Here is a 59,959-nt window from a genome sequence, read left to right on the forward strand (position 1 = left end):
CTTACAAGTAGCACTGTGTAAAAAATGAATGAAGCATATTCTAAACAGTATGGAAACATAAAAAAATTACCCCATGATGGGTTCATCACTATGCATTCAGGGTCCCATGGCTCTTGATAACAACTACCATTGTAAGAGACTGGTAAGGACTACCTTCACAGAGACAGACAGACAGGAAGAGACGAGAAAACGAAAACTGCATTGTCATTCCTTATGTTGCAGAAGTATCTGAAAAACTCAGGAGGATCTTTAACAAACACCACACCCCTATGCACTTTAAACCCAGTAACACATGGAGGCAGAAGTTTATTCACCCCAAGGACAAAACACAGAGACAAAAGCAGATAAATAAAGTGTATGCAGTTCAATGCAGCCAGGAATGCAGATTTGTACATTGGGGAAACAAAACAACCACTTCACAAGTGCATGGCTCAGCACAGGACAGCCAGCTCCTCAGGGGAAGACTCAGATGGTCATTTACATCTCAAGAAGAAGGGACACTTCTTTGAGGACAGCAATGTTCACATCAGATGGTTTGCAAGAGGAGTGAACGAAGCCATCGATGTCAAACTGTACCGACCATTGTTAACCACAGCAGGTGAGCACTTATCACAACTTAACATCCATTCACACCTGGACCCATCTAATCCTAACGACACACATGATGGCTGGGTGGGTCAACGACTCATGTGACCTCAACAACACACAGCGTTAAAAGCTTGAGACTCCTGACCAGGCAATTAGAAGTAATGAAGCTCGAGTGAGAGGTGAAACGTCTTCAGGAAACTCAAGCAAGTCCAGTTGCCTTCGATATAGCACTTAGAATTACCTGGATGACTGAGAATCTCAACCAACATGGCCAGCTTTATAGTTAAATTAGCAAAAGAAGAAAGGGATGTGGAAGTTTCAAATGAGGATTGAGTGGTAAATATCCTCAAGCCACGGAGGAGAACTATCGTCTAAAGTCAAGAAAACTGTCTTACCCACAAATTTGAGAGTATGCGTTTCGAAAAGAATAACATCAGTAGGCTGGAAGCTGTAGGTTGGTGATTTCGACATACTGACCCAGGGAAACATACACTTAACATTTGCCCCGGGGGATATCATTACTGAGAACATCAACCCATTTAAAGGTCTCCTTTAAGAGGATTTTGAGTTAGAGGTGAACATAGATATACTCCCCAACATGAGGAGGCAGATTTTACTTTTGCAAACAGCATGTAACTGATAAAAGATGGAAACAGAGGGGACATGAGAGGTCAAGAAGCCAAGGTCTTACACAGTGAACCCAGGCTGGCATGATATCAGATTTTCACCACACAATTATCATGGTCAAAAGAATTTGTGCGAACGATACTATCACAATACCTATAGAAAATCTGAACAGTAATTAATGATAATAATGCTATCAGTCAAATGCATCTTAAGCTTTGTTTATAGCGCATATTTGTCTGTCTTTGGTAAATGAATGCTGGTATACCCCCACAGTGAACCAAAAATTAAACTTGCATAGTCTTGCTACATAGTCTACTTGCTTTGACACAATATGATGCAGTTGAACGTGCTATCTGGTTAGCACACAATGAGAAAATTCAAAATACTTAAGATGTTTTCGATAAACTGCTGAAATATCCAGTTCCTGCCACACCAAGTCATCCTCGCACAGATGTAAACTTGACCAAAGCTTTAGTCATGCTAGCAGCTCTTTGTGAGGCTGTACCCAGACACAACAGTGCTTAAGCTAAATGCTAACATCAGCATACTAACATGCTCACAGTGACAATGCTAACATGCTGATGTTTAGCATAGTAGCATGCTAACATTGTTAATTCGCACTAAACACAAAGTACAGCAGAGGCTGATGGGAGTGACATTAATTTTGCAGGTGTTTACTCACAAACCATGGCATTACACAAATCAAATATTTGACCTCATGATGGTGCTAGATCAGGGTCGACAGACTTTACTATCAAAAGAGCCATTTTACGTCCAAATTCTTATTTTTAACATTTAAATCCCTTCATAATCTTTCCCCTGCTGCTGTCACAGACCTCCTTCAGAGTTACACCCCCCCACCCACCCCCTGCTCCCTGCAGTCTTTATCAGCAGGTCTGCTGGCACCACCAGGCACCAACCTCAGCATAATGGGTGCCAGGGCCCTCTACTATGCTGCACCTAAACTTTGGAATTCACTCTCACCTTACATCTGCACACTGGACTGCATTACAGAATTTAACCCTGATTTTAAAACCCATCTTTATAAACTTTATAACTTTAACTGCAACAGCTGCATCTTATTTTATATTAATTTTAGGTCATTGATGAGCTATGTTCTGCTGCTTATTGTGTGTTCAATTGCTGATTTTACTGATGCTTTAAAACATTAAAATAATAATAATAAAATAGGTTTGTGTCATATTTTGCATCATCCTGCTAGGCTGCACTAAAAGTGTGTCATCAAGAAAGCTAAACACATTTGTCCTGCATGAGAAATGAATGATTTTCCATTCAATGGAAAGATTTAGATCATCCTCCTATCATATTTGTGCCCTTAATGGGATGTCATCAACAGGTTAACACAGATAACAACCTGTTCCAGCTGCTGCCCTTTCATTAGCAGATTTATAGGATTAGGCCCTCTGAGATTACCCGGCAACAGCGGCCATGGAAACGCATCAAGGCATCAAATATCTAGAGATTTACGCAACAATGTTCTCAGCACCTCCTCACTGTCGTTCACTGACATTACAACACCTGGGTTTAGTTTTCCTGGAATGCTGGCTCGGGACAATGTACCTGTGCCCGTTTTATGACCCCAGAAACTGCACCAGGATCAGGGTCGCTGCAGTGCAACAGTGTCTGGAAATGTTTGGGGTCATTATTTTCCCCCGGAAACAATCCCTCTTTCTCTTCAAACAGAGATTAAGATCTAATCCTTGTTTGAAAAAGCTCTGCAATAAAATGGGGTGACCTACAACACTGTAAACAGTTTTTCAGCACAAGATTAGGAATTTAATTAATTAGTAGCCTGCCTGGCTCACTGCCCCATTCTGCCAGAGGATTAATTATGCTCTCACACGTCAACATGTTATATTTTTATTTGTAAATTTATGATTGCCTTTCCATTAGTTTGTGTTCCCTCAATCCTAGATTTTTAGAAGTGATTCAAAAGATGAGACAGAATGTGCGGCCCTGATCTCCTCAGGGAGGTCAGTCCAAAGTCATGGAACTCTGACTGCAAAGGCTCTATCACATTTGTGAGTTAATCTAGACCTCGGAACAACAAGAAAAGATGCATCTGAGGATCTCAACATAGGGCAATAAAAGATCTGTTATATAACTTGGAGCAAGGCCTCTCAGGGCTTTGTAGGTAATCAATAACTTCTTAAAATCAATTCTAAAAGCAACAGGTAGCAGGATTTTTAACCAGAGACCAAGAAATTGCAATAATCTAAACGACTGGTTATGAATGCATGAATAACAGTTTCCAGATGTTTGTTGGAAAGGAATGATCTGATTCTCAAGATATTTCTGAGATGGTGGAAGCTGGATTGAACTACCGAATTTATATGTTTGTCTAAACTGAGGGTTTGATCAAAAATGACACCATGGTTTCTACAGTGTGAGGTTATTGAGTGGGACAGAGAACCAAGACTGTTTGATATTTGAACGTTTGCACTATCTTGCCCTATGATCAATATCTCTGTCCTGTCATTATTAAGCTCGAGGAAGATTTATGACATCAGCTTGTGAATGTCACAAAGGCAGTTTAGCAGGTTAGTTGTGTTTTGGTAGTTGTTTGTTGGATCACAGCTTCGATAGATCTGAGTATCAGCTGCATACAGATGGAAACTGATATTATGTCTGCATATAAGATGGCCGAGAGGGAGCATGTAAATCGAAGAGAATCAGACCTAGCACTGACTCCTGAGGCACCCCACAGTGGGCATCTGTTGCACCAGAACTGGCATCAGCAATACCTACACAAAAACACCTGTCTGTAAGGTGTGACCTGAACCATTATAGAGCCATACCACTGATGGAAGGATCAATAGAAGGGTCCAGAAGGATGTTACGGTCAATAGGGTTGAATGCGGCACTTAAATCGAGGAGGACAAGAATGGATTCATGGCCAGCATCGGTTAGTAGTAATAGTAGCAAATCATTTAAAACCTTAGCAGTTTCAGTGCTTTGATTTATTTCTGAAACCAGACTGAAATTTCTCAAAGATCTTATTGTCATTTATGAAAGCCAGAAGTTGATCCGCTACAATCCTTTCTGAACCCTTTGCCAAAAAATGAGAGATTAGAAATGGGCCTATAATTATTAGGATCAGACGGCTCAAGAGATGGTCTTTTTAAAAGTGGTTGAACCAGGGCAGTCTTAAAAAACACAGGAACAGAACCAGTTGATAGAGAGCAGTTTAAGTTTGTAAATATAAGGGGAAACTGTGGTAAAAACTTCCTTCAAAAATTTTACAGGGAGAAAATCTAAAGGATAGGTTGAGGGTTTCATCTTCATTACCAGGTCAGCTAAAGAGGTTAATGTAATAGGAGCAAAAGAACAGAGGGATCCTGATCATGGCCGTGATTGGGGAATCTGGAGGAGAGATGCAACATCTGAAGAATGAAAGAAATTCTTTGCATTTGTCAGGGGTGGCATCTGAAATCATTGACACGGCTCACAATGTTGAACAGCATTCTGGGGTTTGACTGATTTTTCACATTTAAAGAGGAAAAATATGCAGCTCTAGAATTTTTAACCTCTGCATTAGAAGTTCTCCAAAGAGACCTGAGCGTTTCCAAGTGAACTGAGCATTTTGACAATTTCCACACACTTTCCACCTTGTGGCGCTTTCGCTTAAGCTCACAAATACTGTCATTAATCCAGGGCATAGATTCTAGCTCTCCTTTTAGGAACAGGGTGACCAACAACATTAGGAAGCACAATATTAAACATAAGACACTGGTGGTCAGAGAAAAAGGGATCTACACATTTGATATCTGGGTACTCCAGATTTAAGATAACACAAGATCAAGAGTATGACCTTTTGTGTGAGTAGGACCAGACCAACCACATGCTAAGTTAAAAGACTCGAACAGACTAACAAACTCCCGGCCCAGTTGGTCAGAGGGGCAGCAGACATGCATTGAAATCACCAACAATGAGCAGCTGATCAAAACGAGGTAGCATTTCAGAAACCAGCTCAGCAAACTCACTAATAAAAGTGTAAACATATTCTGAGGCTTCAAGTAGGGGGACGGGATCGTCTTGTAACAGACAAAAATTTGTGATCATGAAGAGATCAAGGTCATTTGACAAAATAAAAAGAAATAAAAGACACAGAATTTGCAGTGAGCAAACGTGTGCCCACTTTGTTGAGGTGAAGATGATCTCTTTTACACAAGTCCCTCCTATTCCAAAAAGCATCAAAATGATCAATACAACTAAACCTAGTGGCAGAACACAGACCCTGCAGCCACTGATTAAAACTAAAAAGCTAGCTGTTTGCTTGGCAACCCTTAGTGAGCTGACACAGGACAGCGGGAAGCCACCTGAGTGTCACATCATATGTATATAGTCTTTTATCTCCAGGCTCACTGCCTTGTTCTGCTCAGAGGATTAATTATGCTCTCACACTTCAACATGTTATATTTTTTATCTGTGAATTTATGACTGCCTTTCAATTACTTTATGAGTTCCCTCAATCTTTACTGAAGGAAAAGATTGTGTTTCCTCTGACTCACCTTCCTGTCACTGTTTGCATCCCAGTTTGAAACTAGCTGTTTGCTCAGCAGCTGAGACAGGACAGCAGGAAGCCACCTGAGTGTCTTATCAGACAGTAATCCAGCCTGTGGGGGTATTTTTTGACTTAGGCTTCTCTGATTTGTTTATGCTCCTCTTACTGTTAATGACAATTAGGTAATAAATCAAATCATGTCAGCCTACTGCAATAACATTTCAACTTAATCACTTGGTTTGCTCTTTAAGGAACAGTTCACCTCAAAATCAAACATACAGCAATGTCTCTTTCCAGAAATCATGACCTGATTACTCAAGATACTCCACAGACCTTGTTGTGAGCAGTTTCATGTAGGAACTATTTCCTGTCTACTGGATTAGTGAATAGGCCTGACGGGCACAGGCCCAGGGGCCCAGTGTGTGTAACCCTCCCACCAGCCTTCACCTGCAAAATGTCAATCAAACTGCCACGTACTGACCAGCAAGGGACACAAAGAGACCACAAAGGAACTGCCAAGAGACACAAAATAACTTAAAACTGGGTAAAACAACCTCAAAAAGGCACAAACCAACCAAGAAGAGACACAAAAGCACAAAATGACCCCAAAAAATTACCTAATGACCCAACGACTTTTTACTTTAAGTAAGTACTGCAGCAGCTTTCATAAAGTACATACTGCTGAATGCAGTATGCACACAATCATCACAATCAATCTGTCTCATAATATTACACCCTGAACTTCGACTCTCTTGCTCATATATCTCTCACCTTGGAGACAAAACAAAACAGCATTTGCTCGCTAGAGAGTGACCCAGAGAGCTCTACTGTTGCTACTTTGCAATGCATATAGTTTGAACTTCTAAGTTATAACTGCATTCATTGTGGATTCTAACATATTTACAACAAAGAAATTACACATACATTTCTCTGTCATTGTTATTGTCGTAGTTCTGTCTTTGTGTTGGTGGTAATTTTTATGATTATTTCCTTCACTTCAACCATTTCTAATCCTATTATTACTCTTTGACCAGGTGACAGTCACTTAAATGCACTGTCATCCATCATTGCAGCTTCTGACACCTATCAATCAGCTGTCAAGCTGTCATCTGTTTGCAGTCCAGTCATTGTGATGTACTTCCTGTTGCGCAGAGGCTTGTGGGTAAGAATAGCCAAAATGGGGACATACTAAATCTTTTTGTGACATACATGGTAGTATGGGTAGTGGTTAGGTTAGTTAGGAGCAGGAAATGTCCTCTCAGGTAGCTTAAAGTATCCTCTCCTTTCTGCCACCTAATGAAGCTATCATGCTGTAAAACCAGTAAGGAATAATATTCTAACCAGTTGCACTGCCTTTATTTAGTGCTGCTGATATAATAATGACATGAAGTACTCGACTGCTAAGTGCTCATGCAGCATTGCGATAAGAATCCAAACTGAACTGCAATGAAAAAAGCATAAGAAAAACACAGTTCATTCATTCAGTCAAATCTCTCCTATCTCTGTTCCTCATCTTGTGTTCCTCCTCTGTCAAAGACTTTTCAGATCCTTTCAATTAAAGACTTCCTCCTCCTGCAGATCCCCTTGCAGACCCTATGCACACTGTGTGGAGTGATGACTAGCGTGTGCACCCCCCATCCTGCCACCACCACACACCAACACAATATACAGCAGCTGATTGTGTGTCAGTGAATGACACACACTTTAAAGTACTGGTTCTAAGGTGGAGCAGGTGGAGGAGAAGCAAAATTCTGCAGAACAGCCAATGCTGACGCACCTGTCCAGGACCGACCCTCCCACCTCCTCTCTGTGTCACTCCTGAGGGAAAGATCTCTGTCCTGTCCCAGTCCGGACCTCCAAGCCACAGGGAGAATGGGCAACATGGCAACAGAGATCGTTGCATTTATTCTGACCATCTCAGGGTGGATCCTGGTATCGTCCACTCTGCCTACAGACTACTGGAAGGTGTCCTCCGTGGACGGGACGGTCATCACCACAGCGACCTTCTGGTCCAACCTATGGAAAACGTGTGTGACTGATTCCACCGGTGTGTCCAACTGCAAGGACTTTCCCTCGATGCTGGCTCTGGATGGTGAGTTGTGAGATGACCGTGGTTGTTGATGTTGTCTTCCTGAGGTCAGGCAGCTGAGATAAATCTATCTTTGTGTGTGTTTCTGAGGAACTGTGCATCTGTAGTTATCCATCCAACCGAAGCACTGACGCCCAAAACACCTGTTGTTTTTGGATGAATGACCACCATTGTAAACAAATGCATTTGGAACTTGATATTTCCTTCTGTGACTCCGGCTTCAGGCCACGAATAACATTTAAAGTTAAAGGCCACTAAAGGCATACGTAAGTGAACAAGCTGAGCTGGACTGACACAGCCTGCTAATGTGTCCGAATGAAGCAATCTGAGAAAGTCATACTGTCATAGAGGTCACTTGTCACTTCCCATTAGTTGCCAGTAACAATAAGGAAATGTTTGCTTTGACATGCTCTGACTCTAAGGCTTGTCCTGAGGCAATTTGAAACATTTGTACAGTTTCAAAGACACCACTTCTTATTAGTCCGTACCTGCAGTTGATAAAATAAATTCTAATTCATATAGGCGCTATGCTTTAAACTCCTGTCCTCTTCCTCCAAGCCTTTGGTTTAAAGCAGCAGTATCCAAAAGGTGCCAAGATGAAACTGAAGGGTCACTGAATGGTTAAAAAAATCTGTAAATTTCAAAGCTTTTTTCTTGTGAAAAAAGATTTTCACATCTGCTATAATAAAATCAGGGAAATCACTCACACTTTAAACCTGTAATAACTTTTTGGACACTTGGGGGCAGCAGAAACAAGCTGTGAACACACACTATATATTTTGTTTTGTTTGTTTTCTAGGTGTTTTTTTTTTGGTTGTTTCTCTGTAAAGCATCTTTGAGTATCCAGAAAAATGCTATATAATAATAACTATATAATAATATGCTATATAATAATAATAACAATAATATTAATAATATAAACAATAATAATAATAATATACATTTTTAAGTTGATATGGCTGACGTGTTTGCAAAACAGTTGCCAATTTACACATCAAGCGACATTAGCATTAATTTGGAGTCATGTTTGTGGTCACCTGATAAATAAGTCCAGTGGTAATAGGTGATAATTCTCTGTGGGTTTGTCACTATAAATGACAACTTTACATATACGCAGTCTCATGATCCTTGGTTAATATAAAAATATTGTAAATAGCCACAAATTATTTCACCTCTTAAGGCTTCTGTAAGAAAAGGTTGACATTATTAAGAATACATTTTGTTACTTCTTGCATTGAGTTGAGAAGATCAATACCACTCTGTGTGTGTGTGTGTGTGTGTGTGTGCTAAATATGAAGCTACAGCAAGAAGACTGTTGGCTTAGCTGAGCTTGTGGTGTTCAAACTCCTGGTATAAATTAAAACAAGATATAATGTTGTTATTGGTGAGCTATGGTTTGTTGCCTTTGGAAAGAGCCAGGCTAGCCTTTTCTCCATTTCCAAGCTAAGCTAAGCTAAGCTAAGCTAAGCTAACCAACTGCCGGATGTAGCTTTACATTTAGCATACAGACATAAGAGTGCTATTTATGTACTTATCTAACTGCTACAAAGTGGGTATGTTAAAAAGTGTGTAAAATGTTGAACTATTTCTTTAAAAACGACCTGTTACTTTTCCTTATTTTCTGTCATGTTACAATGTCGGATGTTCATACTGAATTTGGTTGTGTAAAAGTAATCCCTGCTAGTTAAAGACCGTTCTGAATATTCTGTTTTCACCATTTCCAACAAGCTGGCGTCAGCATTATTTCTTAATATGGTCATCTGCTTCAGTAAAGCTACTTAAAGAAGCCTACACTGCTAACTGAAGCTATATGTTAATGTCTGGGAAACATGGAATCTTGGTTGCCGATGTTGTTTATTTCGCCCCTGTTTCATGTCAAATTTCAGCTGAAACATGTCCAACTGTGAAGAATTTGCAATGATAGTGAGTCAGCGGCCAAGAGTGCAGATGTGGAAGACCCAGAAGCAATGACTCATTAGAGCAGATGGGCTTTTATGGAAGTGGGGCCTAAAGAGACGGGTATTAAAGTGGAGTTTCAGACAGAAGAAAATTTGTTAAAATACGTGAAATTCTTAGTTTGAGAAATAACTTTTTTTCACAAGACATATAGGTTGGGAACCACTAATTTAAAGCATGCATCCCTGTTCTGTGCTTCTCATGAAGCCTATATCCAGGTGTGTCGGGGTCTGATGATCGCCTCCGTTTGTCTGGGGTTCTTTGGTGCCATCTTGGCCTTGGTAGGAATGAAGTGCACGAAAATAGGAGGCTCTGAGACCACCAAGGCTCGTCTGACCGTCCTCTCAGGCTTCCACTTCATCCTCAGCGGTACAACCCATGCCGATTACCATCCTTTGTGTCTGGATTTACAGAGAATGCATAATTTGAACTGCATTTTAGGAGGCTGTTCAACTTTGGAATAAATGAGCATTTAACTGAATTACGTTATAAGCTCTTTCTGCTTTGATTTCAGTATGAAGTAGAAATCCTCTTATTTCTTTCCACAGGCCTCTGCTGCATGACTGCATGTTCCATATATGCTCACAGGATCACAACTGACTTCTTTGACCCCCTCTTCGTTGCCCAAAAGTAAGTATTCAGGATTAAAAGAAAGGCTCGTTTGACAGCGGATCAAAACCACATTCAGATGAAAGGAAGTCCAGTCGTAAATTTCTCCACTTTAACCCTTCAGGTTTGAGCTGGGAGCAGCTCTCTTCATCGGCTGGGCTGGATCGGTGCTGTGTATCCTCGGAGGACTTGTCTTCTGTCTCTCCTTGTCTGAAGGCTTCAGTCTCAGGCACGTTGCTCCATTTTTCCAACATGCTGGATGCTAGCAATGTGATCCCTTAGTGGAAATCTGATTTGGACAGATTCTAAACTGCACTGAGTTCCTAACTCAATCAAGCAATTTAAATAATGACTTTAACTGAAATGGAGAGACGGTTACAGTAACAAACATCCAGTAATCTCTCTCAACATCTTGTCTCATAATTGCTGAACCTACAGGGCAGGTTACATGATCATCATTTTGATTAGTAATGTGGCTGTTGACAGCTGAATGTTTCCTTTGTTGCAGTCCAGCAATAAGAACCTTTCCCAAGTCAAAGTCACCTTGACTGAGGGAACCTATAGGGAAATGTTGCATCTGTAAAATAGTGGTAACTTTCCCTTAGAAATATTTAGCAGGATTTGGTCTCAGGCCAGTACATGAGGTTTACAGATATTTGGTGGGTGGTCACTTTGTTGTGGATGTCACACTTTAAGTCACGTCTCCTCAATTCTTTGTTCTACTGAAGTGTTTTAAAATGAGGATCATGCAAGTATTCTTAGCCACACTAGCCGCCAGACTCAACCACCACTGGATGGACCGCTATGATTTTTTCAGAAACATTCACGGTGCTCACGGGATGTACTAATAACTTTGATGATCAAGTAGGTCTCAAGTCTTTGAACTTAAGTCCCAAAGAGAGACTGACAAGTCTGAAGTCCTAAACTTTGAGTCTCAAGTCCTGAATAAGTCATAACGCTTTCTTCACTGTATTGCCATTCAAACAACAGAACAACAATATATTAAATTTACAAATCAATTAATCAAATTACCAGGAATGCTTTTTGAAATTAATAATTGTAATTTCTTCCGCGAACATTTCGCATATTGCAATTTCTATTGTTGACCACTGTGTAGTTTTTGTACGCCAACAAAATGATCATGATTTTTTCCAACAGCCCCTTAGCAACATAGCGTTATACGTTCCTGGTTCTCTCTTGCAACTTGATTGGACACTTTCGGATTGTATCAAACAAAATGGATAATCTGGGGTCTTTAGTGTTGACTGGCTGAGACTAAATCGTGTTCTTGTTAGTTGATTCAGCAAATAAAGGGCAATGAATTGATGTCAAGTTAGTGAGTCATTAGTGTCATAGTCAAAGTAGTCTGAGTGGGCGGAAGTTCACTGCATAGATCAGCCTGTCATTGGGCGAACGAGCCACCTGCTGAAGTCCTGCCCTACCAGCTCCAGTTGTGTAGCAGTTTTCAACCGTTTTCAACACGTCCTTTACTAACTTTTGCGGTGTTTGATCTTGTGGGGATGTAGCCATTTTTCTGCCATGGTTCGCGTCCTGTAGGCGATATTTTTGTGGGCGTGTTACACCAAAACCTGTTTCCCCCGGCAATATTTTTGCAAGTGCACCGTTGCTGTGGCACCACCCAAAACGATTGTGATTGGTTGAAAGAAATACAAGCAGCCGGGGCGTTTTTTTTTCCAATCTTAAAGTGAGAGTCGGCCCAGCCAGACTTTTCTTTTCTTGAGAAAGGTCTGGTGAGCGAGACTATAGTCAAAGTCTGACTCAAGTTGAAGTCATATGACTCGGATCTACACCTGTGTTGTTTCGTGCTAATTAGCAAAAGTTAGCATGCTAACACGCTAAACTATGACAGTAAACATGGTCAACATCAGCATGTTAGCATGCAGATGTTAGCATTTAGCTATGCCTAAGTACAGCTTTACAAAGCTGCTAGTATGGCTGTAGACTGCAGTCGTGTTAAAGTGTGGATTCAGCAAAAAAGCTAAGACAAATAGAAAGAAGGGAGATAAAAATGCAATTAAAAATTACTGTTTAGCATTTTTTACTATTTAAAGAGAACAATTTTAGCATGGCATTGCTACTTTCAAATTGTGTCTCATTTATTGTGTATTCTACTAAGGTCATATGCCAATGGGTGCTTCCCTTAACATGCAGTATGTTTTTTTTTCACTTCTTATTCTTGTTTTGTCTCTCTGCAGAGCTGAATACTCCTACTCCGCAGCTGCATCACTTGCTACAGCACGCAACAAGCACAGCAAGATCGTCAGCCTCCAGAAGGAACCAGGAGAGCCGCCGAGGCAGTTTGGAAGAAACGCCTATGTGTGACATTGGACTCTGTCTTGTTGTTTCATGAGCTGATTAGGGAAACTTTTAACAGTTTGCAGTCACCAGTAAAAGCAGAGGACACCTTTCACTGTTATGAACTTTGTACCCCAGCTGCATTAAAAATGATGGCTGGAAAGTGTAAGTTGTGTCAGTTTACTTAATACACTAAGTTTAAGTGGCCGGATTCATCTTTAAAAATGGCTGCGCCTTGGGGGGCGCTTCTGTCAATGAAAAGTAAAAGATAAGCTTGTTTTTCTTTTAGGGCAGGAAATTTGATTTGGCACAAAACACTGGTCAGACTCTCCGGTCACCTTCAACAAGCCGGCCTTTCCTGCCCGTCTCACACAGACTGGAGACATATTAAATCTCTGTTTTATAGTTGTTGAGTCAAAGGCCAATCAGACAGCAATATCTAAAGGAAACAGATTTGTTGAGTTTTTTTTTTTTCATTCTAAGCAGTTCTGTTTTCATAGACCACTAGATGCATAAGCCAGCTGTTTTGGAAGCAACAAAAGTCTGTAACTGTGGTTAAATGCTATTTTCAGGCAACTAAAAGTAACAAAAAAATAAACAAGTAGATTTAAAATCTCCCATGATGTTGCTCCTTCAGTTGAAAGCTGCATCAGTTAATATTTCTCAAGCAGAGAGATGAATGTCCTGAGGGCCTCTCTCCTTTTCTTGGCCTGGACTGATCTCCCCTCCGAGGGTCACTGGGTCACATCTGACCCCAGAGATGACTATACAGAGCTGGAGGCCCGACCGGAGACTTCCCCTCATATCAGCCATCCATCTCCACCTAGGAATTATTATCAATAGGAACCCCAGGCTATGTTACGCAAAACCTCCTGGCCCACAGGTTGGATACTTGAACCAGCTGGCAGAGAGCGGTTGCCCTGTGCTTTCTGGCGCCTTGTATCCGTAAACAAGTGTCAGGTGTCCTGGGCTCTGCAGAACGCGCTCTGATATAATGGTGGTATTGTGCTGTCTAATGTCTGCATTTGCATTTGTTAAAACTGCACATGAGATGAACTGCCTCTAGCTTTTTAAATGACTTCCTCCTCACAGACACTTTAAAAGTTAGATATCCATTTATAGTCATTTTGAAATTGCCTCTGGTATGTTTATGGTGTATTCTGAGCTTCTCAAACATGCTACCTGTAAAATAAAACGACATATAAACCTTCATTTTACAATGTGCATCTTTTAAAGAACAGCTTACCCAGACATGTGGTTCCCAACCTGAGGGTCAGGACAACCACAACGGGACACAAGGTAAATCTAAAGTGTTGTGAGATGATTACCCAGGTAGTAAATAAGAAAATAATAAATTCCCTAACACTTAATTACGTTTACCTTTCGGATTATTCTTGAATCTTTGTTTGTTCTGTGAGACATAGCTGTGCTTTGAGCTGAATTATAAACCGGTATAATGATTAACATGTAGATCATCTGAGTTCAGTGTGTTAGCGTAGTAACTTAAGCAGATTAGTATTAAACACCTACTAACCTGCCCCTACTGTCATATGCAAGTACACCCTGAGGAGAGCAGCAGGTAAGAGCAGCAGATCAGCAATACGCGACACTGTCATTCAATGAATGCACAAAAGAAGTCAGAAATCCCTGACCTATGTATTCTCTGATGGAAAAGTCGTCACTGCAGCAGCAAGATGAGGGAGTCTGAGGGCACTGTGCCATTACTACAGTCACACCACCAGAGAGCAGTGTTAATGCACATTTAATGGCTGACAGTATGTGACAGGTAAAACTGTGTCCTTTGAGCTTCACTGCTAATAAAGCACATATTTAAAGATCAGGTATAACTTTGAGTAGATTTGTTATTTACTGCAGCTTCTTTAAAGCCTGGTCAGCTCAGGTCACATAAACACTCCTTTGTTAATTTTTTCAGTGTCATGCTAATTAAAGCTGATTAAATCGACCCTCACCACACAAAGCAAGGCTACCCAGTGGTCCACCATTTCCAATATCTCCCTACCACTACCAATAACTCATAAGCCGAGGGGATCCAGAAACAAAGAGGAGCTCTTTCATCCCCGCCAGACATTCATCACTCCCCCTAACTCTCATAACCTCAGATTTAACTCTAATGATAACAGCACAAAGACGTTACACTGTGATTATGAGACCCACAGCACACTGAGGTCTTGGTAAAATTACTAATAACTAGCAGCTTAAAGCCTGAGGCAAGAATGATGCTGCAAGCAGCTTAGGTCATAGCAGCAGTGTTGTTACATGTTTCATGGAACATGTAAAGGTCATTAAAGTTGCAGTAAGGGGTGATATGGGCTATAAAAAATACTGCAATATTTTAAGGCTCCATCAGTAACACAACATACATCTTAGTAATTTGAAATATCCTCCTCCTCCTACTACTACTACTACTAAAATACTGAATAAACTACTGTTATAATGATGTTTAAAAAAAGTACTGTTAAAATACACTTAAATAAAATACTGTTAGCCTATTGTAAAGTTAAATATAGTACTGTTACAGTAAAGTTAGATATAGTGCTGTTATGATAAAGTTAAATAAAATACTGTTGTGATAAAGTTAAAAAAGTATTGTTAAGGTAAAGTTAAATTAAGTACTGTTAGCCTATAATAAAGTTAAATATAGTAATGTTATAATAAAGTTAAATGAAGTTCTTTCGAGGGGTGTCGGTGGCTTAGTGGCAGAGCAGGCGCCCCATGTACAAGGCTGTTGCCGCAGCGGCACAGGTTCGAATCCAGCCTATGGCCCTTTGCTGCATGTCATCCCCCCCCCCTCTCTCTCTCCCCCTTTCACGCCTGACTATCCTATCTATAAAGGCAAAATGCCCAAAAAAATAAATAATGTACTTTTGTAATACAGTTAAATAAAGTACTGTTACAATTCAGCTAAATAAAGTACTGTTATAATAAAGTTCAATAAAGTGCTGTCGTAATAAAGGTAAATAAGATACTATTACAATTCAGCTACATAAAATACTGCTATAATTCAGCTAAATAAAGTACTGCTATAATACAGTTAAATAAAGTACTGTTTTAATGAAGTTAAATATAGTACTCCTATGATAAAGTTAAATAAAGTATTGGTAAACTGAAAAAATCAAAGCACCACTAATGACTAAGTGAGTCCCATGCCAGTGGCTTACAATACATGACATGACAACTTACAATGTTTGCAATATAGTCATTTTATACAACCCATGTGGAACAAGCCACAATACATCAAGCACATTTGATATATTGCCCATCCTATTTGCAGTCAGTGATTCTAATCCATTACACTTTTTGTCAAACTCAAAGCACACAACACCCCTGTGCGTGTGCTAAAAAAAATCTAGTATTGTTACCTAGCCCTGACAGTGTAAATGGACAACAAAAACAAAGTGGCCTAGACCAAGCCACTCATCCAGCCCATCAGCAACAGGGGGCGTTTGTGCTCGTGGACAGGACAGGGAAAAGGCCATGGATGTAAACTAAGCACAAAAAGTAAGGAAATTTGTGTTTGGTAGATCATTTCTTTGTTGCAACAATGCTTCTTGGCAATAAATCTGTTACCGTTGGAAAGCCTGTTTATTTCCCTTTTAAATGGTGCCACATTTGTAGGGAACATGCATTTGTGGGATGAGCAGCAGAGCTGAGTATGTGGGTTGCACCCATGAGAAATTTGCCAAATCTTTTCTGCCAATGCCAAACAGCTTTTTTGCTGTATTATATTAACTGACCATACAGGGCAGTAATTGCAGGATTATTTAACGTTGTTTTAGGACAGTGAAATAATTCAAGAAAACCACATACTGTATATATACTTAATATATGGACTCATGCTATGACCAAATCTTCCTTCTTTTAACCTGTGTGTGCATATGACGCAATGTCCTATGGAGACATGAAGCTGCTTTGGTAATTGGAGATAAATGCTGAGGTGAGCACTCTCAGTCCAGATTCAAACTTGACAACACTCAACTGTGGCCCATGGGAACATGAGTGACTCTTGTCTCTCACCCACATGTGAAACAATACCTGGAAAACAACAGCACACCCCTGATTCTTACCTGTGATGCGCTCATCCTCTGCTTTTTCTGAGACGAGCAGCTGAAACAAGCTTCTGCTTGAATTTGGATGAAAAGTGGACTTTCTGTTCAGGATGTACACATCTTCTGCATGAGTAAGGGACTGCCATTTGAAGACAGAAAAAGAGAAAGGCATCAAAATTGGATTGTGGACAAGTGGATTCTTAGAAGAAGAAGCTTCCTTGGATCTGAAATCTAAATAGGAGATCAACTCACGAGATGCAGGTCCGTGTGGTTCAGATCTGGGGTTTCCTGATGTCAGTTTTGGGCTGGATCTTCGTGGCCTGCACCATGGCCATGGAAGGCTGGAAGATCACCTCCATTGGGGGCATGGGGGGGTCCTCCATCATCAAGGTGGCCTGGTACTGGTCCAGCCTGTGGAGATCATGTTTTACAGACTCAACTGCTGTCAGCAACTGTTACGACTACCCCATGCTCTGGTCTGTGGAGGGTAGGTAACATGTTTTCCACCCTATCTAACAAACCCACTGACATCTAGACTCTCATTAATGTCTGTTTGTCTTACTGTATGATTCCAGGCTACATCCAGATAGTGCGAGGCCTGCTGATGGCGGCTCTTTCCCTGGGCATGCTGGGGTTTGTGCTCAGTCTGATGGGTATGGAGTGCACCTTCATTGGGGGGAAAGACCGGTCTAAGTACAAGAAGATCTACATTGGTGGATGGTGCCACATAACCAGCGGTAATTTTAATTTTAGCAAAGTTTTAGTAAGAGGACAGTTGGCAGATGTGCAAGCTGTGTGTGTTGCTGACATGCAGAATGCAGTGTAACGTAACTTCTAGCACCCTTATCAGATCAACCTGTCCCAATACTTTTGTTTACGACCAAAAACTTCATTAACCAAGGACTTTACCCTCAGCGTTAGCTTTGGGTTTAGTGCTTATCAACAAAGGTTAGCATTGTGAAGCACTAAACTAACAGGTAAACATTATATTTGCTAAATATTAGCATGTTTGCATGGTCTTTGAGAGCATGTTAGGAGTTTAAAATAGAATTTAGCTTTATGAATTAACATTAAAAACGTGGTGTTTTAATGTTAATTCAGCAATAAGTAGACACTATTCTTAAGGGGGCATTTGATCCATTTCCCCATATTGTGTGGTAATATGAGACAGGATAATGGCTGGAATTCAGTCACAGCAATGTCAAACCCTCTCAGGTTTATCTTGAGACCCGTTTTGTGGTCGTGACCTCCAAAGTTGGGAAACACTGATGACCTTTTCTATGACTATAGGCAACATTACATAGTAAACTGATACTGATGCTAAAAATCCTGCACAGCAATACTTAAAACCAGGGTTCTTGTTTCAACCAACTATCACGTGCAATTGAAGTGTTTTCCCTGTCTGTCAACACGCTTTCTTTCAGGTTTGCTGTCCACATGTGGGTACGCTGTTTACGCACAGTATGTCTCTGTGGAATACTTCAACCCCGACTTTGACGGACTGAAGTAAGTCAACTATGAGGCTGTAATCACAATAATTATGCTATTTCCACAGCCCTGAAAAGTTCAATCAATATTTGAGAACACGAGCTACTCTCTCTCAAAGTCAAACTTGTGATGTCATCAAGAAGTCTGGAGTTGCTTCACAGACAATCACTGTGTCCAAAGTCGCATAATATGAACTACATATCCAATATGTGTACTTTCATAGTTTCATGTATTAGTTTGTGTACATAAACAGCAGTATATATGTTTTTGGACACACTGTAATGGTGTCATTTCCTGAGAGCCTCCTTGCGGAGTCATGTAACCATGAGAGGCTCAGCTCTGCCAGTGACCAGGGGGCGGGTGTGTGCGGGGGTGTGTGTGTGTGTGTGTGTGTGTGTGTGAGACATGCAGCAAAGGGCCACAGGCTGGATTCAAACTTGGGCCGCTGCGGCAACAGCCTTGTACATGGGGCGCCTGCTCTACCCACTAAGCCACCGACGCCCCAGCTCTACCAGTAGTTTAAAATAATTCAAAACTATATTCCCCTAAGCAAAGTGAACTCTTCCATACTTCTTACATACACATAGCCATATACTCGGAACACCCCCGTGTGCTCTTATCTAGCCCCTTTTTATGTTCAATATTATTTTTGGACCGTCTTTGACCATGATAATAATGTATACATTTTTAAAATGGGTGTAGTTTCACTTTAAGGTTAACTTTTAACCTGTTTAATCAAGAATGTCTTTAATAAAAACACACCTCTTCACACACCGACAGGTATGACCTTGGCACGCCGATGTTCCTCGGCTGGGTCGGCTCAGCCTTTCACATGACTGGCGGTTTCTTCTACCTGTGGTCAGTGTGTAAGCCGCTCTGTGGAGGAGAGGCAACGTGAGTACAGACACATGTTGTTGTTGGAACATGTTGGGGGAAGTGAATAAATAACTCCTCTCTCCGCTTCCTCAATAAATACCAGCGTCCCGTGTGCTCAAGTGGAATGACTCATAATCCTAAATGCATAACTGAGTTAGTGTCAAGCAGGTTAAAGGTGGGAGTGTGCAGATGTGCACTGTGGGTACACTCCCTCTCACCATGAAATATAACCCTAAAGCCATAGCAGCCATAAACAAACAGAGGCCTGGTGTAACCAGCTTTGGTGGTTAAATGAGAAAAGACAAAAGTGCTTGCTGTGGATCAGCGTCGACACTAGAAGGAGCTCAGGGAGCATAAATCCATCTGCAGCCTGCTCTTACACTAAAAGATTTCATGTGAAGTTTCTGAGACATCTGCTGAGAGTGAAAGAGACACAAACATAACCCAGTAAGCAGAGGTACAATTATTGATCTTGCTTATGTCACCTATGGCTTGACTGACAAGTTGACCTTACATGTCATCCTAACCCCCCTAACCCTTGGACAGGGAGTTCAGCTTCAGACACTGTTGAAAAAAAAAGCTCCTTTCAGGCCGGCATGATACACAGCTGGGCAACATCACTGTGTAATGGCGCCTGATGGCGTCGCGGGGAAACGCGGTTGGTCAGCGCAAGTTAAGGAGGTGAAAAGTCCAAGTAGCAGGCGGGCAGTGTGGTGGATGGGACCAACAATCACTGACTTTCACTCTGGAGGCTACATGGACTGACCAAAATGGACACAGCTGCTCACATATAACAATAAATTAATTTCTGCTAGATTGGAACTAAGATGGGTTCAGTAGCCTTGTCATGTTTAACAGAAATGCATTTCTCTCTCAGGGTAATCACCATCCAGCCAGTACCAGACCCTGAGCAAAACAAGTCCACCACAGCTCTGTCCTCCGTGTCTGCGATCACCTCCAAGACCAAATTGTCCTCCGTGTCTGAGCTGTCGTCCAAGTCCGAGCGCTCAGACCTGACTGGAATTTCCTCAAAATCAGAGCGCACATCTAAATCTGGACGCACAGCCAAGTCGGGGCGGTCGTCAAAGAGTGGCCGAACCACCAGGTCTGCAGGATCTGTAGGGTCGAGTTCAGCATCAGGATCAACATCAGGATCGGGGTCAGAGTCTGGAGTCTCATCGAGGTCCAGCGTGTCAACTTTGTCCACTTCAAGGAGCAGCGGCAGCAGCCGGACAGTGTCATCATTGTCGGGCAGCTCAGGGAGTGAGACTACACCGTTCATCAAAAACTCTTATATTTAATCAACGCGAGGACAAATGCTAAATGTGACGGACTGATGATCTGATGCTTTTCTATTCAAGTTATGAATCTGTATCTTATACAAATTCAGTATGTGTTTTGTATAAGAAATTTTACAACAAATCTTTTTCACTGTTAAATGCCTCTTTTTCATCTTCATCATCTATAATACATCCATAATACTAGACACTGTATATACATTCATTCAATATAACACATTACTAAGACACACATCCATTTCTGCTGTGACTGGCAGCCTCTGTGTAGCCATTAAAACAACAAATAAAACTCCACCAGGCTGATCAGGTCTGGTTGACAGTAAACAGAGTGTGCTTGGCTCTTATTCAGACCTTCATACAAACAGACAGCTGCTTTAAGAGGACTGGACCTGCAGCTTTGACTTGAGGAAAAACTCCTCCAGCTTTTATTTTCTTAAATGACTTCTTCCTTTAAAAGGTAGAAAGGCATTAAAAACCTTCAACTCTGAAGTTACTGACTCTACTTTCCACCCTCTTTAGTGTCTAAACATCTTAGTAACTATTTGTGCTTAATAAGCAAAGGCTCTTGAAGGGATGTGGAGGAGACTGGCTCAGATCCTGGGCCTGCTGCTCTGCACACTAGGATGGGGCTTTGTGGGCTGCACCCTTGCAATGGACCACTGGAGGTAAGCAAATAAGAGTTAGAAGACACAAACAGAGAGATGGACCTGATGCACTAAAGCTCTGAAAACTACAGGGAGAAAGTGTCTGACTGACGAGTGTAAATGTGCATGATCGGAGAGCTCCTGTTACTCTTTTCTCTTGTTTCTTAAATAAGGGATTTTCTGTGCGAATAATGTTCATTAATTTCAGATGCATTTTCATTTTGTTGTGGTGACACTATGAAACAACTTTTGGGAGTTCTGAGATTTGAACTGTCTCTGAGTTTAAGCATATTTTATCATTTTTGGCAGCAGTGTAACAAACTCATGATAAATGTTGAAATTTAAAAGCTGAAAATCAATTTTTGGGAGTGATAAGAAATAATAAATTATGCTGGAATCCAGGCTTCTCTATTCCTTGTTTGGAAATTTTGCTCGGGTTCAGTCCAGGTTCGGCCCACTTGACAAGCTGCTGTGTTGTGCTATGGCCTATTCACATGCTGGAATATGTTATTTACGCCTGTACGCAACACAGGCTCCACTCCAACTGAGTGTGCGTACAGTGCTGTGCTGCGCTGCTGTGCAAGCAGCATGTGTGACTGTGTCAGGTAACAAACTGCGTCGAGCTGGGGTTGGGTTCGGACTTAAAAATCTGTTAGAACTGTCTCAGACTCGGGTCGGGTTCGGTCAGGAAAATGCAACCTGAGCCGTGCTCTACCCTGAGTCCCTGTGTGTGTATCAACTGACTAGCTACTCAGTTTGTTGCATTATGGGATATGTAGGATCCAGTGCTTCAGACAGAATATCTCAGCTTCTGCTACTTCAATTTCAACCATTCTGTTTTTGAATCTGTCTATTGTGAGCCCTTTAACTTAATGAAAGTGCAGTACTAACTCACTGGACTGCTCCTTCAATGTGCTGAATATCTGTCTGACATACTCATAATGTATCTTTGTAGTTGTGGTAATACTAATCTTTATATGTTGATGATGCTCTGCTCACGGGGAAAAAATATCTAGAAGGGCAAAATGAAAGAAAAGTTGTGGTTGCAGTAATCCCATGCAAACAAGACTGTGAAATACAAGATGTAAGTGTATATATTTTATCTATTTTCTCACTGGAGGGTGGCCCAGCTGGGGGGTCAAAGGGGCTCCTCCGTTGTGGTGACAGCGTTGTACTGGTCTGACCTGTGGAGGGACTGCTATGAGGACTCCACCGCTCTGGTGAACTGTGTGGACTTTGGGGTGCTGTGGACAGTCAAAAGTGGGTCCACTCACAGATTCTGAGTCTGTTTACACAGTGCTTATAGAATGTAAAATACATGAATGAATAAATGAATTTATGACCTCAGTTTGTGTGTTATCAGCATATATCCAGGTAGTCAGAGGGCTCCTGATAAGCGGGCTCTGCCTCGGCTTCATCGGCACAGTGCTCACATTTTTTGGAATGGAGTGCACACACATCGGCGGAGACCAGAGCAGTAACGACAGCATGCTAATAACAGCATCTGCTTTCCATCTGCTCGGCTGTGAGTATCGTTTGTTTGCACTCACAAAGTTTCAGCTGTGTTGAAACCAGCTTCTCGGAACTCACTGGTTCATCTTGTTTTCTTTCCCATGCGTCATTGGCTTTTCCCTCATGCAGGCGCATCAGACGTGGCTGCTTACTGTTTATACATAAACAGGGTGGTTGCAGCTTTTTTACACAGCAAAGCAGATCCGTCAAAACTGAGGTAACATGTGGCCTTTGAATCACCCTTGTTAACAGGCAAATGTGAGTGAATCAAAGTCAGTGGCCAATTTGAACTGTTTTCTCCTCAGCTATGAAATTGGAACCCCCTTATACCTCGGCCTGGCGGGGAGTTTCCTCATCCTACTCGGCTGTACAGTAAAGTGTGCAACTGCATGCAGAGTTAACCACCCAAAAAGGTTAGTTAACACACCATTCAACTAACTAACAAATGTTTACTGTTATTTGTGACTGGAAACAATTCCCTCTCTGCAGCAGACATCCCATGGTTCCCTTTGCCAGTAGACGAAGAGAAGAAAAAGTGCACATCCGTCGAACGTCAAAAAGGTCAATTGACCTCAGAAACACTCCCTACATGATGGCCTCTGTTGTGACTGTGTAACATTACAGATTCACTTTACTGTCCAGCTCAGGAAGCAACATATAATCAGTCATAACCAGAAAATCACAAACAGCATACTGAGGACCAAATGCACACTGCAAAAAAAAAGCAATACAAAATCATACTTATTTATGGAGCTGTTATGTTTTCTCTTGATTTTATCTTCCTACATGAGGGTCTAAATCAGAGATACTCATGTTGCTTTCCCAAGGGCAAAATGACAGGAGGCCCAGGGACAGTCAATAAACAAACATGAATAATATTTATTTATAATAAATAAATTGCCTGTTTTCAACCTTTTATCATTTGCTTTCTCTCAAATTTGAGGACATTTTTTTTAATTATAAAGAAGTGCTATTTTTATTATTTTTTAGGCACTCTGCCACCTTCTTCACATAGAAATTACAAAACAATTCACAGTGTGAACTGATTCATTTTCATTGTGAATTAAAAAAAGTTTGGCAAGCCAACTGGCACCGAGAGCTGGCTAGATTTGGCCCATGGGCTCAAAGCTGGGCATGTATCTGCTTGTTTAACCTAACTGTCATGATACTGACTCAACGGGGAGGCAGTAGCTCAGTCCATAGGGACTTGGGTTGGGAACCAGAGGGTCGCCTGTTTGAATCCCCATCCCGACCAAATATGGAGCGTGGAGTGGTGGCTGGAGAGGTGCCAGGTCACCTCCTGGGCACTGCCGAGGTGCCCTTGAGCAAGGCACTGAATCCCACAACCGCTCGGGGCGCCTGACCAAGGGCAGCCCCGTCACTCTGACATCTCTCCACTTTGTGCATGAATAGGTCCTGTTTGTGCATGTGTGTGTCTTTCGGACCTGTGTGTAATTGACAGCAAGAGTGAAAACATTGAATTTCCCCCCAGGGGGATTAATAAAGTAAAGTAAATAAATAAACAACATCAGAATATGCTTTAAAAATAATTACATATAATTTGTCTGTAATTGTGCAACAGAAACTCCTCCTAAAATTCCCAAATTTCCAGGAACAATACTGAGAAGCTACAGTATAATGGCAAGTGTGTGACGGCAGTTTTTCATTTGTACAAGTAAGAAACAATAAAAGCCATCAAATCAGTTTTGTATACATAAAAATAAAAAATGCAAAGACAATGGTCTCCGTCTTATTACACAATGCCTCTGTATTTCATCCAGTTACTGGTGAATAGGAGGATTAGTACTTTATATTTTTCTACATTTTGAGCTTCAGTGAGGTCAAAAAAAGAAGAAAATGTGCTTAAAGAAAATAAAAGGTTGATTTTTGAACAATGAGGAAGCAAAATAAATAAATGGTAACTTGATCCAACAAGATGTCATCCTCCACCGTTTGTGCCTGAGCGCTGGGAACATGAAGGATGCTTATGAGGCAAAATGATCAAAAAGATAAGATGACAACACAACACTGCTGGTGTGACACCTGCGCATCAGCAGTGACATAGAGGGAGAGCTCACAGTTTCCCACACTGAGTAGCTCAAACTTGGACCCAATATTCAACACATCTTGGTAGTTTTTCATCTCTGCTGGTTTCTGCTCGAGGACCAACACTCACCATGAAGTACAGGACGGTGGTGATGTACATGGAGATCGGCTGCTTTGTGTCCTGTCTGTGTGGCTGGATCCTGGTGTGTTCCACTCTCCCCACAGAGTACTGGACTTTCTCCGAGGTGGGCAGCATCGTGCTGACCACCTCCAACTACTACTCCAACCTGTGGAAGGACTGCATCTCAGATACCACAGGGGTGTCTGACTGCAAGGATTACCCCTCGATGCTGGCTCTGCCTGGTAGGAGACTCTGAAAACCTCAGAATAAACAATCCTTTAAGTTTTTAATGAACTTGAACAGCTGAAAAGATTTAGTGACTGTACAAATATTATCAGGGTGGGGAGAGGGCGCTGAATTTTATATAATTTTAAATGCTTCAATGGTACATTTAACATACTCATTTTGTTCAGCTACATTTCAGTATCACCTGTTTTCTTTCAGCGTTCCTACACGCCTGCAGAGCGCTCGCTGTCTGTGCCGTCATCACTGGTTTCTTCGGAGGCGTCCTCACACTCGTCGGGATGAAATGCACTAAAATCGGTGGATCAGACATCGCCAACGCCAGGGTGACCTTCGCTGGAGGTATAACCTATCTGGTTTCAGGTAAACACAACTTTTTTTTAAGATGCTTTCAAGTGTCAACCTTGTGTGAATGTTATGCACTCAGGATATTTAAAGTAAGATATATTTCTTGATAGGATTCTGCGGTATGATCACCTACTCGTGGTGGGCCAACAAAGTCATAACAGAGTTCTTGGATCCACATTTCAGAGAACAGAAGTGAGTACATTTGAAGCAGTAGGATTATTATTACAAAGTCCCTCTGAGGGATTTAACAGTGCAGAAGGACTGACCTTAACTGTTGCTATACCTTAATACTTGCTGTTCAGATTTGAACTTGGAGCTGCAATTTTCATTGGCTGGGGAGGCTCCTTGCTTCTTCTCTCTGGGGGGACGGTGATGGCTTACTTCTCTGGAAAAGAAGGTCTCCCATCAAGGTAAATATACAACCTCTAATCTTTCACTTACAGAGTTGTACTGCCTTTGTTCTTTAGATTATACTTATGAATAGAAAAACTGATGAACGTCACCGTGTATCTCCTGTTTCAATTCTATCAACAGCTCTTCAGGAAGGCCACGGAGACCGGCCACTTACGCCACTGCCCGGACCAGACGGACCTACATGCTGCCAGCCTCGTCGTCCAGAGTGACTCTTGTGCCACCGCTGTTTTATGAAGGCAGGAAGAGCCGGGCAACCAGAGCTACAACGAGGACCAGCAGGACCTTTAACAGGGACAGCTTCGTCTGAGTGAGAGGGGAGCTGAGACAGTGACTTATGAGACTTCAAGGAAGTTTGGGGAGATGTGCTTTCATGCTGAGAATGAGGTGAGAGGATCAATACCACTCGTGTCTGTATGTTCAATATGAAGCCAGAGCCAGCACATGGTTAGCTTAGCATAGCATTAAGACTGGATACAGGGGGACACAGCTAGCTTGGGTAACAAAATCGGACTACTTCCATCTCTACAGCTCATTAATTAACACATCATATCTCTTTTTTAACTTCAGACAGAACTGACTAACTGTTCAGCCCTGTGTCCTGTCTTTATGCTCAGCAAAGCTAACCAGATGCTGGCTCCAGCTTTATATTTGGCACACAGACATGAGTGGTATCAGTCCTCTCATCTAACTGTCAGCCAGAAAGCACATATTCCCCAAAATGCCACACTTCTCCTTTAATGAGGTGCTCATGGCTGGAAATATGAATTCTGTTGCTAAAGCAAAGCTTGGTTATCCAGATCCAGGTGTTGTTTTTTTTAACATTTTGTATTTATAGCTCTTTCATCAGGGAGCACCCACTGTCTGCTGAGCCTTTGATTCTGTCCTGTCTGTCTATCTGCTTTGTTCTTTTGAAACAGGCCAAAAGCTCCAGTTTAAAAGAGAAATCATGCACTCTCTTACAGCTAGATGGCATCAGAGCACATGATACGACTTAGTATCTGTTTACAAATCTGTTGAAATTGAAGAGTCCTGCATGATTTATTTCCCTGACCTAACCTTTCTGGCTGTCTTGCCTTCATCAGGGTGTGTCTTAGGTTGTAACCAGTTCCCTTTTATACATTATTGATCAGTCTTGTGACATATAGATCACCAGAGATACTTTGTATATAAAACAGCATTACGATCACCTTTTTAAAAAAAAATGTATTTTTGTTCAAGGGATCATATGTATCTTTACCACATGAAAATGTCTTAAAATGAATACACCAGTGTTGTATGTTTCCAACAATGTTAAAACATAGAGAAATATGGCATTTTAATCAAGGACATGCTCCGTGTCATTTTGTTGCTGTCACCCATCAGTAGCATCACGTCCCCTTTGCCTCTGCTGAGCCGAACAGCATCGAACAAACACTGATTTTCTTTTCTTTCTTTTTTTTTTTTTTTTTACATGAAACTGCTTTATTCAGCATTTACACTGGTTTAAATTACTGGGTCTGTTTGTTTTGGACAGAAAGAGACCTTAGCAGATAATTCACCTCCTGTTAAAAACCTCCTGAATGTCTGTATCTGAAGTTATCAGAGAGAAACGCGAGCATACATTAGTGGGAGCTGGGCTAGCAGCCTCTCAGCGACAAGCCAAACAGCATCAAAGAAACGGGTTTTTCAACGAAAACTGTTTTTTTCTATGTTTTTACTGGTTTAAATCATGGCGTCCCTTAGTTTTGAGGAGAAACAGACCTCTACAGATAACTCAGCTCACAGGCAAACCTCCTGAACAACTAACACTGAAAGGAATTCCTATTTCATACAGTTGTTCATTTATTCTCTGCACCTGAACTTCCCCGGAGTCTCCAGAAGATGGCACTCAAAATCAGGCAAGTGAAAGAGTTGTGTTTCCTCTGCATCTCTGGTGATCTATTAGTCACGTTACTGACCACTAGTCAATTTTAGATGCCATCCTGATAAAAGCAAGAGCTGAAAATGTCTGGTAAATAAAGCACCGTGTACTGCAGAAGACTTGTGCAGTATGTTTTAGGACCTCTGCAAAGGAACTAATGATATCCAAGGAGCAGGAAGCGGTCACAGCTGTCACTTCCCATAAAACCCAGTTGCTCATATTACAAATGAGTTTCATGGCCGAGTCAGCCAGTCAGAGTGAAGCACTGACAGTGAGGGTTTTATACCTGCTCTCCCACAACATTTAAGTTACTAGTGATTTAATGAGACACACTTGGATCGGGTGGGCAGAGGCAGAGGGGGTATTCAAACCATTTATGTATGTGAAATATGAAGAAAATTATTATGTGACAAATTCATATTAAATCACTTTTGGTTAGTTGTGCTTGGCTGAAGAAAAACAGAACCTTTGTGACCCAGGTTGTTTCATGTAACAATGTTCATTCATGTATGTATTTCACACAGAAATCTTTTATTGCTTGTATAAATATGTTCTGTACAAAATCACATCTCATTGCTTCATTTAACACATGAAGACGTTATAAAAATTTGATGTACAAAATTTTACACACACTACATACAGCATCTCATTTGGAGTGTGGGATATGTTTAAAAAAAGAGTCTATCTAAAGATGAACACTGAAAAGGTCTAAGGCAAACAAAGATTGGCACAAGGCATAAAGTGAGGCTGAAAATGACAAGTCAATTGAAGCTCTAATCTCATTTATCTCTAATCTGTGGATTAAATGATCATCTTTTCTATACAAATGTCTAGATGTCTTTTTAAAGGGAATTCTGTGTTTTTAAAAGTACCAAAGCTACCCTTCAAGTATTGCTCTCTCCATATAGTAACAGTATAAAATATGGCTATTTGGCATGGACTGTAGGTGTCAGACGAGTTGACTGAGGTCTTTGTGTCTGTGCTTGGCGTAGAGCTACATCACCTGATCAGCTGTAGTGCTTATTGTATTTATTGCTAATGTCCTCGGAGTCACTGATGTCACTGAGGGAGCACAGGCTGCTCTTCAGCGTGCTTCCTGTTCCAGCTTCAGTCAGACCTGCTGGGCACAAGACAGCTGTGTTGACTTTTACAGACAAGTCTTAAATAATCATCATCACAGCTTATTGTAAAAATTAACAGCATTTATACTCAAACATATCCTGCTATATGTATCATAAGGAAGTTATTTAAGGGAACTGACCTGATTTGGGGCCCTTTCCTGTTGAGGTTCCCCAGACGCTGGTGCTGGGAGAATCCAGGCTCTTCCTCATTGGTCCAGAGCCCTGAGCTGCTTTAGACATTTCCTGTCTGTCCTCTAAGGAGGAGACCACCCACTCACTGCTCTCCTCAAGATCTGTGTACTGTCACCACACAGAAACATTATTCACATATTTTACCGTCCAGTACAACCTGCTCGAGGCTGATGCTTTACTACATATTAACATTAAATGATTGTAAACTAAAGCCATGCACTGAGGTCCCTTTCCTGATGTGAATCTCACCGTGAGCTCCTGAACCTCGTCCTTCCTCTCTGCTAAGATGCTGACACCCCCTGCTGGTTTCTTTATTGCTCTCTCTGCAAACTGCTTCTCCATTTTTCTGGCTAGGTCATTGATTTTGTTCTCTAAAAGAAACAGACAACTCGTAAAATTAATACAGTTTACATTTCAAAATAATATCTGATGATCTATAAAATTCAAAACTCTTACCTTTGCCAAAGTTTCTCTTCTCCACGTTGCCGTTCTGGTCTTTGAAACTCTGGAGACGTTTTGGGTCGATCTCCTGCAACTCGCTGACATCTGACCACTCGTCCTCCTCATCACTCTCTATCTTTGTGACTGCTGTCTTGGTCACACCACCCACTGACCCCCTGGTCTGCTGGGGGTTGGAGGAGAATGAATGCCTGGCTGGCACCTGCCTGGCCTGTACTGGACTGGCTTTGATTTGGACCTGGTTCAGTCTGGGCTGTGGTGTTTTTCCCCTCTGTTTTTTTGGAGGCTGTTCCTCCTCCATATCTGTGTCCTCTTCTTCAGATTCCTCATCTGAGCTGAAAGGAGGGGTCCTAAAGAATCACAGAGAGATTTTTACTAATCATTCAACAGTCAACCTTTTCATTTTCCATAATATTATCTGTTTAATATTTAAGCCAGATCTAATTTGGAACCAGAAACACCAGTAACTTTCACTATCCACACATGCACTGCATTCAGGAACATATTCCTCTTGCTCCTTTCAACACGTCATGGCAATGCCTGAGTAGATGGGGCAAAGGACAGTCCAGCATATGGTAGTAATGCAACATTAATAGAGGCCAGAAGACGGGGCTAGGCTGGATGTACGTGTAAGCAGCAGAGAGACTATTTTATTTCAAGAACATCGCAGGCGAGGAGCTGTTTCTGTCCTGTGCCAATTCAGTTTCCAGCCATTCTTAGCAAAATCCCTGCCATCTCTTAACTACAATAAACTTTAATTTTACACAGTTTTTTCTTCACCTGGATGTGAAGCTCTTCAGAGCGGTCTTGGTGTTTGGTGTAGATGTCTTGGGTTGAGTGGTGGTCTTGATCCTTGGTGCCGGCTGAGGGGTCTTGGGCTGTTTGGCTGCAGGTCCAGACATCACCTGGGTTGCTCTGGAGGGCAGGCTGCTGGATCGAGGACGGATCTGCAACACTGCACGCAGACAAAACAGGTAATATTAACACAATTAGCAGATCGGTCGCTGGCGGTGTGTCAGAGCTTAAGTCAGCTTATGTGGCGGCAAACAAGCTACCACAGATTAGACTGATGGAGTTGGATGCACACGCAGTCAAAACCAATTACAAGCTGCTAATACAGCTAGCTGAACTTCTCGAAAGCACAAAGCCGTACAGTCTGGTTACTATTAGACTATGGGAAGAGTCAGAATTTAGAGAGATGATCTCATGTGTTAAGAGGCTTTTTGATGACTCACCTTGAACTGATTGTCTAGATCTGGCCTGTGACTCAGGAGCAGGGTCGCTGCCTCTCCTCTCACTGCCCAGCTTTTGCTCCACCGTGCTGGCTAACTCCTCCCGATGGCGCCAGTATTCAGGCATCCCCTTTGCAATGCTCTCCCGCTTTGAATGCACCTTGGCCAGGATGGAAGTGAGCTCTTTGTCCTTCAGACCACTCTGATCCTGAGGACAGTTACAGGAAATTATAATTGAAGAGCATTTTCTTTTACACTATATGTTGTACAAGATTTCATTGGCTTCCTGGGGTTTATATAAACGTGTGAACTTACAGGCTTTATTCCCAGGTTCTCCAGCTTCTCAATAAGAGCCTGCTCCAGATCTGGCCGCATCTCTTTCTTGATGCTGGGGTTCTTTTTCAGAGCACTGCTGGACACCTTCTGTTTCTTCTCTGGTACAGGCTCAGGCTTCTTCTCCACTGGCTTCCTGTCAGAGAAGCTGCTCGAGTCTGTAAAACAAATCTCCCTTGATCAGCCATTTGTGGATAATCAGGTTCCAATCACAGGCAGCAACAAGGAGAAAAAAAAGCATGCATTTGCCAACTTTCACAGCAAGCTCCATGCCGAAGTTTCAATCGGACAGATGGATGTGACTGCAGCGGGGCAGGCAGAAGAGGAGAATGTCTACAAGTTTACTTGCCACAAAGAAGGCAACAAGATGATGGATAGATGCAATGATCAGCAATGCTGACATGGCAGGCGTCAATGAAAGTCACAGACAATGAGCTTGCTTTCTAAAAGTGTGGAGAGAGACAATCTCAGTCCCGACACACTTAAAGTAAAGGCTGCCCACTACAGACTGATGCATCCATGCAGACAGCATGCAGTCAACCGGCTATGTTGGTTTTACTGCCTCTTTTACCTTTCTCCTCTTCTGACAGCTCCTGTATAGGATCCAGCTTAGGAGCAGAGACTGGCTCCTCTAATTGGACAGCACATGAGGTCAAAGGTCATTAAAAGTCAGGGAGTCAGATAAAATATGAGTTAAAAGATAGGGGGGTACTAATGTGGTGACAGCACTGTATGTAAATCCTTCATGCAAGAAAGCACATGCTCACCCTCTCTTTATTTTCACAGCTGCTCTCGACTAACTTACCAAGCACAACTCTCTTTGGTTTGGGCTCCGGAGCTGATGCACTCACAATGACTGAAAAACAGAGGATATGATGAATGCATCAAGATCATACAAGCTATTTCCTACAGTGATAAACTCATCTGATAAAAAAGTAACTGAAAGCATATCCATACCTGGTACTTCCACTATTTTGGTGGGTGGGTTTGAGGAAATATTCCTTATCTGCAAGTTTAAAAAAATGAGCACTTATTAGTTTAAGTCATTTTTTGTTAGTGTATCCATTTCAAATAGTGATGCGCTGCAGAGTCCTGTACTACCCGATGGGTACCTGCAAAAACAGCTGATTTGCGGGTGGTTTTTTAAAAAAGCATTTTTTCCCGGGTTCGGATCTGGGTGTGAAAAATAACATGCAGGTCGGATTGCGGGTTTTAGATAAACACATCAGTCATTAGTTCGGTAAACTACAGATAACTATCTTGGTCATTATTTACTCTCTGAGGATCACCTCTGCTATTTCACAACGGTCATTGGTTCAGCTGTTTACACGCGTTTCACCATCTAATAACACAATTTGTGATTGGACAACAGACTCATGATGGCTGCCACCATCTAACAAGTGCTGCTTCCAAAACAGTAAATAATTATTTAGGTATTTGAGAAATAAGTGGATAAAACGTACAACTATCACTTTATAATGTTTCTGAAGTGTTTCCCTGATGGATTACTTCTCTCCTCGATGGATTCTAAAAACACGTGACGGCTCGTACTGCTCAACGTCGCTCTGGACAGAAAGTAAGTCTATTATTACACATGTAAAGTTCCTTTACATAGATTAAAAGTTTAAAAGCATTAAACGTAATAAACGAGTGCTTTTACACTCGTATGGGAGAAGAACAAAGAGGGTTGATGATGGAGCTGAAGTCAGGTTTTTATTGTGAGAGCTGCTTCATTCAGGTCGTTGTTTACTTAGTGGCACCTTAACTGTGGCGATATGCTGTTCAATATTCAGCCAATATGACCCAAAATGATTACTTTAAATCCGGGTTACGGGTCGGGCTGCGGGTTGTGTTTCAACGGGTCAGACCGGGTTGCGGTACTAATTGGCCTGATGCGCGGGTTTGCGGTTCGGGTGCGGGTTTGTACGTCGCCAGGTCGGGTCGGGTCGGATCTCGAAAACTGGACCCGTGCAGGACTCTGATGCGCTGATTTAGCAGTCAAACACTGATATTGCCTTCTTAACTGCCATCAGCCTACAAGATGGCATTCACTGATGGCACGGGCCGATGTTCTTCTGTTATGTCACCAGGCTAAAAAGCAAGGCTCCAGAGTAACAACATATCATTGTCCCAGGAACAACAGAAAACCTGTCTGGAACAAAAAGAAATCTTTCAAGAGATGCCGAAGGCACAAAAGGAGGTGTCGTGTCAAGGCACAAACTTCCCCTGATAATGCTCACGTCACTTTGTGAACAACAAATGCATGGTGAAATTGGCAGGAGGAGAGCTAGATAACATTAGCTGTTAGCAGCACACGGCCAGGGCTAACAGAGGTTGCACTGAGTGAAATTATGATGCTTTCAAGCTATATTCAGTAAAAATGAGTATGGGTGAAGGTACATTTTAACGTTCTCCTGATGTGTTCAAATGTAATCTTGTAAAATTTAGTTTCACTGATGTTTTCACAGAAATTATGATAACTTAAACAGTAAAAAGGCTTTTCAACTGTATTTTAAAGATTTTTATACGATTGAATATTGATTTTGTACGATTGAATTTCAGTTCAGTTATTTTCTCCAATGTAGAGTGGGGAATAAAAAACAAAATAAAACAACGACAAAAAAACCATCACATCGACTATTGGCCATCGGCCAAATTGTTATTTTAAACATCGGTATCGGCCAAGAGGTGCATCCCTAATTTTTAAGATGTCAGGAAGGAATGCAAAAAGAAGCAGCTACAGTGAACACATCCCCAACTCCTTTACTGCTCCCTGTATTTGTGTGGAAAACTCCCCTTGCTGTGATGCAGCATGAAATCAGACTGCGGTTTATGGCATGATGGAAAAAGGCCAATTATTACATGTCTTCTTCATGAAAAGCAGTTTGTGAACAGATAGACTAACTGCTCTTTTGTTGTACTTCTGACAAACTAGCTGCTCAATGAGTGTTTTCTGGGACCTGCAGTGTTAAACTACACTTGTTACCACTAGTAACTAGAAGAAAATGTGGAGCTATTCCAGCTCTTCCTGTGCACTATGGCTCCCGTCAAATGTACAGTATTATCATGTCTCAATACAACACAATCTGAGTTCATGTAGCAAATACAGGATATCCTGAACAAGGGCTGACCCTCCGCCTCACTTCCTCTCCCGACATAATCACACGAGGCGGTGATGGCTGTGGCTGTGTGAGAGTGAGTCAGTACTAACATGCTCCCTCTGAGCCTTGATGGTTTGCTCCTTCTCCTGCAGCCTCCTGCCCATCTCCTGCTGCAGCCTGTGGCTGTTCTCCTGGTGCTCGGACACAGATGACTGCATTCTGCTCAGCTCGTTCAGCAGCTGGAAGATGACAGGAAGAGGATGCATTTTCCAGCTTCTAATAAAAGCTTGTGACTACTGACAGATGCTTTGATGGCATAATAATTATGATAAATACCTGGTTCTTTTCAGATTCATGTTGGGCCTTTATTTCCTGCAGCCTGGATTCCCACTTTTTATCCTAGGAGCAAACATTTTTGTACTCAAATTAACTTTATTTACTTCAAGGTTTTAAAACAGTATCTCCCCTCTCCACTGACCTGCTTCTTCAGCTGCTGTTCCAGCTTCTGCATGGCTTGTATCTGCATCTCTTTGTAGTTATCTACATCTCTCTCTGGCTGTGAGTGCACAGGGCTGGCTGATTTCTCATGCCTGGCAGTCTGATTCTGATTGGCTTCCTATGAATGAAAAGATATGTGAAACACTAAATGAGAACATATTCTGAAGACCAAACAAAGGTAATGTAAATAACACTACTAAGAAGCTACTTTGTCAAAGTATCCTTTTCGTACATTGAGAGCCTGAATGTTTCGGGTATAAAGAAATTCCATCTCCCTGCGCATGCCGTCCCTGCTGTCTTCTATCTTTCTGTCCATGCGCGCCATCTCCTCAGCCTTAAAACGGTCCAATTCTCTCAGCAGGTCCTTGTAGTTGGACTGCTGCTCTTTTTCCTGGAATCAAAACAAAAATAAAAAAAGCTCGGTCACTATGAAACCACAAATGGCTGGCATGAAAGTAGAAACTTAAATGTGCCAAATATACCAGCAGCTCACAACCAACAGACATTCCTGTTTACTACCTGAGCAGTTTTGGCTTGCAGGTCCTGTTGCTGCTGAACAATCTGCTCCTTCAGACTGCCGATCTCAGATTTGAGCCTTTCAATTTGAGATTTCTTCTCACTGTCCGACCGCAACTCTGGAGGTACACACAAGCAACAAACAATAAAACACCCCAATGTGGGGGATGTTTCATATTTCCCCTGCTAATACATCTTCAAGACTCCATCCTCAAATCGTTTAGTGCATTATCTGACTCCTACCTTCAGTTCATGCATTATCACTCACTATCTTTCTGTCCCTACTCTGAACTGCTCAACAAACCTTTCTGACTGGTCGACTTACCCATCTCATACTCATCAGGGTGGCGGCGCTGCATGTGATTCTGGAGAAACGAGGAGTTGAGGAAGGATTTTTCACAACATGGACACTAAGAGAAATAAGCAAAACACAGGGGTTAATATTTAAATTTGCAGTTGCAACCTTCATTGTTGTGACTGAATACTCAGTGGGAAATATATGCACTATGTTTTGCCCTGGAAAAGCCCCACAACGTAACAAAAAAGTAGTATCTAGCATGTAAACAAGACATTTGAGGACATCATCTTGGGATTTGGGAGACACTGATCAACATTATCTGACATGTTATAGACTAAACTAATTGGTTATTCCAGACAACAACTGGTATATTAATCGTGAATGAAAATAATCGTTAGTTGCAGACCTAACTACTTCCTTTTATAAACTACTGTGTGTCTGTTTAGTCACCACGAATGAGTGAATGAAGTCTCGGACAAAGCCCAGGTCAATATAAAGACAGTGATTATGCTCCAAACAGGAGCATCAGCTGAGTTCGGGCATGTGTTTTCAAACAGACAGATAGCGTGAGTGACATTGATGAGTTCCCTGCGGCAGGCATCACCACACTCCAGCTCACTAACCCCTAAATAGAATAGATGCTGCGTATGCTCTACACACACACACACACACACACAAGTCGCACGCTACATTTCACTCAGATGTTCATTGTGCCAGTGACTTCATTCAATGTTAAACCTGCTGCTACTGATATCTTGTCGTACCATATGGTCGCAAAGATTCAAAGGCAGCCACACGGAGAAGTGTACCACAACAATGAGTAGGTCTGTAAGTGATTCAATGACATTAGGGTTTGGAATAACCGTGGAAATTGGGACTGAAATTGAATTAGTCTTTAAATGAGCCCTGTGTGTGTATTTGGTCGAGATGTGGACCTATGCCAGGCGACAAATGCCAAAGGTCCTCAAAAGACACAAACACATAGCCTCTCTATCAATTATTGAGCCACCTCTGTTAGCTGAGCTGCTAGCGCACACCTAGCAACCACATGCTGTCATGACACACTATATCTGTTGCCTTGGCAACCGCTTGGTTAGGTCAACGGCAGCCGTACACTTGAAGAGCAGAGGGAGATTTTTGATTTGTGCTAAAAATAACCTAATGGTAACTGAGCTATGCTTACAGAGACAATGTTTACAGGCAAATGGATCCAACAGACAAACCAGCAGTGTCTATTACACACAAATGTTTTCTGCAACAATAAGAGGACAAAATGCCCTACAAGGACGTGTGTATATGAGGGTGGGGGAGGTGGGAGTGAGCCAGTCATCTTGATTACTGCTCTTGTCACCCCTTTGTAAGTGGATTAAAAAAAACCTAATTGCCACCAAATGACACCATCTGTTCTGCAGCTCTAAATCCTTTTCTTCCAGTCTCATAAGAAAGCTTGTTATAACCATACCAACACAAAGGAGCCACGGCAGGTTTTACAGGACATAACATCCATTTTAAAAACGAAATGTTGTCAGGCTCTGACAATATTTTCCCTCCAACCTTGATGTGAAATGCACAAAGCCGGAGCTGTGAATAGATCTTGGGAACAATGACAGAATGGGGACCCTGGGTGGGAGGAGCGAAAGGGGTGGGGGTGATGGAACTAGCTGTCTGCCTGCCAAACATATGTGAAATGCAAATGGTAACAGATACCCCCAGAGGGTGAGCGTTTAGTGTGTCAGCAGTACCTTCTGGCTGTTGATGATTCGGGGCGCAAGCAGGGACTGCTGGGTGCGGATAACCTTCTTCCTCTGCTTGAGCTCGCTGGTCAGCATCTTCACCTTCTCCTCCAGCTTCTTCTGCTGAGCCAGCAGTTGCTCGCGCTGACTGCCAGCGGTTGTAAGCCTCTCCTCCACTGCATGCAGGTTGAGGGTGAGAAATTCCTGGCAGTGGAGGAGCCACTCCACTGTGAGTTGGGCCAGCCGCAGGAGCTTGATCAGAGCTGGGTCCACGGGGCTTTGGCACCGCTGACATCGCTCTCCATCCAGGCTGCAGAAGGTAACACTGCTGATGTGCTCCTGAAGGGCATCCACGTCCAGCTGGCTCACAACTAAGTCTATGTCCACGGCGTTGATTCTTCGCCAGTCCACGCTTTCCCTGCGAGGGCGGAATTTGAAAGGAAGGACAGTGGAGGCTCCGCTGGATGGAGTCATGCTGGGTGCAGGTACAGAGTGGCCGTTTGCAGAGTGTTGGCTGAGCGGGGAATTCAGGAGGGATGGGATCCCTGCTGATGAGTGGGTCCCCTGGGTGTCACCGGTATAGGGGTAGTATGCTCCGTCGTGAAATGGCTGAAAGAAAAACCAAAGAGATGTTTTAAATCCTCATTTAAAACACTCATATCATGCTAACCTACACAATTCACACAGCATCAAATGCCCTATATTCACAAAGCAATCACAGGAAGAGAGAATGGAAGAAAAGAAGACAGCCAGCAGCATCTGCTTTAGGTTAAACAGCAGAGCACAGATTCCACCACTGTTGATTCAGTCTCCATCTACCTATAGTGCTGTCCTCATGCAGCCGTGCTCTCCTTACCATCTTCGACTGATTTTGCCTTTATGGGAAGAAAGAAATCGACCCGTCGTTGCTCTCCGGTTCCGCCCCCTTGCAGGCAGCTCAACGCGACAACGCCGAGGCTGGGCGTCCGCCACGTTACCATGGAGACAGAGACGAGCGTCCCTGCGGGGAGAAATGTTATCAAAACACTGCCTGCAATCAGCAAATGTTGCCCTACAGTGTGTGGGAGATGGGCTATATCCTGTGGGAGACAGAGCAATGCATCTGGAAGTCAATCACTCCACTTGAGCAGTGTGTGAAACCAGTAAAACGCAACCTAACTTACCTGCAAATGAGCACGAGGAGGTTTAGCGACAAATGGTTTCCAAGCTAACAGCCGCTAATCTCTCTGCATCACGTTTCCGAAACAATCACTTCATGTTGGGGCAGGCTTTTTATCCGCTTTGCTTGACCTCGACCTAAAACAATAGCACACATGCTTCAACTTGCCTGTGCAACGGTTAAGATGTCTTCCTGAGGACTTAACGCTATTTTAAAACATAAAATGTCAGTTTAGTAACGTTACCTCGCGCACCTCTGCTTGAATGCCAAGCTAACGGTAACGGACATTTTTTTAGTGAACGGTGAACGTGTTGGACAAAACTTACAACAACGTAACTACAATATTATTATACATCACCAACAATTGTGTACGTTAAATGTTAAGTTCTTTAGTTTAGGAATTCATTAAAACAACTTACCGGAGGGCTTGTTTTTACGAACTCACAGCCTTTGGAAAAGTTTTCTAACGACGGCACCCCAGGCGGTTTGTGGGTGACGTAGCTGCTGGTCTCCACATTCCTAAATCCCTGCTTACAAAAAAGAGACCGCCATTAAGCTAACTGCATTTAAAACAGGAACTTCCGGTGAATGCTTTCAAAATAAAACGTCGATTGATTAAAAAAAACTACATTTAAGTAACATTGTGGGCTAGGGTCATTTTAATATCCTGGCAAATGACTGCAGACGAAAATGTGTAATTTTAAAATTGATATTGTACATTTACATACTCATGTGCACTGTTCCCGAATAGTACAATCTATAAATACAAGGGCACTTAGAAAGACAAAAGATTGTTTTACAATTTAATTATTCAACATGAAACTATTTTCTAACATCACCACTGTTTTGTAATACTTTCTTAATTATTTTTTTCATACTTTGCATTCATATAGTGCTGGGAAGGTTAGTTTTAAAATGCAATATGTTACAGATTTATTTCTAGTTACCTGGTTAAAAATGTGATATGTAATGTAATTTACAAAGTTGTGTATCTTATTACAATTAATTAGTTTTCTAACAAATGTTTTTAATTTAGCAATAAAGCTAAAAATGTCAAGAAATAGGGTCTGCCAAAAGAAGGCATTTCTGCACAGTAATATATTTACATGTAACCACTGAAATTAACAACATTTTGATTTGTAACTGTAATTCAATTACTGATGGATTACAAATACATTTATTTTGGAATTTAATTACATGTAACTCATTACATGTAATCAAATAAAAAGGAATTGTAATAGATATATCACATGGCATTAATTATTTCATATACTGCAAGTGTTGCTGAGTTCCTAGTTACATGTAACTAATTACTCCCAAACACTGTGTGTTACACCTCTTATGCCACATAATATATCTGTTTCTATTCATTTTTAATCTTTTTTCAATCAACTGTTAGCTGCTGAAATGACCAAATGCAGACTCAAGTCAGGGCCGAGCCTGTACTTTGAGGGCAAAGCGTCTCACTTCCGGTGGTATTGTTGCGCATTGACGCAGCTCACAGTGAGAAGGGGGGAAGGGAGAAGGAGACCGCTGGGCTTTGAAATGGGGAGACTGGAAACAGGGATGAAGCAGAGGGAGTCGGGATCGTAGGCGGCTCCCACTACAGCTGACGGAAACCGAATGAAAACAAGACTATAACGTTGGAAGCTGAGTACAAGCTGAAACACTGACATAACCACCAACACAGCTGGACAGATGCAGGGGAAGATTTGGAAAACTTTGCGACATGATACATGAGGTGTGTTGGTGTTGTGTGAGGGCTCCCCCTTGTGGTTGAAATTAAAACGGTTTCATCAACCCCCTTTCACTCTGGGGTCAAATAACCTACTGATGTCAAAGTGTCTGGTGGAGCTAACTTTTTCCTTTATCAGTTTTGTATAATATTAATTATACTAATTATGTTTAGTTTGATGTTGCCAACCAATCACAGCTGATGGACCCTATAACCCTCACATCCTGACCCCTGTGGTGACCGCACTGCTTTATAAGTGGCAGAGGTCGGAAAGTATTCAGACCCTTTATTTAAAGGTCCCATATTATTCTCATTTTCAGGTTCATAATTTATTTGGAGTTTCTACTAGAACATGTTTACATACATGAATGTAAATACAACACATTATTTTTCTCATACCGTTTTAGCGTCTCTCTCAGAGCGCCCCCCTCCTGAAAAAGCCCAGTCTGCTCTGATTGGTCAGTGTTTTTGGGTCTTCCCCACCTTCGGTCTCAAGGTCTCTGCACTGTCACTGCAGTTGGGGAATGACTGTAACGCCACTGAGCAGCAGTTTCTATCTTTAAATAGTATAGGTGTGACATCACAACTTCACCAAAGTCCTGATGGCTCGTTTAAAGGCACAATTTCTGAACATAGACTGGTGACCTTTCTCTGTGGATTTAGTGTTTTGATACTTAGACAGTATTTATACTGCACCTACACCTGCTTTATAATAAAAAAATACATAGAAATATGACTTTTACAATATGAGACCCTTAAATCTAAGTAAGACAAAATGCTCCACCACAAATTAAGTTCCTGAATTCAGAATCTTAAGGAAAAGAAACAGAGGGATTATCAGTAAAATGTACTTCATGCTACAATAAGTAACTTTTCATGAAAAAACAAAACCCTCGTCATATTTGCTGAAACTACGATATATATTCTGACAGTCGTACATGAGTACATGGTTTTCCTGGCTCCTCCTGGTGCTCCTTATGGTATTTGCATGAAGCCTGAACTAAAACAATCAGAGTAGACGTCGGTCATCTGTGAACGTGAAAGGTAAAGCAAGCTTATCGTCGTCGGTTCTCTTCTGCTCACTTGTTTTACCGTGTACGCTGTTGTTGGTGGTTCAGCGTGAGCAGTGAGTTTCCTCCTGGCTCTGATTGGTTGTTTTTGTTCAGGTGCGGTGGATTCTTGCAAATGTCATTAAGGGCACTAGGAGGAGCCAGAGGAACATGATGTTTTCTTAAATCATCTGTCTTGGGATACAGTGACAATTTCAGCAGATATGACAAAAAGTTATTTTAATAAAAGCTATCTACTGAACCTTTAGAGTACCGAGGTAAAGTTTTAAACACAACTAGGGGTCTGGGCCCTCTAAGGGGTCACACTGTAAACCTGTGGAGACATAGTTCTCTGTGTAGATGAGTAAAACTACAATATTTCCATTCCTCAATGACTGTGGCACCCTCCCTAACATGTACATTATTTCACCAACGGAGGTCAGTAGAGATCTGATCTGAGCTCTGCAGATGCTGTGGCTTTATTGTGGAGGAGTGATGCCGATTCCTTCCCCCTGTCTTCTCTCTCTGTCAGAGGAAATGCTGCCTACTGCTGCTGTGATGGAGAGCAGCTGCAGGAGGCGTCACAGTCCCTGCTTTAATGGGGAGCAACGCTCAGCAGGGTGGATCCACACACACTTGTTCATGCACGTACCCTGCTTGTATTCAAGGACCAGTCTTATATTTTTCTTTCGATGTTTCTTTTAAGCATAAAATTAAAGAATGATTCACATTCAGGACAATGCAGGCGCTGGCTCAGCACTAAAACAAACAAAGTGTGCTTTACATCACACATGCTGTCAAGAAACAACCTGCATGGGCACATCCCAGTGTGCTGAACTCTCCATCAGAGTCCCGCTGCTGGAAGAGGCTGACTGTGTGCCATTTTCTCGGCCAGTCCCCAGACAGCTTCAGTCGAGTCCTGATAAATAGAGATTTTAATTCCTCCGGACAGGGCCTGTGACTGTCAGGATAGCCTGAGGCGGGCAGGGGAGACTCTCCTCACAGGCTGTGTCCGGGTAAAGACAGGCAGCTCTCACTAGTGGCATCACAATGAGGCGGTGAAGTTCAGCTGTAGGACAAGACGCTCATGCACTTGTTTCCAGACCCAAGTTTTTCCCCTTCCAACATGTTCCCACACTCACTGTAGCCTCCAGGCCAGAGTTATGATGTTTACTTGAAAATAAAATCCACACTTTTTGATAAGAGTTTACCAGAGCGAGAGACACACGCGCGGGCAGAGAAGTTGCGGCGTTGCATTAGTCATGCAGTAAAAAGGAGCAGGGGTGTGTGGAGGAAGAGGAGCGGACCTCTTGAGATGAGTAAGCACAGCCCTACACTCAATTTACTGCTTGATTTATGAGTTCATTTCCTGCGCGAAGTTCTCAGCGGGGGTGAGGTGGTATATCTTTCCCACTATAGGTAGCAGTGGCTCCACTTCCCAATCCCCCATGAGACCCACTCTCACCACTCTGGGCCTTAGTGGGACTATAAATAATGGCCGCTGTAACAAGTACACATTGAACACAGAGAGGAGAGGATGCCGAAACATCTTTATTCATGAAGGAGGTTCTTATCTTCCCCTGCAAAGGACGAGATGGATTCAGACCACTCTGCATACTGAAATGCAGTGTACAGTTATACTTTCTGTGGTTCTGCTCCCAGATAAGCGCCTGGAGATATTTCGATGATCAAAAGGTGAAAAGAAACCTTTGATACAGCTGTTTTTTCTGTCTGTGTGTGTGCACGCAATTTATAAATCGGGGAGGGATGCATTCAAATATAGTGACTTTTATCTTTTAAAACGATTAAATGAGATGCAGCTTAAGACCTTGTCCACATGTGCACAGGTATATTTAAAAACATAGCTTTTTTCTGTGCATTTTGGCCTTTCATCTGAATGCAAGCAGTGTTTTTGGTGATTAAAAACAGACCTCTTGTAAAACGCAGTCCAGGGTGAAGATGTTCAGATTCTCAGTCTTCATCGTTGATGTGTAGACAGGGAAAACAGAGTTCCTAGCTTGTCATCTCCTTTGTTAAGTGTCACAAACAGATCTGTGGAAAGAGTGCTGGAATCTGAAGCCAATTTGACAGAGTAGGCACACTGTGGCTCAACTTTGGGGTCGGTCACGTGATTGCCATTGTTCCCATAGGCTCTCATTGTGAAAAAACACGTCTGCAAATTAGTGGATACAATTTTTTTTGAGCATCAAAACCCCTGCGAAAAGACTTGTATCACTATCTGCATTTGATCAATTTGGTCCGATAACATCTTGAAAGTCTAAGGATCCACCCAGTGAAATCACTTTATTCCCATTTAAGTTAATGGAGGGCTAAAGTGGAAGTTAGCCGCTCGGCTGGCTAAGTTGGTCCTGCGCCTGTTCCATGGGCCCACAGATGCAGAAGATCTTGGTCAGTTGCAAACAGAACTATTTACATGTCTACACATACATCTACAGTTACTCTTCCACTACGTTGAGGAACAGAGGCGTCAGAAAGCACTACAGAGGTCACTGCTCTCGGTAACCTTCTGGTAATGGTTTTTCATCGGTCAGCATCTCCTTCTTCTTCTTCTTCGTGTGATTGGCCAACGTGAAGTAAATGAAGGAGGGTTTTAAAAAATACCAGTGTACGTGTGGACGAAGCCTAAGAGGAGGGATGCAGAGTGAAATGCTGCTAGGATGACTCGCACAAGACCAATGACTTTCTCAAATGTGCTTGTATGTACTGTAAGGAGAAAAACTATGGAAGATTTAAAATGCCTAAATTCAAACTAATCAAACAAAATTACAAAGTGAAATACAACTTTTTATTTATGCATTTATTGTGTCTTGACTAAATAAAAAAAAATGCCAAAAGGACAATTCATATTTTTTGTCTTTAATAACTTAATAAACTGCAAATTAAATTCCCATGCTAAGCTCTTTGGCTCTCAGGATAAGCTAATGCTAATCGATGTCCACAAGGCAGAGGGCAACTATTAGCAATTTTATCTGTTAGCTAGAATGGCTCAAAAGACAAGTGAAAAGGATCACATTTGTAGTGTGTGACGTTACTACTCTTAACTGTCTTCTGTGTTTTCTTTTTATTTGAATGTTGCCTGGAAAAAAATCGTATCAGAATTCATTTCGTTATTCATGTTAAAAAGCTAAATAATTGTGCGTTAATTATTTTGATTGATTTGTTTTAACTGAAGCATTTAAATCTTCCATAGAGAAAAGTCTGACAGGCTGCTGTTAGTTAACGCCTGCAGAGGTGGGTGCTAGGCAGTGCCAGCCCGCTCCCTTTTACACGACTAGAATCCAGACAAATGGAAGTGTCATCTCAGCGAGAGCGCTCGCCACTGCCTGACCAACTTGAAGCCGAGCAGCAATCTAGCCTACAACTGCCCACCGGTTTTCATCTCAGACACTTTGTTGTCTATTTTCAACGAGGCAGCCGCAGGGGTCACAAGTGGTGAATCAGCCTTGTGGGAAGGAGAGATGAAAGACCGCTGCTGTGGGGAGGGGAGAAAGAGAGAAGCATCCCACCGTTTCCTTTCATTGTCCCCTATGAATGTTGCTCAGGTCAGAAGAAGTACCAGCACCAAAGAATTATATATAGCAGACAAATGACGAAGTTTGCACTGATTTTTTTTCTTGTCCTCCCACTGAGCCACGAGGTCCGGGCTCTACAGGGCAAATCAGCCACAGCAGCAGCAGCAACACATCCTTTGGAGGAAACACAGGTAATGGAGATCGAATATGTGCACAGAGTACTGTATGATGAATACGCTCATGGGTATAAAACTTAAGTCTGTCTTGTAAGACAGTACCAAACCCTGCACATTTCCTCCAGGAGCATCCCATGAATTGATGTTTGTAAATGTTAAGGCGTCAAACTTTTCAGTGTGGCAGCCATTTTGAACACTTAGGCTGTGTTAAGCTTGAAATGAACTGGCTCCTTCGAAGTGGAACAACTGCACATAAAGGCAGGAAGAAAGCTGGCATGGTACAGAGGTGGCGAGAGGTGATAACCGAACCACGCGTACTTTGGAGTCTCTCCTCAAATGTGTCATTTATACACATGCAAAGTAACTGTTAGTAGAAAATAAGTAGAAGTAGTTGTGTGACAAAAGAAAAAATTATCAAGCATATCCTCCCCCCAATCTCTGTTTCCTGCATCAAACATATTCATACCACTGTAACTGATCTTTTATGTCACCTGCCTCATAATAAAATTAATAAGAAAAGGCAAATATCTCTCTCCGAGTCTATTCTGCCATAATCCCAATACAATGAAGGCATAGTGAACTCTGCTGACAGTGACATTCAGAAAAGTCTTTATCAACATCTATTTTCAGATTAGTGTAGGCCTACTGGTTACTCACCACACTTTGAATAGTTTTCACTGGAACTTACAGGAAAAAAAATACTCCCCATAACTATAGTTCCATTTCATTCACCTCCACTGCATATGGGAGACAGAAACCTCAGCTACGGATAAATCTCAAATCTTGTGTAAATAAAATCCAAACTATCTGCGCTACGAGGTACTACCAGAGGTTAATTGTGAAAATATGTTTTCTAATTTGTAATTAGGGCACAATGACTCAAGTAAGTGGCCTCGTTTCTGTGCCGACTGACAGCTCAGACTTATGTCACTTTGAAGGAACAGTTTGACATTTTACAATTATTTGCATTCTTGCCAAGAGTTGGATGAGAAGATTGATATCTCTTTTATCTGTCTGTTCCGTATGAAGCTAGAATAGAACAAGGAGACAGTTAGCTGTGCATAAAGACTTGAAGGGACAAACAGCTAGCCTGGCTCTGTCCAACATTACCTATAAAGCTCAATAATTAACCCACTATATCTTTCAAGATGTGTTTTTGTTGAAAGCAGGGGAAAACAGCTAGCTGAGGAGTTGTATTCTTGAAACGTCTCCCCCATCTAGCTGCTCCAGCTCTTATAATTAACTGATCATTAGCTATTTGGCTGTTTTCTTCTTTATAGAAAGAAAAATGTTGCTAAGCTGATGACATTGTGCTGTACCACTCTCATACTGTATGCTAAATATGAAGCTACAGCCAGCAGGTTAGCTTAGCTGACAATAAAAACAGGAAGCAAAAGAAAACCAGAAATTGTCACTGTTACTGTTTTTGTTGATATTCAACAAACAAGATAAAATATGTTGTCAGTTTTAGAAGTGATAGGATGATTATTTTTGTTGGACAGGGTCAGGCTAACTGTGCAAACACAGGCTAACTTCCCGTCTTTTGCTAAACTAAGCTAATCATCTCCTGGCCCGAGCTACATAGACTACTTATGGTGTCCACACCAAACATTATAAGTATAACAATACCTATATTGTTTAAAACTAACTAACTTACTCAAGTGGATGGCGGAGTCCACACCACAAAGGTAACAACGGCAACAGTGGCAAACAAGACCGTTGGGTTCACTTGCAATTTGATGATCGATAGAAACATTGAGGGCTTCACAGCCGAAGCATGTGCTCATGCCAGCATTTAGGCTACAGAACATCACTGTTAATCAAAATCTCTTTTCTGATGGAGGTTGGGCCAGGCCCCAAGCAACGCTGTTCAGGCCTGCTTCCAATTTTCCCCAGTGGCCACTCGTGGAATTGCAGCAAAAAAAAAAGAAAAAGTGGCCCAAAAATCATTTTCCCCATCGGCCACCATTACAAAAGAGGTGACAAACAAATAAGGTCAATTATGACTCTTTCTATAAATGTTTGATCTATAGAGGTTTTATATTTGTAAAACTTAAAAATAAAAAATTACTAAAAATTCATCACAATGTAAAGTGAGCCGAGTTGGAAATCGTGACTGGAGCCAGTGGCAGAAACACTGGAATACAGACAAGGAAGAGACTAAAACCGGTGACTAGATTTTTAAGTTGTAATATGCTATGCAGATTATTCCAAGTCCAGGGAGCAAAGTGGGAGAAGGCCTTTTCCCCCAACTTTGTGCAAACCCTTAAAACCTATTACGAGAACTACCTGGAGGAACAAAGCTAAAGACTTTTTGAAGTCTGCATCAGAAGACGAGTATACCAAATAATAAAGCGTACAGATTTGTCTGTAATGCTCACATTGCTTTAGTTATGGTTACAGGTAAAGTTCTGGTGTGGACGACCCTTCAACGGACAAACAGGAACATGGTATATCTCTTAGCAAGAAAGCAGATATACCTGAAATGTTTAACTATTCCTATAACAGCACTTTAACATTACATTTCTGTGACAAAATCTAGAGGAGTGGCTTTGTCTCCATGCTTGGTATTTAAGCCACCACTTGTTTTAATTGCTGAATTTCGATGTGCTCTTCCCCACCTTGTATTCAAATTTGCCTATATGTGAATGATGATAAAGACAGCACTGTGCTATTAACAGAAACAGACAAGGAGGAATTTAATTCCTGTCTCACACTTAATCAGGCACAGCTTCATGCAGCTAAAATAGCACCTTGTTATGACATTAGCATTTAAAAGAAGGCATTATTTCTACACCATTGCTCTCCTGATTTCTTACCTGAAGGATCTAATTATACTTTCCTCTAAGTATTAAGTTACGGGATAATTAGCGCTCTGCTTGTACTGCTTTTAGATATACATGAACTGCAGGGAGGAATGTTTTAATGTGAGTTATATTGACTATAATGTTAATGCCACCATTGCGAGCAGCCGTGATTTGTGCTGTATGATTGTGGTCTGGCACTTAAATTTAGTTAGGACCACAAGTGGAAGTCTTTGCCGTCCTTTGGGTAGCCCTATTAGAGACTAAATGTTACTTTTGACAGTTTGAACAAATGAGGGAGAAAGCCGGAAAGAGGAGAGAAGATAACTGTCGCTGTCTTTGAGCTATGGCAGCCATCCAGTATGAGCCTTCTTTGTATTCAGAGAGCACCTCGTTTTTGTGTCAGTGCGGGACAAGAGAAGCACTTAACGTGACATTTAGAGATGCTCAGAGATTCTCTCTGGAGGCCAGAGGGAGGGAGAAAAGAACCAATGATGTTATCGCAGACATGTGTTTTAAATGCCAGGAGGGGTGCTTTGCCAGAGAGCTTTGGCCACAAAGATAAGAGAATAACCTGGGCCTCTGGTCTTGCACCTCTTGCACCGGTTCTGGGGCTCACGTTAAGCTTTGTCTGAAATGGTTTCATCTCTTTTCTATCAGATATGATCTTTTAAGGCTTACAGAACAATCTTCTTAGATTGTACATTAGGGCCGCTGTTATCCTTAGAAGAAATCCACACATGCATGGTGCATTTTAAATAGTCAGCCACAGGATGGGACACACAGCTTTATGAGTGGGCGACAGAAGCTTTCTGGGATTCTGAATCTGAACCAGATGGTCGTAATACACATCTTAACTGTGGATCACAGCCATTTTAAAGACTCTCAGTCCCCTGAATAATGTCCAAAATCTCTTTGCCATTAAACTAAATATCTCTTATTGATGTGGGTTTATCCTGAAGGGACCTCCACAACAAGGCAGCATGAATATTTAACAGGTAAAGAAAGGTCAGTCTTCTGGTATGGATGCTGAGAACCAATCAATCATCATTTCTCTGTGAAATGTGTTCAATTAAAGCAAAACCTGTTTACGTTACCACAAGATGCAAAGATTTGTCCTCGCAGAGATTCTTTTTTTTTTATCAAATAAATCCATGTAATGGATGTCTAAATGTTTTGCAATTCAAATGTGCACCCTTCATCCATCTTGCAAATGTATCTTTCTTCACGCAGTCTATGTAAGCATTTGTACTTGTGCACAAAATGCCGTAGCGTTTGATGCAAGGTCTAGCGACTCTGCTATACCCTCCTATAAATCAGGCAGGGAGTTAGATGTATGAAGATCGAGCTGCATAGTGATGAAGCTACTGCACGGGAGCAGAGTTTAGGGAACAAGGTTAGCTATTCATCATGAGACATCCTACCGACAGATCTGGAGAACTTCCACAGACTCATTTTTCCATTTGTCTCCAATATGGTGACTCGCTCCTGTAGGCTCCGGCTCTTTAATGCTTCATCACAGTCGCAGACACCTTACTGAACAGTTTTCTTGGAAACGGCACCTAATGTAGGAGGAGAGCACAGCAGAGGCATCACAATATTAATACTGTCACTGGTGACAGCTGGATATTGTGGGCAGCTGAATTGGTTTTACTGGTACAAGCTGGCGAGGAGAGGCGTCTGATTCCGTTTGATCTGTGGTAACACCGCTTCTCGTCTTGGAAACATTACTCTTTTATTGCTCTCATCATATTTTACCATTTTCCATCATCTTGAACCACTGCAATTTGCCAAATGTTCCCTCACAGACCCCTTTTCTCACTCTGCCACGTGCTTATATTATATGTGTGTTTACTCAAGGAGGAATAATCCATTTGTACATTTCTCGCCATCTGAGGGCCTCTTGAATATTTAAGGCTTTGATGTTTGGTTGTCTAATGCAGTTACCTAAGCAGCTTGCCATAACCGGCCTCCCAGAGATTCTCCCTGCACGCTTCTCCCCTATTTTATGCAATGTGTGTGGATTGCGAAAATAAAGTATCCTTTTGAAGCCGCTCCTTGCTGCCTCTCGGGAAGGTGTTTTCTGTAGATAATGACTTCTTTCAATTCACACCTCACCCGAAGAGTGCTGCACAAATCTTTTTTTTTTTCTTCTTTTTTTTAATTCTTACTTGCTAAAGGCTTGAGTACCTGCAAATGTTGTGACATGAATTTAATCATGGCCCATTGTTGGTGCAAGCACACATGGCAGACTTGGCCAGACATTAATTATTCCATCTCTATGGCTAATACAACAAAGAGGCCCAGCTGCCAGGTAGCTGGCATGGAGGCAATTTGGAAAAATGGAAGCATAAACAAGAGCTGAGGACCGGGACAGTTTCCAGTGTATGTGTGCCTGGAATGTGTGATGACAAAATTCATGCGGCATGCAGTCTTAAGTAATGTTGCTGTAAATTGGCAATAAAATAGTGAACTGTTGACTGCCAGAGTTATTGGGCACGTGGCCCAGACAGTCCCTGACTCAGCTCAAAGGCATGGTTAACCTGGCACAGACACACACCAGCTGGATGGACTATTAACTGCTATAATCAGTAGGAACCTCACAACAATGACATGCTCATGTCTGCATGCACTGCATAATTTTCAAATATAGAGATCAAATCTTAGACAAACTGGTATTTAATGTTTTGTTGTAGCACAATAAATGTACAGAGAGAGTAAGAGTAAGAGTTTCACCTGTTGAAAGAAACAGCTTTAAGGAATACTTCCCCTGCAAAATGACCATTTGTATATCAATTACTCACCGCATGTTACCTTGAATTTGTAAAGAAAATTTTGCTTTTCTCGCATGCCTCCCGTCAATGGAGAATTATAAAAAGGCAAACATTCTTGAGGAATTGAAGTCATTGGGGTCAAGGTTTTACAACAGCAAAACACAGCTTACACAGCTTGTTCAGTATAATCCAAGTCTCATTCATCCAGTCGTACACTCAGTGCTTCTAAAACCTTATTATTTAAAACACTTGCACCTACACAAAGCGTGCCCTGAGTGACTGAACACGCATGTGTACAAGCTCAGCTTGAGCAGAGCTCAAATGCACGTGTGCTTAGGCATGCGTCTCGGCCGTGCATAAGACTTTTTTCACTGAAATGTTTTAAAATGTTACGTTAATGGCAAATCTGTGAATATAACCCTGATGGTGTCATAGTGATGTCATCAAGGTTATTTCAGTTTAACCTTGGAGAGTACATTTGTTTTTACTAAAAGCCTGTGTAACAAACTGAAGGTGTGGAGTTCGATGTAAGTCTAACAAAAGACACTACTGAGTTGCATCATGGGAAATGTATGATCCACTCTTTTTGACTCATACTGGGGACTACAAGTTAGGACATCTTGCCCTCTGCTGCTTTGATTTTGACCATACTTTTTTAAAATTGTGTCTCTTGAGTCCTCTAATGTAATAAAAGTACAATGCTTAAATGCCAGAGCGCTGCTTTAAGAAATGAGATTCTAATTGTTGTGTGGTATATGTGTGTGTGTGTGTGTGTGTGTGTGTGTGTATGTTTGTGTGTGGACCCCAGGATCCCCAGTTCCCCATAGAATCTCCATTAACATTTTGATGAAGCTAATGGGGATTCTAATGAATTACAATAAACCATCTATTCTTTGCAATTGTTAGTTACGAATGCACCTCTGACAACTTTATGAAGTTATTATCAGGTGCTTTTCATGAAATCAACACATTCAATTAATAAATGTATATCCTATTACAGTAGTGGCACCCCTGGAAATTTTCTCATGGGGGTGGCCATATGGGGTCACTGAAAATCTTGGGGTGGCATCAAAACCAAAAGCCATAACTGAATTTCAGGAATTCGATTATGCTGTGTAAGTGTCCAGGTGAGTTGAAAACGACGCCAATATAAAGGATAAGGAATCACACACTGATATACTTTGGCTTCTTTTATCCTGGTAATGTTACTAATTATCTGATGTGTATACACTAATACTGGTACAGTGAACATTTTGAGTTCCTCAACAATCCTGATTAAAGTGTTATGTATCTATACATGTCAGGTGATTCATTGTCCTTCAAATAGGCTGGTTGTATTTTTCATTAAAAACACAAATATACAACTTTAATTTGAAGGAGTACATCGATTGTAAGAAATATCACGTTCACTGGGAACAAACCTTCTCAAGTTTAGGGGGTACCCACAGAACCCATTTTCATTCAGATATCTTGACGTGAGACTTGAAGGGACCCCTTTGAAAATGACCGTGCCAGTTGTTCCCTCAACAAAATTTAGCCTAACTTTGGAGCATAATGTAGCCCCCTTCCCAACAGGCTGTGTCAACATGGTTGGTACCAATGGATGCCTTAGGTTGCCACCTTCACAGTAACTTAAAAATGAGCATGCTGCAGCCTATTAAAAGCAATAATATAAACCTTTCAATTCTTTTCGCCACAGTGGGCAGTGGGGGAGTCATGGCTCCCTCTTGGGGCCACCATTGTTCTCCAGACTTCCACACTAATGAAAGTACATCTTTTACAGATTTAACCATAAAAAGACGTACAATATTCTTTTCACTGTGAGTACAACAAATACAAATGGTGAATTTCAGAGTAAGAAACAGATGCTTTAAAATTACCGTGTAAACAAAGATGCACACTTTTTTTCTCAAAGAAGGCATCATGCCTTTTAAGATGATAAATCGTTTTGACGCTATTAAGTTCAAAGAGAAAAACACTATTTACAGACATCCTCTGAACACACTGACCTAATTAAACTTTTTGATACAGTATTAGATGGTTGCTTTGGTAGATATACGAGTTGTTGGAGAGGTACTGTACATGTTAACAAAGGCAGGAAGATAAAAACTAAAAAAGCCTTGGTGACTGTCAAATATTCCATGATTATTTTCTCTTTGCCTTGATCACAACTGGAGTTCATATGCATCAATAATCACATTTTACTGTGGGGTTTCACTTTGAACACTATATATGCATCAGCATGAGAAAAGTGTTTGACATGTTTTCTCAAGAATGAAGGAATGTTAATTGAAAGAAATTTACTGGCGAGGTTTAGACAGGTCTTGCCCTTAACGTCTTGTTATTCCTTTATAAATGTGATTATTTCCCTGTTTGTTCCTTTATTTGCGGCTTTAAATCTAATGCAGTACATTTATTCTGTCCTTGGGACTGTCAGCATTAAAGCCTCCTCCTGAATCAGCCTGTGGAACATTTATTCAGTGAATGTGAGCAATGAATCTCTTTCAATTAATCTCTCATTAAGAAAGTGGAGCATAAAGATGTTTTGTGTATCTTATTTTAAAATGTGTCAGGGCCAGCAACTCAGACACTTTATTTTGTGTTTGAAGACAGTGGCTGCAGTGGAAGTCTTTTTTGCTTAGGAAGGTTGCTAACTGAGTGAGATGAGCTGGAAGTTTCTAGGTGGCAGCCATGATAAGAGCTGTTTGGATTCTCTAAATGCAAAGGAAAGGTGTTTCAATGCCTCATTCCTTCATGTTGATAACTATGAGTGGATAGGAAAGTGAATATGAGAAACCATTCACAATGTGACAAATGCCTTTAGCAGACCACAGCAGACCAACAAACAACAACGCTGTTGCATACTACATACTGCATACATGTCTTCATGAATTGTCCTTCACATCTTTCCTTGACCTCATGACGTTTTCCATCAAGTTCATGAAAAAGTGTTCAGAAAAAGACATAGGCTGCGATTGAATAGCAAATAAAACTACATCCTAACTGTACAGAAATGCCAAATAGAGCCCCCAAACTTCATTTTAGGCATCACAAGCCCCGAACCACCAGCACAATCATCTGGCCCCCATACATGTAAAGCCTCACTGAGCCACCTTTCCCTTTCAATGCATCCATTATTATGCCTCTACATATATTCATTCACTGATTTTTATTTTGTCATGCCCTTTTTGACCCATCCAACATGGGATTACAAGACAAAATTAATATCTCAAATGAAATGCTCGCACAAGAAACTTCTGTATGTTTCAAATGTGAACAGACATTTCAGTCTTTGTACATCTTCTGAAGCATCCGGCAGTTCAAATAAAATGGACTGTAGAAAGCAAAATGGAACTCATTTTCTACATATTTTAGACAGCTCATTGGATGGATCCACTTTCCTTCTTTCAGATTAACAGACAGTCCAGTTTCAACAATCAAGGTAAAATACTAGTTCTCAGCTGAACACATGGGCCCTCATTTATCAATCTAATGTACAAACCAGCACAGGTCTGTGCGTAGAATCCTACAATAGGGGTCGCATGTGTTTCATGAAATGTTCTAATCTCGCAGATCACAGCGTAGGAATAATTGGGTGTTAATAAATACAGTGGCTGAAAACAATCGTCATCTAAATATCCTCAATATGTTCTCGGTTTAGAGGTCTCACCCTGAGAGTTTATGACATGGAGAGGCGTAACACAGCAAAGAAGAGAAACCTCTCTGGGCTGTGAATGAAAATGCTGACGTCCCAGGTCCAAATTAACCAATTGGTTTTAATTGGCAGCCTGAAAATGCAGTATGGACAGAAATCATTGCTGTGATCAACAGCAGTGGACAATCGAACCCCAGCTGAGGTTGGAATATATGATTTATACATCCATGATATGTCGCCTTCCAACCTATAGCCTAAATACATCAATACTATTAGCCTATATATCATAAAATAAGGATTTTGTTATAATATTTATGTAAAAGTTTATAAGTGACCCAGACTGAGGAGTGCATTGCCGTCCTATCGGGTCTGCTTCCATTTCAGGCATAACGGACGGCGGAGGAGACACAGATACACCACCTGTGTCCGAGCCGGACACCAGTAAAAATTTTATCGTCTAGGCTACTGGTATTTGAATAATAATAATTACATTGTTACAGGGTTTGTATATTTATTTAAAAAATGTTTTGATGATAAATGATTTAAACATGCTTTGGCTTGTGTGTGTGTGTGTGTGTGTGTGTGTGTGTGTGTGTGTGTGTTGTTTTTTTTTTTAAGTTTCAGATGAATTAGTGCCGAGCAGCAGTGATGTCCGGCCTTCAGTCAGCCTGGAGCGATTTCACAGAGTCAGGCAACTGCAAGCTGTGACAGAGTGTGTGCAGTGATGTTTTGTAGGCCTTTACAAAAACATAATATTGTCTCATGGGCTATACATATTTAAGTGATTCATATGCGTCTGCAAATACTTATACGTCAGTCAGAATATTCATTCATTCATTTTCTAACCGCTTCATCCTCTTGAGGGTCGCGGGGGGGCTGGAGCCTATCCCAGCTGACATCGGGCAAGAGGCAGGGTACACCCTGGACAGGTCGCCAGACACATAGAGACAAACAACCATTCACGCTCACATTCACACCTATGGACAATTTAGAGTTACCAATTAACCTAGTCCCCAATCTGCATGTCTTTGGACTGTGGGAGGAAGCCGGAGTGCCCGGAGAGAACCCACGCTGACATGGGGAGAACATACAAACTCCGCACAGAAGGGCTCCCACGCCCGAGATCGAACCGGCAACCCTCTTGCTGTGAGGCGAGAGTGCTAACCACCACACCACCGTGCCGCCCCAGTCAGTCAGAATATGGTCTGATAAAAACATCCAGCTCAGCCAGATTTACTTTACTGCACTGCAAGTCCATGCTAAGTAAAACTTCTGTTTTTTATCATTGTAAAAGTATGCTGTTTTAGTTTCGTCCTTAAATTGTCAGCCTACTGTCCTTTGTCCTTGGCAAACACAGATTCTCTAAAGTCTGCATAATCCCAAATCTCAGCATATGTCTGGCCTCTTTTCTCACCACATTGCAAAGCTTTTACTGTGGGGTTTTAGAACATTATTACAGCGCTGAAGTTTGCCTCCGGTTCAGTCGTTAAGGGTAAAGTTAAAGGAAACTGTAAGTTCAATATTAAGTGAAAAATTCTGTTTTAGCAGCACTGATGGCAGTGAAAAGGTGTTACACATCATGGGTCAATACCACGAAACCACTTGTCACACCAATTTAGACAAGGTGCTGTCCTCGTCTGTTGCATCACAGTTTTCCTGAACACTACAAGCCCCTTGACTACAACTTGTAATAATATTTGTTATCAGGTGGACTATTATCTAAAGAAGCTACATATAGTGTTATCAGTGCAGGTTTGATAGGACTGGTGCAATGGGAGTCCAACCCTCAGTCTGAGGTTTGACTCTCACTGCGCCATAATGTGAAGTAAAGGTATAAAATTGGTTTCTGTGCAGAAGGAGGACAAAAAACACTACAATTTACCAAATGAAAAGAAGCAACCTCAGATGTGAAATTAAAAAAAAAAAGACATACATGTGGTATGTTTGGTACTGAAATTGCACAGCAGTGTCTAAATGAATCAGTGCAGCCAGAAAAAGGTGACCTTAATATTGGGGTACATGCTACAATAAAGCTTGACGAGTGAAATTACAGTAATTTTCCCTCTGACATTCAGTCAGCAGCTTGAGTCTGCTGGAAGTGACATGCAGGCCCTGTTTCAAGGAGACGATAAACATCCATCAGTGCTGATGGTAAAGACAGGAAGGCTGATTAGGCCGCGGCAGGACACATCACCATCAGCAGTGTCCCCAAAGCTTCAATTACCTGCTAGAAAATGCAGATTGTATCACAGGCTTCCTCTCCGATGTCCTCGCACTGTAGTGGAGAGTGGACCAATCTAGGTTATTCTCTGTCGAGCTGCCAAGGTGCACAGCGTGGGCCAACAGCTTCCTTTTCATGCGGGACCAAGTGGAGAGAGTGTCCCTTTTGATTAAGCGTTTTGGACGGGGCTGTGGTGGGAGCCCGGCACAGGTTGGCATGGTGCCGTCGCTGCACTGCAGGTCTGCAGGACTGCTGGTGGATCCCTGTGGTGGAGAGTTCACACATCTTCAGTCACTCACACCACATGCAGCCGAGGCATACTGCCAGAGTTACCAGTTCAGTGAAACCAAAGATGCTCTATGGCATCTGATATCATTTACAGGCTAAACATTCAATCCTATAAATAAAGAGAGTACATGTCCACCAATAGCACAGAGCAAATGAGTAGTTACTCTTAAGATGTTATGTTTAATGTGCTTAATTATCAGATGAATGTCAATTAAATGTACACACTTTCTCAGTGAAGCACTTACCAAATATGAGGAAGCTGGATTAACTTTTTTAAATCAGAGAGAACTTAAAAGTGAGTTATAGTTGGCATGGGGTTTCACTAGTTTTAAAAATATATAAGGCAGCAAAAGTAGCTAACTAAGGTGACACAGGCTATTTAATAAGTGTAACTACAAGGTAAGCAGTGGGGGTAAAAAGAACATTTTCCTGTTCTTACCTCTTTGGCTACATTTAAAGTCCAGTGTCTAAGATTCAAGGCAGACTAAGTGGCATCTTGTGGTGATGATTGCAGATTGCAACCTGCTGAAACTTCTGGTTAGAATTCCCTCAGTGCTCATTGCTTAGGAGGCTTTTTGCCATGAGCAAAATTATCCATAGAGGTCTTTTCCTCTCCAAACCACATACCACTGTGAGCATGTTAGCTTGCAGATGTTTAGCCTTACAGTGGTGCTAGCATGGCTGTAGACTGCTGTTTACAGCTGGCATTAACATGCATCTTGGGTGATCTGATCACAAGTGGACAGCTCCAGAGTCTCCACATGCCTCTTGAGTGGCCACCTGTGATGTGACAACACCTCCCCATTCTGTATGCAAATTACCACGTACATCATTTCTTTACCATAATAGAGACAATGCTGTGGACAGCTGGTGAGAGTCTATCCGCACACACAAAGGGACAGAGCTAACTGTTAGTATCACACATCTAACGTTACGGTTATTAACAGGTTTAGCGACAAGGTCGTGCTGTTTCTGTGTTAGAGTGAATTTTTTTGGCACTGTTTAACAGCTGCCACTGTGTTAGCTTGTGCTAATTGGGCACATGCTAAACTAACCGTTCACTGGGAGGAGAGCGGCTCTGGAGATGGTTCTTCAGCGTCTTAACCTGTGTAATGGCAGCAACAGAAAGTTTGCCTATCTGGCAGGGAGTCGATAAGCAAGAATGTCAGCTGAGTATGGTGGTCCTTTAATGTGGCCCAGGACACATGAGCTTGCTTATGTTCCGTCGCAGTTGTTACGACTCCTCCCCCTGACACTTCCCTGGCTACATTTCTTATGATGTCACTGGCTCTAGGTTGTGGCCGGTATCATTAACGGTGAAAACACATTTCACATTAAAGGATCTGACTTGCAGACAGGTCCAGATATTTGACATGCTGGATATCTCTCGGGTGTTTGATGTATCAGTGCATCTCTCAGATTGCGTATTTGAAAATTCACACAAAGCAATCCTCGCTGACAGGAACAAGCACAAATTGTCTGCAATCTCCTAAAACTGTGCAAGTGAAACTGCATTAGGATATGTTTCTTTATAAAATTTGCAGCTACTGCATCAAATTCGGACTCATCTGCACTTTGATTAGTGGCTAAACTTCAATCCACAGGACTTTCTTCTTGTCTGATGTCTAAAACCCTTCACAATTTTGAAAACATTGTTAAGCAACATTTACTTTTAGTTTGCTGCTTCCATCGGTTTCATCTTCTGACACGGCACCGTGATTTGGCATCCTGACTTTTTCCCAGTATTTCCAGCACCTGTAAAGGATAATGAGACAAGTGGGACTGAATTCTACCAACAATGCGGAGATATTGGCAGCCAAAATGTGACTATCTAATGTGCTAAATTATTTGCTAAAGGTCAGCAAAGGTACACAGCTTCTCAGTGAAGCACTTGCTAAAACATTTGTAAGGAAAAACTCAACTTCCTTACAAAATGTCTTCTTCAGGCACAGTATGGCCACTTCTTCATTCTCAATCAAATTGGACTTAAGTGTCATTCAGGTGTAATGAATGGCCAAAAAACAACCCAAAAACTTTGGAAATACCCAGACAGTTTGGCACAATTATATGGCATCCTGACTTCTTTCCCCCAGTATTTCCAGCGCCTAATGAAAGAACTGGGACCAATAAGCAGACTCCATGCTTATAATCAGCAACAGGTTGCCAGTCAGCACAACAAACAAACCCAGAGGCAGGCAGCGAACCATCCGAGACAGAAGGTAGTTAGAACACATACAGGAAATTAGACAGGAAACTGCAGCAACACCTGACAAACAACAGCAGGTAATATGCCCATTAAATACACGGGGACTAATGAGGTGATGAGCAGCAGCTGAGCAGTCAGGTGATGATCAGGTGATCAAGTGACAGCAGCTCGAAGGTAGGTGAGGCATGACAGCAGTCTGGCACCAAAATGCAGAGGAGCAAGAAGTTGAGGAGGCAGGGGAGGATGAAGGAGCAGCTGTCGCCATGACAGCTTACACAGCACATCTGCATGCGCCGAGCTTCATTTTTAGATGTGCACACCCTCCACCTGTAGATCTCATAATGATGATGTGAGCAGATTAGACTGCAGGTTTTGTCACATTTAAGAGTTTTACGCCTTGTAATATTAAAAACTGAGGGATGAAGATGCTGTGACTCTGCCTGTGTATTTCTGCATTGCTTTTAGTGTGTATGCTTGTAAAAACAAATCATTTTTATCATCTTCTGCACTTTGTGTGCGTCTTATCCTCTTCCTACTCTATAACCTGGAGAATGAGCAGCAAGAGGCAGATATTTCTTGAGGCTGTTAAGTTTTAGATAATTTTTCATTCTCTGCGACTGCAGCTGTGATACCCCACAGTTCTTTTTTTCCCCCTTTAAATGTTCTCAATTTTTCTTGTGCAGCACTTTTACATTCCATTTGCTTTCCTAATGTCTCAGCCTGCTCATTTGCGAGAAACACCCAGAAACTCTCAGCTCGCCAGAGGTCCCACTGCAAGAGTCCAAAAGTGAACTTTCTCAACATCATTTTAAAATCAATTCTAATTCCAATAACTACAAAATACATACACATCTGCAGCTGCATCGGACCGGGGCCTCGCTGGAAATGAAAAAGACAAAAACAGATAAACAGAAATCCCACACCAATCCAATCATAATTTCCAGGAAGCTTCAGTTCCATTATAGGGAGCTCTGTACATTGCTGCAGCCGGCTGAATCAGCACTTTCCGGGGTTATTTCTCATAAGGCTTGTGTAGTGAGCGTCAGGGACCTCGTAAATATCCCAGCTGCACAGCCAGAACAACACAAGTCTCGCTTCACTGCACAAAACATTAATGCAGATTCTTTCCCATCAGGGATTCTGCTCAGATTTTAATCAGCGTGCCATTTGTAGAGAAGGTTTCTCTTGCAAAATGAGGACTGTATCATA

At 41.8% G+C, this 59,959-nt stretch overlaps 5 protein-coding genes and 1 long non-coding RNA gene across 13 annotated transcripts; 4 read left to right on the forward strand and 2 right to left on the reverse strand.

Moving 5' to 3' along the window:
- Nucleotides 1-310: 310 nt before the first annotated feature.
- Nucleotides 311-13,911, forward strand: cldn10a (claudin 10a). The gene is made up of 6 exons (XM_049570133.1): nucleotides 311-598; nucleotides 7,319-7,832; nucleotides 9,993-10,154; nucleotides 10,334-10,415; nucleotides 10,519-10,623; nucleotides 12,611-13,911. The coding sequence occupies exons 2-6, from the start codon at nucleotides 7,613-7,615 to the stop codon at nucleotides 12,735-12,737; spliced, it is 696 nt and encodes a 231-aa protein (XP_049426090.1). The 5' UTR covers nucleotides 311-598; nucleotides 7,319-7,612; the 3' UTR covers nucleotides 12,738-13,911.
- A 2,882-nt stretch (nucleotides 13,912-16,793) lies between these two features.
- On the reverse strand, nucleotides 16,794-25,770 carry LOC125884793 (uncharacterized). Its single transcript, XR_007448759.1, has 7 exons — nucleotides 25,637-25,770; nucleotides 25,193-25,358; nucleotides 24,772-25,014; nucleotides 19,028-19,141; nucleotides 17,340-17,443; nucleotides 17,030-17,188; nucleotides 16,794-16,916 (listed from the first exon to the last, which is right to left on the reverse strand). It is a non-coding gene; the product is annotated as an uncharacterized LOC125884793 (long non-coding RNA).
- Nucleotides 17,033-20,763, forward strand: cldn10e (claudin 10e). Of its 2 annotated transcripts, XM_049569987.1 has the most exons (5): nucleotides 17,033-17,264; nucleotides 17,353-17,514; nucleotides 18,202-18,283; nucleotides 19,046-19,159; nucleotides 20,019-20,763. In XM_049569987.1, exons 1-5 carry the CDS (start codon nucleotides 17,033-17,035, stop codon nucleotides 20,440-20,442), a joined length of 1,014 nt encoding a protein of 337 aa, XP_049425944.1. In that variant the 3' UTR covers nucleotides 20,443-20,763. The 2 variants fall into 2 exon arrangements, with proteins under 2 accessions (XP_049425944.1, XP_049425945.1); XM_049569988.1 differs by lacking the exon at nucleotides 19,046-19,159.
- Nucleotides 20,982-23,452, forward strand: LOC125884792 (claudin-10-like). Of its 2 annotated transcripts, none has more exons than XM_049569992.1 (6): nucleotides 20,982-21,104; nucleotides 22,204-22,343; nucleotides 22,447-22,608; nucleotides 22,725-22,812; nucleotides 22,901-23,008; nucleotides 23,088-23,452. In XM_049569992.1, the coding sequence occupies exons 1-6, from the start codon at nucleotides 21,013-21,015 to the stop codon at nucleotides 23,209-23,211; spliced, it is 714 nt and encodes a 237-aa protein (XP_049425949.1). In that variant the 5' UTR covers nucleotides 20,982-21,012; the 3' UTR covers nucleotides 23,212-23,452. The 2 variants fall into 2 exon arrangements, with proteins under 2 accessions (XP_049425949.1, XP_049425948.1); XM_049569991.1 differs by having other exon boundaries at nucleotides 20,989-21,104; nucleotides 23,085-23,449.
- On the forward strand, nucleotides 23,500-28,230 carry cldn10d (claudin 10d). The gene is made up of 5 exons (XM_049569989.1): nucleotides 23,500-25,004; nucleotides 25,207-25,368; nucleotides 25,464-25,545; nucleotides 25,656-25,763; nucleotides 25,888-28,230. Exons 1-5 carry the CDS (start codon nucleotides 24,773-24,775, stop codon nucleotides 26,072-26,074), a joined length of 771 nt encoding a protein of 256 aa, XP_049425946.1. The 5' UTR covers nucleotides 23,500-24,772; the 3' UTR covers nucleotides 26,075-28,230.
- On the reverse strand, nucleotides 28,178-38,851 carry dzip1 (DAZ interacting zinc finger protein 1). 6 transcript variants are annotated; one of them, XM_049569979.1, is made up of 20 exons: nucleotides 38,729-38,850; nucleotides 38,314-38,446; nucleotides 38,007-38,150; nucleotides 37,160-37,759; nucleotides 35,445-35,529; nucleotides 35,123-35,238; nucleotides 34,836-34,994; nucleotides 34,584-34,721; nucleotides 34,442-34,504; nucleotides 34,216-34,344; nucleotides 31,962-32,010; nucleotides 31,810-31,860; nucleotides 31,576-31,635; nucleotides 30,987-31,162; nucleotides 30,675-30,879; nucleotides 30,220-30,394; nucleotides 29,437-29,789; nucleotides 29,230-29,351; nucleotides 28,929-29,088; nucleotides 28,178-28,787 (listed from the first exon to the last, which is right to left on the reverse strand). In XM_049569979.1, the coding sequence occupies exons 3-20, from the start codon at nucleotides 38,007-38,009 to the stop codon at nucleotides 28,675-28,677; spliced, it is 2,757 nt and encodes a 918-aa protein (XP_049425936.1). In that variant the 5' UTR covers nucleotides 38,010-38,150; nucleotides 38,314-38,446; nucleotides 38,729-38,850; the 3' UTR covers nucleotides 28,178-28,674. The 6 variants fall into 6 exon arrangements, with proteins under 6 accessions (XP_049425936.1, XP_049425939.1, XP_049425942.1 ...); XM_049569982.1 differs by having other exon boundaries at nucleotides 28,178-28,784; nucleotides 38,729-38,836; XM_049569985.1 differs by having other exon boundaries at nucleotides 37,970-38,150; nucleotides 38,729-38,836.
- Between the last annotated feature and the right edge of the window lie 21,108 nt (nucleotides 38,852-59,959).

This window comes from Epinephelus fuscoguttatus, linkage group LG24, assembly GCF_011397635.1.
Source record: "Epinephelus fuscoguttatus linkage group LG24, E.fuscoguttatus.final_Chr_v1".
Lineage (NCBI taxonomy): Eukaryota > Metazoa > Chordata > Actinopteri > Perciformes > Serranidae > Epinephelus > Epinephelus fuscoguttatus.

Bases quoted from the DNA above. Each gene is read 5' to 3' on its own strand.
- cldn10a (XM_049570133.1), top strand. From the start codon at position 7,613: ATGGGCAACATGGCAACAGAGATCGTTGCATTTATTCTGACCATCTCA. The intron at 10,416-10,518 runs GTAAGTATTCAG...TTAACCCTTCAG, and splicing joins CCCCTCTTCGTTGCCCAAAA to GTTTGAGCTGGGAGCAGCTC. The intron at 10,624-12,610 runs GCACGTTGCTCC...GTCTCTCTGCAG, and splicing joins TCTGAAGGCTTCAGTCTCAG to AGCTGAATACTCCTACTCCG.
- cldn10e (XM_049569987.1), top strand. From the start codon at position 17,033: ATGCAGGTCCGTGTGGTTCAGATCTGGGGTTTCCTGATGTCAGTTTTG. The intron at 17,515-18,201 runs GTAATTTTAATT...GCTTTCTTTCAG, and splicing joins ATGGTGCCACATAACCAGCG to GTTTGCTGTCCACATGTGGG. The intron at 18,284-19,045 runs GTAAGTCAACTA...ACACACCGACAG, and splicing joins CCCGACTTTGACGGACTGAA to GTATGACCTTGGCACGCCGA.
- LOC125884792 (XM_049569991.1), top strand. From the start codon at position 21,013: ATGTGGAGGAGACTGGCTCAGATCCTGGGCCTGCTGCTCTGCACACTA. The intron at 21,105-22,203 runs GTAAGCAAATAA...TTCTCACTGGAG, and splicing joins CTTGCAATGGACCACTGGAG to GGTGGCCCAGCTGGGGGGTC. The intron at 23,009-23,084 runs GTTAGTTAACAC...CCCTCTCTGCAG, and splicing joins AGAGTTAACCACCCAAAAAG to CAGACATCCCATGGTTCCCT.
- cldn10d (XM_049569989.1), top strand. From the start codon at position 24,773: ATGAAGTACAGGACGGTGGTGATGTACATGGAGATCGGCTGCTTTGTG. The intron at 25,005-25,206 runs GTAGGAGACTCT...GTTTTCTTTCAG, and splicing joins CTCGATGCTGGCTCTGCCTG to CGTTCCTACACGCCTGCAGA. The intron at 25,764-25,887 runs GTAAATATACAA...TTCTATCAACAG, and splicing joins AAAGAAGGTCTCCCATCAAG to CTCTTCAGGAAGGCCACGGA.
- dzip1 (XM_049569980.1), bottom strand. The intron at 34,505-34,583 runs GTCAGTGGAGAG...GTTTGCTCCTAG, and splicing joins AACAGCAGCTGAAGAAGCAG to GATAAAAAGTGGGAATCCAG. The intron at 29,089-29,229 runs GTGAGATTCACA...GTGTGGTGACAG, and splicing joins ACGAGGTTCAGGAGCTCACG to TACACAGATCTTGAGGAGAG.